Here is a 64,214-nt window from a genome sequence, read left to right as displayed (position 1 = left end):
ATGGGGCCCCAAAACAACAACAACTCTACCCAATCCAGAATGATGCCATGGTAATCATCATCATACTACACTTCTTGCCAGAATTTCAGACAATCTTGCCCATTACTCTAAGACTTGCTGCAGAACCTACAGTTAGTCCAACTGAGATTTAACTATCTGAGCTTTCTCACAGTACCCAATAGAGATAACATCACCCCCTAAACAGCAGGAATCAATTCTAAATAATGATGCCCCTTCTCCCTTAGGTTTCATATTTCTTAGGGATATGGATGATGGTTATAGGGTTGGGGATGGAAGAAAATATAAAACTCAGTATTCCCCACCTAAAAAAAGATAAAAGAAGAAGTGGAATGCATAGGTAAAAGATATTATGGTAGATCATTGTATATACTAGTAAACAAATTTAGTAAAATAGCAACCTTAGATAATTTGCACTGTTACTTGTACTGTTATGGATTCTTATATGTTGATACAAATGTAAACTATTTTTAAATTCCTGTTTAAGATAATTTGTATATTAATACAGATACGGAACTATATTTCTTGTAATGTACATATATTTCTACTCTTATTTGAAATATGTTTATATTGATACAAATGTAAATTTATATCTGTCATACTTTATGTAGGTTCTACTTCTGTTTAGGATATTCGGTATATTGATATATATTTAAGATTATTGTCATATTGCATATTGCACTATATATTCCTAACTATGTTATAAATATCTTGTGTATTTTCAAAATTTTGAAGTCATTGCTCTTCACCATACATTTGCTTATAGACTGTTTACCTTGTTTACATGAAGCCTTAGTCCTTAGGTTATTTCAGTAGATAAGACTTATGGATTTATAGTCACCTATGCCTGTCATCTCTATAGTTACATTAGTTAGGTTATCCGGATTTACAAATACATAGGTCAGATGGACAGATAATCTTCAAACACTTCATAGACCTAGAGAATATGGCATTTAAATAACTTAGAATTCTGTTGACATGAGACACAATTGCTCCTGGCTGCACCAATTTGATCCCGAGAGAATGTTCAGCTTCTAAGACATTTCCATTTGGAAGTTTGTCTTCTTGGTACAAAATGGCCTACTGGGCAAAGAACTGCCCTTGCCTTGATGGCTGACAGTACGAATGAAATGCTGTCATTCCTGGACAAGCAGGACACAAGGAAAGTGACCACTGTACTCTGCCAAGACAGGGTAAGATGGTCTTTCAGAATTCCTGCTTCTGAAAATGGTCTGTTGGATACTCTAGGCCTGTAGCCAATGTGAATGCACCAACAATGCTACCAACATTAGGTGACTGTCCAGGCTGCCAGCTGTCTCTGTCTACTCTTGCAAGACTCCTGAAAGTTGCTTGAATCCATCTTCCATTTCTCAGATACCATTATGTTCCTTCTCAGGTCTTTGATGGGATTGAAGACTAGCAGTTATAGTTACAACTTAGTATATAAAATATCTTAGATAGAACATATTAAGTATTAGATTCAGGTTCTTAAGGATAGGACACCTTTTGGAATGATCTTTATAACATGCCATTTACCTATGCTCTATACTTCTCTGGATTTATTATGTGTTTCTTGCTTGATATTGTTTGCATTGGTTGTAGTTCCATCTTATCTAGGTCATTATCCCTCATTATTCCTGGACAATATTTGATAACCATTCCTTTGTATATAGTCTTGTTCTAGTTTAGAACCTTCTTATTTAGACAAAAAGGGGGAGATGTAGTGGGTAGCCATTCCAGCTTGGATCTGGAAGTTCCAACCCCATTGAGACTCTGGCAACTGTCACGCCTATAAGGTGGGGCCAAGGGAGGCGTCTGGAGACTTGAGACCTGGATGGGTGAGCGCTCTCTGTTCCTGGACCCTAAATGGCGGAGCTTGACTGAGCAGAGCTCCAGAGAACATCGCTGGACTGCGATTCACCTTCCTCAGACCTCCACGATCTACCTATCCCTTCATGTGTAAGTCACCCATTAAATAAATCTTCCTTTTAACTACCTGGAGTGGCCTTATTAATTTCACCAATAGAAAAGGGCAGATGTCTAATTAGAACTGAAGAGGTCACATGGCAGATCATGTATCCCTAATTCATTCCTCATAGTTTAATTAGTCTGCTTTTCCAAACAAACCAAGACCAAATGCCTAGGGCAGGTACCTCCAAAACCACTAGATTGGGTCCTTCCACATGAATAATTAACCAAGAAATGGCCAAGACATAACTACATGCCAGTCAGTTGGAGGTATTTTCAAAGTTGCAATTCCTTCTTCTAGGATGAACCTGGTATATATAAAATTGCCTAAATATTAACCAGAAGACTTGCGTTTATTAATGAATATACAATGACTTATGTATAGCTACCTATCACTGGACCAAACAGCAAGTCTCTCCTATAAGCTCTATCAGGCATCATCTTTATCTTCTTTCACATCTGTGTTCCTTCTAGAAAAATATTAACTCTTTTCTATTTAAAATATATCAATTGCCTACAGCTCTTCTATGTTATGTGCAACCAACTGGTCACTTCAAAACACATAGTTATATGATCAAAATTAAATCAATACATTAGGTGCGATATATTATATATGTATACCAATATAAATGCATCCCAATTTTATATATACATACATAACATCTACATTCATCTATTATATTTGTACATATATAAGATATGTAACAATTCTTATGAATTTGGGAAATGAGAACCACAAGAGGAGGCAAGTAGCAAAACTGAGAGAAGGTACAATGTAATGATTACAATATTTGTGTAGGAGTTTCTCAACACACTAAAAGGGAACAAATTAAAAAACCTATCAAATGACATATAGCTAAAGTGTTCATATTAGACCATACAAAGGAAACAGGAATTAGGACTTAGAAATTGGTGTATGCCATTGCTCAAGGCTAACTTACTAAAGTAGAAGTAATTTATTCTTGACTTAACTCTAACCAAGCAATTGAAAGACCAGCATGTCAAAAACTTCAAGTCCTTGAAGAATGACTATCACAGAAGACTAATTGCTTTATTACAATTTAAATGAGTTGGATGAACATAATACCGTAAATAAGAGTAAAAATACATATATAGTGTAATAAAATTAACTTTAAATTTGTATCAATAAACTAAATTCCATAGCAATGTAAAACACTTTTAAAGAAGTTGTTGCTTTTTTAAAAGTAGGTTCAACAATCTAACCTTTTATCCTATATATCTATATCAAACAGCTCATGTTGGAGAGGAAGTAGAGTAAGGGGAACACTCTTCCATTGCTGGTGGGAGTGGCAAATTGTACATTCTCTTTTAAAGTCATAGTGGAGGTTACTCAGAAAACAGGAAATCAACCTACAAAAAGACCCAGCTATACCATACTTGGGCATATACCCAAAGGATGTGCAATCATACAACTATGATATTGTTCAACTATGTTCTTAGCAACTGTATTTATAATTCATGGAGAATTGCTTAGTCTTCCTGCAACTTCATAGGCCATGGTTTGTTGATTCTCATGGGAGACCTGCCCTTTCCTAAACAGAAACAGAGAAGGAATGATTTGAAAGGGAAGTTGGGGGTGTTCCTGGGAGGCAAGGAGGAATGGGAAACTATGGCTTGAATGTAAAAATATACTTGAGTAAATTTATTTTAAAATGAAAAGAAAAACAAACAAACCAAAAACCAAATCTTGTGGAACACTCTGGGCATGGATATGCTCCACTCTCAATAGCAGCCTTCTCTCATACTAGCCAATCATGTCATGCCTTCAGTTCCAACCCACTTGTTCCACTTTACTACTCCATTTTCCCCCACATCTCTATTAATTATTTGTTCATCATAATAGCATAGGGAACTGGGGAGTGTCAAGCAGTATATCATTTTGCCCAAACAGATTTACTTACTGATAATGTACATTGCAATGAGCTGTTGGTCTGGTTTAGGGTCTCCGCATTCTGTTACACCATCAATACTGGATCCTCACCTAGACACATCTTGGATATGTTACTATCACTCACAGTCATGAATATCCCGTGACTAGGTTCTGAAGAACCAGCCCTTTTCACCTTCTCCACCAACTCACACATAGGGCCAATGTTGGGGTGACCCAACTCAAAGCCCTAGATTGGGCCTCAGTGGTAGCTGAATTATTCAGTGATGGTCTTTGCTGTGCCTTTTCCCACCCCGGAGGTGACGGGCAAGGGGCAGAGCCAGTCCTGATCCTCCTCCTTCCTCCCACACCATTCTGTAAAAATATCTTATAAATTATGTCCTAGTGTGTATGTGTGCATGTGTGGCTGTGTGGTTACACAAATTTCAAAGAACATTTGAGAAAACTAGAGAACAATGTTGCAGAATTACTTTTCTACTTTTGATATATGTGGGTAACAGAGACAGTTTGATCATCAGGCTTATATGATGAACAATGTATATTTTTACCCATTGTTATCTCATAATGCCACCATTCCCTTTTGTATATTAATTACTTTATTTACAATTATTTGTTGTGTATGTCATCTGTGAAAATTTCTACACTTCCTTCTTCAATAAAGTTGTTTTTATTACTTACTCTTCAAAATTATGTCATCAGGGCTGGATAGATACTTCAGTAATCAAAAGTACTTAGAAATACTTAGAAAAAAGTACTTAGAAGAGTGGCATGTGTTTCCTAGCACTCACATTAAGTAGCTCAATTTGTTTCATGACTCCAGCTTCAGTGAACTGACACTCTGCAACCTCGGTGAGGACACACACATGCAAATTCACACATACACACACAGATTCATACTCCTCTGATTATGAACAAACATATACAAAAATAAAAATAAATCTCTTGAAAATGATTTCATTAACTACAAGTCTCTAGGGCATCACATACTATCTGAATGCCCATGTAAACCATTCTCTCTCCCCCCTCTCCATCTCTATCTTTCCCACTCCCTCTCTGCTTCCCCACCCCAGTCTCTATGAGATGATTTATTCTCCTCACTCTGTTCATTGATGTGATTATTAATAATGTCATATAACCTTTATTCATACCATCAATTCTTTTCAATCAATTCTTTTCACTCAACATGTTTTGGTATTGATGGGAATCATTCATCCCAACGTCATACAAAATATCATTCTTCCCATTTCTGTCATGTAACCCTTCTGTCCTCATAGCACACCTCACCAGGAGGCAGGTATTTACTTGTTTGCTTGTTGAACATTACTCCTTGTTAACACATAGATTTTGTGGTTGTTTTTTTTAAGATCCAGCCATTAGGTCTCATCACCTGATAAACATCAATGAAAATGTAACAAAAATAATGAATATCCCGGCTGACTATTATTGTGCAAACCTTCAATCACAACATTCATGAGACATATTCAAGTGGATCAATAATTCAAAACCATCCTCTGCTACATGCCAAGACTGAGACAGCCTTATTGGCATACCCTTTGGAATCCCTACCTCCAAATAAACACATATTTTTAATATCACTTCCAAGTCAGAATCACTGTTATCTGCTACATTTATGATATTGGTTATTTTTGTGCTTGTAGTAACAGAGTTTGGCTTTTTTTTTTTGTTTTACAGATCTGTTGTATCCTAGGATGGCCACAACTGCTATGTGAACTGGAAAATGACACTGGATCTTTGTTCTTCTCAAGTCACTTCCTCCTGAGTTTTAGTATCACAGATGGATGCCATCAAAATTGACTTGGCTTTTACCTTTTCTTTTGATGTGCATAGGTAGGTTTGTTTATGATTGTATGGATACAAATGTGTGAATATGGTTGTTCTTCTGCTAAAATTAGAGTGCAGAAGAGAAACAACCACATTAGGTCTATTACATGTTGGTCAACTACTCCTGAACATGAAGACTGCATTGGAATGATTGATATATCCAGTGTCACTGCATTGAAGAAAACTGATTTTCCCTATCCCAGCCGATATAAATGAGAGCTGAGTTGTTAACCTTTAGCTTAGTGGATAGATTTTCATTCATTCATTCACTCATTAATTTATTCACTTAAAAAAAACAGAGCAAAACAAATTACAATATGTTGAAATAGTATTATCACCTCAAAGCTGGACAAGACAAACCAACAGAAGGAAAGAGCACAAGAGAAGGCACAAGCAGAGACTGACATGTTCACACATTCAGGAAGCCCATAACATCATTAAACTGGAAGCCATAACTTATATGCAGAAAACTGGTGCAGAGTGGAGAGGCACTATGCATGCTGTTCCAGTCTGTGAGTCATATGAGCTTTTCTTGTGTTGATGTGGAAGGCCTTGTTGTTTGCTGTCCTCCCTCTTCTCTGGTTCTAACATTCTTTCTTCTTCTGAAGAGTTCTCTGAGATATAAAGTGAGAGATTTGGTAGAGACAGATGAGTTAGGGCTGATTGTCCAAGAGCATCTCAAACTCTGTGTTGTCTGTTTGTTCCCCACTGCTTTGAGAGAAAATTTATCTAAAGATGACTGAACAAGTGACTAATCTGAACATAGCAGAACATCATTAGTCATCATTTTTCACAATATTTTAGACCAGTATTATTTGGTTTTACCTCAGTCTCTTGTCACCAAAGCAGTGTCTGGAATGCATCCCATCTCATGTAGTGGGCCTTAAGCAAAATCTGTTACTGTTTTTTTATTGCCATGAGATTTGTGGTATCATTGGTCTATCTTATCTTGCACATTTGACTATGTAAATGAATGTTTCGTGTTCTAATTGCCTGGTCGCAAATAAACAACACAGAGAAGGAATGTGAATTATGAATGATTGGCTGATAGCTTAGGCATTTTACTAGCTAACTCTTACCTTTAAATTTACCCATTTCAGCCAGGCAGTGGTCACGCATGCCTTTAATCCCAGTACTTGGGATGCAGAGGCAAGCAGATCTTTGTGAGTTCGAGGTCAGCCTGGGCTACCAAGTGAGTTCCAGGAGAGGCGCAAAGCTACATAGAGAAACCCTGTCTTGAAAAACCAAAAAAAAAAAAAATTACCCATTTCTATTAATCTATATATTGCCATGTGGCTTCTGACTTTACCTGACCTCTAGTATGTCTTGCTTCCTGGGTGGGTAGCTAGGATATCTTCTAAATCCACCCTTCTTCCCATCATTCAGAGTTTGGCTTTTCTCCATTACTCCCTTCCAAGTTACTTTTCTATCAACTATTTGTTAAGTAATGAGACTAAACATATACATAGTATAAAAAAGGATTGCTGAAAAGCAGACACCATTGTAGATCAAAGATTTGTGGCTGGCTTCATGTGGTTTCTACATTTCTCTTTTGATAGTGTGGGAAGCACATTGCTGTATCAAAGATCTAGGAACTAGAGGTGAAAGCTCTAGGTAATCACCAGTCAATTATCTCCATGTTCAATGAGTTCTGAAGGTGTTGTCCTCAAGATTGTGTCTTTGCAGTCAGTTTGTAAAGAGTAACCTAGAAACTGTGTTGTTTACAGGTTTCAATAATGTCTCTTTGCCAAAAAATAAATTAGATTTAATCTAATCAAAGTAAAAGAAAATTCCTTTGTTATCTAGAGATAGACATTTAGGAAACCATCTCCACCATTATCATTTCTTAGTATTTAGATGGTATTCATATGTATGTACATTCATATTTATATTTATTATTCATTTATATATTATAAAATTTATAATATTTATAAATAATTGACCTGGGTTTTCTTCTTTTTTTTCTATTCTTAATATTAAACATTATTTTCATGGTGTCCCAGATATCCTGCATGTTTTGTGCCAGGAAAATTTTAGATTTAACATTTTCTCTGACAAATGTCTGCATTTCTTCTACATTGTCTTCAATGCTCTAGTTTTTCTCATCTATTTCTTGGACTCTACTATTGAAGTTCATCTCTGTGGTTCCTGTTTGAGTTTCTAAATTTTTCTTTTGCATTTCTTTCAATTTTTTTTGGTGACTAATAATCTTTCCATTTTCAGGTCTTGAATGTTTTTTTTTATTATTTCCTTGTGCTGCTTATGTTTTTACAGATTACTTTATGAAATTTATTATTTATTTTTTAATGATGTCTGTCATCTCCACCCAAACATTTTAGTATTGTTTTCTTTTTTTCCATTTATTTTGGAATATTCATAGCCTGTTGTAGTATATTTGGTGGGCTCTAGTAAAGGTATACTGTCCTGAATGTTATTGACTGTGTTTTTAGGCTGGTGTCTAGGCATCTGGGATTGGGGAAAGTGTAATTCTACATGCTGATATCTGATCCTGTCTTTGCTGGATTGGTATTTTCTTCCTTAACTTCTGTTGCTCTGTCTGGTACTTAGGACAGTGTGTTGCCTGGTAGAAAATTCTTCAAGAATCCTGATAAGTGTGGCCACTTGCAGTTTTAGGTAAAATGTCTCCACTTTTACAATGCTTGCATTTAGGATTGGGAATGATCTAGGAGGAAGGCATAAGAAGATCCACAGAAGGGAAGATAAGAGATTAATCCACAGGAGCTACTTAGTTAGTTACCCGGGAATGGGACCACTGAGTGAAGTCAGATCACAAGAGAAGGTTTGAAATCAAGCTGTGAATCAGACTGAAGATTGGACTTGGAAGAATGGAAGGAGAGATCAATATCTGCAGTTAGTCTACTTGTTTCCTGATTAGACTGGCCAGTAAGTGCTTAGATAGTATCTTCTGGATTTCATCATTTGCTAGGACAAAAAAATGAGTAGGTGGAAGAACTTTGTTTGTTAAGATCTGTGTTATCTACATGAGACAGGGACATATGTGGGAGGAAGGCTGCAGCAGGTGTTCCACATAGAGCTTGAAATACTACTAGGAGATTTGACGTGGAGATTCAAATGGAGAGGTGAAGATCTGCATTTAACCTGTTTCCTTGCCTAGGTTGTTTTGGATGTTTTTAGGGAATACTTGATTGAGTTGAGGTGTGGTGCAAATCCTTGCATTGTGGTAGGGATGTTAGCAGGGATCTCAGACATCCACTAGAGATGGGGGTGGCTGAGGCAAGTGCTCTCCAGCAGAGCTGGGGGTAAGGCTGGGGGATTGGACCCAAAGGAATAAGGAAAAGTGAAGATCTGTATTTAGGTTAGCTCTTCTTTGGCACAGTGGTTGGTGGGTTCCCAAGGAGTCCTCATTGGAGTTAAAAGTTGAGACAGTACTCCAAGTTTGATTATTGAGTTTAGAAATTTTGTTGGATTCAACCCAGATGAGGGCAATAACACAGATTATTCTCTGGCATAAATGAGGATGAGACAGGGGAATTGGAGCTGTAAAAGCACAGGAACAGGTAAAAATCTTCAGTCAGCCTACCTGCTTCCATAGCAGGTATTCAAATCTTAAAAGGTCTTATTAAAGCTGGATGGTTGTTTTATATGGCTTTAATCCCAGCACTTGGGAGGTAAAGGCAAGTTGATCTCTGTGAGTTTGAGGCCTGACTGGGTTACTGAGTGAATTCCAAGAAGCGTGCAAAGCTACACAGAAACCATGCCAGAAAAATTTTAAAAAATGTCTTATTAACAAAAATCCATTAGCCAGATAATGGGTAAAAGCTGAAAGATCAGAGAAGCAGAGAAAGCCACAGCCAACTTCACCTCACCAACTGCTCAGCCAGTCCTGAAAGCCTCTGAGTCATAAATGTAAAGGCATAGGCCAAAAAGAGCCTCTAGTTTCTGTTTCCTTGTAACTTGTAGAACGTTCTTCATCTTGACATAATACATCCTGGGATTAAATGCATGTGTATTTCCTCAACAAAGGCATGAGATCTTAAGTGTTAGGATTAAAGGCGTGCACCATCATTATCTGGCTCTGATTCCTCTCTGAGACTGAGTCAGTCTTCTGTAGTCCAGGGTGGCCTTGAGCTCACAGAGATGCAGATGAATCTTTTTATAGCTGGAGAGTTCTCCAGTCCTGCTTGGCCTAAGGTCAGGACAAATCTCTCTCACCTGCCAGTACTGCAGCTGCTTAGAACCAACTGAGTAAGCACACAGAGACTTATATTGTTTACAAACTGTATGGCCACAGCAGATTTTATTTATCTAATTCTTATATCTTAAATTTCTATTAGTCTATAAATTACCATGTGGCTTGTGGTTTAGAAGTACCTTACATCTCACTTGTCATGGCAGCAGCTGACAGTGTCTCTATGCCTTAGCCTTTTAATTTTTACAATTCTCCTCCCTCCTTTTCCCACCTATACTTCCTGCCTGGTTACTGGCCAATCAATCTTTTATTTATTAACCAATCAGAGCACACATTTAACATACAAAACATTTCACAGCACCTCTGCCTCCCAAGTGCTAGGGTTAAAGGTGTGTGCCACTACTGCCTGATCTAGTGGATGGCTCTGCCCTCTTATCCTCAGGCAATTTTTATTAGGGTATACAATATATCACCACATTTCCCCATTTTTGTGTAAAGTAAAAAAGAATATTATAACTAATATAATAATATTATATTCAATAAGTATAATAGTATATACAATATATCCAGTCAAGAATTACATTAACATTGTCAAGTCCATCAACATTGGACAGATTCAGAGAAAGTATTCCATTATTTATTCCATTTTGGTGAGTCCAGAATATTGTATCTAATTCACTTACTATACTAACTTTTATTACCAACTGAATATTCTATTTCAATGACTTTCAAACATATACACTTTATACCTATTTAGTGAGTTTCTTTTCTCAATTATTTAACAAGTAAAACTATAACTATCTAGTCTTGAACTCCCTCAGAGACCCAAGAAGGAAGTAATATTCACTAAGTAAGCAATAAGTGCAAGCAGGCAACTTTCAAAAAATGTGAGAAATGACAGAAACTGATGGATGCCTGGACATTCACCCAAGGTTTCTCAGTTGTGGTATCCATCTTTGGCTCACAGGCCTAGTATTTGGGACAGAGTCATCCATGAAGCAGGATTTTCAAAAGGGCCTTCTTACCTTGTCTATGAAAATTTCAGCAGTCCTGTCTTTTGTGTCCTCCTTGTCCATTCACGCAGATGTCCATAGTTGGTCATGGGATTAAAGGCATATGTCAACACACTTGACTCTGTTCCCTAGTATGTCTTTGAAAACTCAGAGACTGCCTGCTAATTGATCAGATTAAGGGCATTGTGCTGCCTGACTTTGTTTACTTAAAATGGCTGGTCTTTCACACTGATTTCCAGGAAACTTCATTTCTTAAAGCACAAATAAAATATCACCACACTTTGCCTTTTTTTGTCAAATAAAAATTTTCAAAATTAAAAATTTTTAATTAACATAAGAAAAACTATATACTATAAGTACAATAACTACGTACAATATATACAAGCAATAAATACATCAATAATGTCTAGTCCATTTACATTGGACAAATTCAGAGATAATGTTCATTTATCTATTCTATTTTGGTACATCCAAAATGTATCTAATTCACTTTTTATTCTAACGTATATTACCAACAGAAAACTATCTTATGATGTCTTTCAGACTTACACATTTAACACATCTTATTGAGTTTCTTTTCTAAATTTCTTAAGTAGGAAATTTGTAACTACACCTATTGTTTAACTCCCTCAGAGACCAAAGAAGGAAATCATATTATCTAGTAAAACAGGAAGTGTAAACAAGCAACTTCCATAAATTGAGAGTTTGCAGAAACTTTCAGCTGTGTGTACAATCATCTGAGGTTTCTCTGCATGTTAGGGAATCATCTTCAGCCTATAAGCTTAGAGTATCTGACAGACTCATTTGTGAAGTAGGATGTTTGCAAGGCCTACAGCTTAACATCATATTTGGTGCAAGTGTTCCATGTTCCATATGAACTTGAATTCCACCGGTGTCCTGTCATGATTCAGGATTTTAAATTATGGAAATTGTTGTTGGTGGAATTTGGTTGTCCATGCTTCTCAACTAGTTGGTGGCTTCATCTTAGAATCCCATCATTCTTAGCTTATGGGTGGTTTCATCTCCTTTCTTCAATGCCAGTCTATCATTGAGAGGATGGATGCCATCAGCCTAGTTATTCTTTCAGGAAAAACTGTTTCAGTTACTGTTTCACTGCCCTCAAGAAGCCCTCAGGCCACTGTTTGTTTGGTTGACTTGCAATAAAGGACACTGTCTCTTTTCTGGATTGCAAAGCCACTTTGGTAATGGTACCATATTATCCTTGTCTCAGAGGACATCTGTTGACAAAGCTGCAAGTACACTTGTCTTGGCAAGGATTGGTCATCCTATGTTTTGTGTACTATTTGTCCATTTTGGACATAACACTGTCAGCAGTCAATGTGAGGTCACTTTGTTGCCCAGTGGCTAAGTTTTGCTACAAAATAGTTAACTCTATATGCATTTCTTTCTTTGCCCATATCTTCTCTGAAGTAGAATGGTACTGCCAGGAACTGACATGTATAGGCAGCTAAATGAAGCCTTTTTCTAGAATAAGTTTGTATTTTCTGACCATTAATATCATGATATAAGTTTAATATATATATATATATACATATGAATTTATACATATATATTAATCTTATAAATTTTGACATAAAATGCATACCTAAAAAAGTTTAAAGAATCAAAATAGAACCAAATAATTGAGATCAATGGCAGTAGAAAAGTTCCTTAAATTTTTGTTTTTTTCTGTCCCATATCAGAAGATGTTTTTTTTTCTTCTGACACTATACAGAGAATTTCAAATTCCCTTTTTACAATATGCTTGGGTTTAGAGAAGGAACAAACCATTCTCCAATTCCAAAACCTGGTTTAATTTTTAATTGAACTGGGACTACTTAAGGACCATTTGTGTTAAGTGTCTGTAGAGAAGAGTAAAAACAAACATTTAAGGAAGATTTATGAAATTTTAGATGTGATATACCAATAGGCCAATTTTCTCTGTCCTATTTTTTCTGATGTCTCATTTGTCCAGTATTCTTCAGATCCCTTCACCTTCATTCTTCTGAAAGACAAAAACAAAAACTTTTCCCCTAGCCTTCTGGCTAGTTATATCTGATTAAATGAAAAGCATTTGTTACTTGACTAAGTTAGTTTCAAATTGGATGGTCATACTGGTTGATGAAGTATTCCCCCTTCTAATTAAGAGGTCTCTCCTATTCAATTCAATCCTTTATCACTTTTAATGATATCCATAGCTTTTCTTCTCCTGTAGAAACAAAGCAAAACATCATCCTCAATGTAACACATATCCTGGTTTCCATTTTGGGTCATCATATTTTTAAAGTATATAGGCTAATTTAATACTGTGGATTTTTCTATTATCCAATGTCTCTCCTGTAGATGTAACCATTGTGTTAAATAAGAAATAAAGATCCAATTGCAAAGTTAAAAAGCCCAAAAGGTCAGAGCAAATGCTAAGAGCTAAAATCCTTACCATTCTTTGTTGCTGTTGTCCTCCTCTGCAAGAGAACCCCTTCCTGTTTTTTTGTCCTTTTTATTGACTTTCTATTCTGCCTTCTCTTTTGTTGTAAACCCAACCACATGATCCCCTCGTCACTGCCCATCTATACAGACCTCCAGATCTTCTATGGTTGGTATTGAGATTAAAGGTATGTGTCTCCATGCTGGCTGTATCCTTGAATACACAGATCTCTGTCTAGCTCTGCCTCCCAAGTGCTGGGGTTAAAGGTGTACATCACCACCACCAGGCTTCTGCTATGGCTTGCTATTAGCTCTGACCCCCAGGCAACTTTATTTATTAAGACATTTCAATACAAATAAAATAACATCATCCTCTCCACAGCTGTTGCTCCTTTCTTATTAGCACTGAGAAAATTCAGTGCTAATAAAGCACTATTTAATCTACGTCTTGGGGGTTGTGTTTCTTTTTTTCCTGTTTATTTAGCATATTCTTTAGAGTTATATTTGATCTTAATGTGACTGCTTGGCTTGTAGGATTATGTGGTATACCTGTAATATGCTTTATCTTGTAATAAGCAAAACACAGTTTCATTTAAACATAGAGATATGTTGGAGCATTGTCAGGTTAATTTTGTATACGTGTACCCACAATAACCATCACTTCTAGCAAATGTGTGATTACAGAACCACTTCACTTATTTTTTTTTAATTTGTATCCTGTCTTTTCTTGTTTGTTTTCATCTGAATAAAATGCTTGGGCTTCAGTAATGGGTGTTTTCCTGAAAAATTTAAGGCAGAATCCAATGAACTCTCTTAATAAATTAAACTCTATCACTTTTGGGATATTTACTGTTAATCTCTCCCCAAAATTTACAGCAAGTTCTTTGCCAAGGTTCACTTTCTGCCCATAATTTGTCATTTTTTTCTTTAGTTAAAGGTACTACAATTTCTGCGGCATCTATTCATGCTAATTGAAAAAGTCTGAATTTTCTTTTTAAAATTAAGAGAACTTTTCAGCATAAATTTTTAATTTTTTACACATTTGCTTGGTAGAAATATTTATTCCAATATATTATCTTCCCTCTTCACTAAAATTCCTGTAGGATAATGCTTAGACTGCAAAATAACCAAATTTGATCAAGCTTTGGATCTACACGATATACATGTCCTTCCTGTACTATCTATTAAAACAAGGCTAATTCTTTCAGCTTCCCCTGAAAATTCTCTTGGAGTATATAAATTCTTAACACCTTCTAAGGTTTTGAACAAATTACTCAGTTCATCATTTTTTTTACCTCCAAAATAGTTTCTGGATGGGAAATTTTTCCAAATAAACTTTGAAATTAATTAAGAGTCTATAATAGATCTCTCCTAATTTGCACCTATTGGGGTATAATTTTTTGTAGACCTGTGTCATATTCTAAATACTTAATAGAATCTCCTCTTTGTATCTTTTCATTAACAATTTTCAATACCCAATAAGGCAAAATTTTATTTACTTCTTCAAACATTTGTTCTAAATTATCTGCATTTGAATCAGCTAGTAAAATATTGTCCATGTAATGATAACTTATAGATTTGAGAAATTATGTATGTATTACTTCCAATGGCTGTTGTACAAAATATTGGCACAAGGTTGGGCTATTATACATTCCTTGTGGGATAACCCTCCATTGATATCTCGTAACCATCTGAGAATTATTATAACTAGGCAACATGAAGACAAATTGTCTCTTTCCTTTTCTTGTAAAGGTATTGTAAAGAAACAGTCTTTTAAATCAATACCTATAATAGGCTAGGTAACAGAGTAAGCAAAAGAATACCAGCTTGTAGAGATCCCATTGGCTGAATTACTTTGTTAATTGCCCTGAGGTCTGTTATCATTCTCCATTTACCAGATTTCTTTATAATACCACATACAGGAGAATGCCAAAGGCTGTTTTATTCTTTGATATGCTGAGATTCAACTTTTCTTGTACCAGGTTTTCTAAAGCCTGCAGTTTCTCTGTTGTTAAAGGCCATTGCTAAACCCATACATCTTATCTGTTAACCATTTTAAAAGTAGACCTGTTGGGGTCTATGAAAGATCAACAGTTGTTGAGTCCTGTACTTGTACAATCTGGATGACCAGTGATCTCTCTTTGTAATAATACCTCCTAATATTTCTCTCAGAAACATGTGTTAGTTTATGGTTTGCTTCTGAGGTTGGAGGAATGTTAATCTGAGTATTCCAATGTTGTAATAGATCATGTCTCAATAAATTCATAGCTATATTAGCCACATATAGCTGTAATTTTCTTCTATGTTCTTTTGGACCTATACATTCTAGCCATCTAGAGCTCTGTTTCACTTGAGATAATGTTCCAGTCTCTAACAGGTGAACATTTACCTCCTGAAGAGGCAAATTTGGATGCCAAAATTCTGGTGCCATTATTGTAACATCTGTGCCTGTGTTTAACAAATCTTCCAAGAGAATGACATTTTTCATATTTTTTATTTGGTATTTGTTCATTTATAAAATTTTGCCGAAAAAAATGCTTTATGGTTTCTCCTGAAATTTCTGTTCTCTCTGCTACAGCTGTTCTGTTATTCTGAGCACCCTGGTTTATTCCAATATGCATTTGGTTATTTAATTGCTCTGAGAAGGGGTTTTTTCTATGTTGACAGGAAAAGTCTGAACTTAATTTGCTGTGGGTACCTTCATGAGACCCCTCTGGGAGTTTCCCAAGGGCAGACGCAAAGAATTAACTTGTCTGTTCATTGTTGATCTACATTTGTTGGTCCAATGTTTATTCTTACCACACTTTCTCCATAATCCAGAATGGAGGGCCTTCTGTTGCTACTGTTCCTTGAATTAACATTCTTTCTAGGAAAACCTTGTTTACACTCCCTTTTAAAATGACTTTCTTTCTTAAAGCCAAAACAGCCCACATTATATTTCCTCTCTTATTCACATCTCATCAAGGTCATGAGACTCAATATTAATTGTATCCCTGATCCAATACTCCAAGGGTGCTGATCTGGCTTTTTGTGGCCTGATTATTCTTTTCCACAACGCATTCACATTCTCAAAAGCCAAATATTCAATTATTTTCTGTCTGTCTTGTGGATTTTGTATCATTCTATTTACTGCTGAAGACAGCCTTTGTAACAAATCCATGAAGGTTTCTCTGCGGCCCTGTATAAATTTTGTAAATGATTCAATTTTCTTTCTTTCTTCCCAGTTCTGTCCCATGCATTCATGGCTGTCCCATAGCATAGAATTAAGGTTGGTTATCATATAAACATTCTCTTTGTATACTAGTGTATTTGCCTCCTCTACAAAGCTGATACTGAGGAATTTCCACACCTGCAGGCCTACATTGTTGCTGTATTGTTTAAGCTTCCTCTTTGAATAACATTCTCCATTGTAATTGTGCCCCATCTTCTATGACAGCTGCAACAAATTCTTTCAGGTCCAGGGGGAAAATTCTGTTACAAGTTGACCAAAAATTTAACATATGCTTTACAAATGGAGAATGCATACCATATGAGACTATGTATATCTCCTTAAATCTGATATTTCCACTGTAGTCCAATTAGCTTGTACAGGCCCTTGAACAGGTATTTCTATAAGGTTACCAGTAGATTAAGTTTGTTTGTTTGAAAACAGGCTGTATCTCTGTAACCATATAATTCAATTCTGAAATAATTTTACCTTTAAATTCTTCTGTCTGGCTCTAAATTTCTCTATAAGTCATTTAAACTGGTTTTTCTAAAGTCAATCGTAGATGAATTTCTAATCAGTCTTTTAAATAAGAAACACAGAGCCAAATACAGGAGCGAAAGCTGAAGAGATCAGAGAAATATGAATAGCCACCAGCTGACCTTAGATCACCATGCTGCTGTAGCCTCCAAAGTGAACCAGCTTTTTCCTGTCTAAAGTGCACCTTTATTATCTTGCTGTTCTTCCTTCTCATTGGCTTTTAGCACAGCCACCTCACATCCTCATCACTGCCTGTCTGTAAAGACCTCCAAGCCTCTATGTTTGGCATTGGGATTAAAGACGTGTCACCACACTTGGCTGTGTCGTTGAACACACAGAGACTCTGCCTGCCATGTGATCTGATTCGGGGCATGTGCTACCACTGCCTGACTTTTCTTTATGGCTGGCTATGTCCTCTGATCTCCAGGCAAACTTTATTTATTAACATACAAATAAAATATCACCACAGTCAATCCTTGGTTAGGTTCCCATTTAAATTCTCCTCTCTGGGTCTGAATTTATATGATTCATTTTAACAAGTTTTTCTAAAACTCTTATATTGGCACTTAAGTTGATCAAACATTTTAATACTATGATAAAGGTGATTAAACAAGTAATATTCAAAATTGATATTATGTACATCCCATGAACATTAATTATCCTCTCATTTTAATTGTTCCATGTTCAGACTGCCTAATGTATTATCAAACTGCAACCAAATTCCTTCCCTTGTAAAAATGTTTTCCATTTTTAATGTGGGAAAAATTTCTCTTTTAACTAATCCCACCCTTTAAGATATCTTTATTTACTTACCAAACCTGTCTTTTGCATAGAACAGTAGAAGTCTGAGGAAATTTCAAAGCAGTTACCAAGTGTTGTGGCAGTACAAGATGGAAATCCAGAGAGAGGCAGAGGTGTTGGGAGTCTGCTACCCTCAAATAGAGAGAACAATAAAGAGATTCTGGCCACATGCTTGGGCCTGAGTCATGCAACTGTTACTGGAGCCAGAGGCTCTGTAAGCTCAGAAGCAGTCTGGACGCTTGTAGCTCTGGCCACTTGCAGCTCCATCTGAGGGCACTGCCCAGGTCTGGTGGAGCTGGGACCATGCAAGGCCACAGGCAATTGGATTTTCTGTGAAATACTGCCCCACAGTTGTATGCCAAATGTAGATGACTGTCTAAATGGTCTTCTTAAATAAAAAACATGAAGTCAAATATAGGGGTGAGAGCCTTAGAGAGATCAGGGAAATAGAAAAGCCACTAGCCAACCTTACCTCATCAAATCTATAGCTTTCAAATGCGAGCTACTTCCTTTCTACCCACACCTTTATATGCCTTGCTTTTCTGCCCTCTCATTGCCTCATTAGCCAACCTGCTTCACTTTCTTGTCACTGTCTGTCTGTACAGAAGCCAAGGACTCTATAATCAGTACTTAGATTAAAGGCTTGTGTTACCACACTTGGCTCTGCTCTCTAGTTTGTGCTTGAAAACACAGAGATTCTGCCTGCTAAGTGATTAGATTAAGGGCATGTGCTGCCTGACTTTTTTTACTTAAAATGCTTGGCCTTTTAACCCTGATCTCCAGACAAGCTTTATCAAAGCACAAATAGCTATCACCACATTTCAGCACAAATAAAATATCACCATATTGTCTAACAAAATTAATCTCAAATTTGTATTAATATACAAAATTTGTATACAACATACAAAAATCCAATCTGGTGTAAGATATTTAAAACTGCTATATGATGTTTAAGATTAGTTTCAATAATCTGCCCATTTTTTCCTGTCATTTCTATGACATTTTTAGAGCCTCTCATTTGTATATAAAACACTCAATTTGACAATGTCCACTCTTTGCACTCTTGAACTTTTCGGCCACTCTCTCTCATCTTATTCTGTTTTAGTCTTGCTTTCTTGATCCCCACTTAGTGGCCTGACCTATTCTGATGGCCATGTTCTGTCTAGTACATTCTCTCTCTGCTCTGGACTCTTCTAGATGCCCCTAGCTATATTCTCCATCATACCTAAAATAAATAACTTCCCTGTAATCATAAAAAGGAAAGAAAATATAGCATCATTTTCTCCATTCTGAACATCCATATTTAAATATAAGTGTGTCTGTAGGACCCCCAGGCAGAGAGGTGCTGTGTGGTAGGAGAAAGTACTAACATGAGTGAATGTATGGCACTTGGCAGTAGAGGAGCAATACTGAGAAAATGAAAATGATGTGCATGTATGAACCAGTTTTATAATGAAACCCATTATTTTATACACTGTGGTGGTATTGTGTTCCCCAAAATATTGGGTACTCTAATAAATTTATCTGGGGTCAGAGAACAGACAGCCACTAGATACAAAGGCTAGAAATTGGTGGCACTCACACCTTTAATCCTAGCATTCCAGAGATAGAAATCCCTCTGGATCTCTGTGAGTTCAAGGCCACATTGGAAATAGCCAAGCATGGAGACACACGCCTTTAATCCCAGAAAGCCAGCCTTTAATCCCAGGGAGTGGTGGTAGAAAGCAGAAAGATATATAAGGCGTGAGGACCAGAAACTAGAAGCATTTGTCTGGTTAAGCATTTGGCTGGTTAAGCTTTCAGGCTTTGGAGCAACACAGTTCAGCTGAGATTCATTCTGGATGAGGACTCAGAGGCTTCCAGTCTGAGGAAACAGGACCAGCTGAGGAACTGGTGAGGTGAGATACCTATGGCTTGTTCTGTCTCTCTGACCTTCCAGTATTCACCCCAATAACCAGCCTCAGGTTTGATTTTATTAATAAGAACTTTTAAGATTCCTGCTACAATACACCCATTAAAAATGACCAAAGAGAAGGAAAAAAACTGAAATATAAATACACAATTGTTAACAGAAATGTAAGTTTTAAAGATCTTCTACCATAGAATAGTTAAATTAGTTTTGAATGTCTATAAATACAATTATTTATTTTTCACCCAAATGTCACAGACCAAAAATTTTCTACAAATTTCCGTAGAGTGTTTTACATTTCACATATTACAAAGGATGTTTTAAGCTGCAATTCTGTGAAGCACATTGGACTTATTTGGCTATGTATAGTAAACAAACATTTCATGACTCAAGACTACAATATTTACGACTGAAATTGATTCAGAGGTTAAGAGAACTGTACTACCCTTACAAAAAACCTGAATTTAGTTCCTAGGATGCAAAGAAAGGAGCTTACAGCACATATAATGTCAACTTCATGGGAACCAATGCATTCTTCTCATCCTTAAAGGTACTACGCACAGAAATGTACACACACACACACACACACACACACACACACACACACACACACACACATAAAACAACCACCACTACTATACTACTATGGCCATTAATACTACTGCTACTATTATTATTAATACATTTTAGGAAAAAACTACCCAATTCAATAAACAACAGTGTTCATGTAAGATTATGAAGTTTTAAGGATTTATTTCCATGGAAACAGCCCTGAAGGGAAACCAGCCATTTTCTCCTGGAATACTTTATCAAAGGCTTCAGCTTGGGCTACTGTAAAGTGATTCTTCCAGTCCCCAGTTGTGCCTAGAAAATGTGAAACAGACATATAGATCGGTAAATGTTGATTGTACATATGCTCTTACTCCTTTATTCACATGAGGTTACCATCTGCTTAAGTAGGACTACACAGTCAATAATGTAGAACTAACAGTTATTCTGTGGAGAACAATTCTTATGCTTTGAAAATATGCAAACAGACTTGTACCTCTAGTGAATAATGTCAACCATCTCCTATACTAATATATCCACTAAACAATCTAACAGCATAGACACTGGATCTACATTTTTTAATGTCCAGATTATTTCTCCTTCTCACTAGACATCCTTCAATCATTCTCAGCAAGATACAGCTTGCTGAGAGCAATCCAGGATGTCAGTTTTCAGTTAGTATGGAGTTTGGTGATGCATGAAGATGATTTCATCCACAGTCTTTACCACCATGTCTTGGTTCTCATAACCACATTCTAGAAAGTCTTTAGGTTTGGGCTTAGAGATCTCAGGTAGTGCATTTTTTCACATTGTATTGTGTGTTCCTTTACCATGATGTGCTGAAGTGTTCCACATAGTCCCTTCTTTTACTTTTGTATCATTACTTGTGTGACTTTAAACATCTCTTCCTATCTTCTCTCCATATAGAATTCTATAGCCCCCAACCTTTGTGTATTTTATTTCACAGCTGTGTTACTTTATGCATTTCCTTTTTGTAAACATGGTTGAAAGATGCATCTAATACATTTGAAAAGTAAAATATTTCTTAAATTTTATGTATCAAACATACAAAACATATTCATTATGAAATTATTAAAAAGATTATTGAATGAGTAAGGAAGATAGTGGCCTTGTTGCCATTTTGCTGATGAAGAAAAATTAGTCCTTGGGATCTTACCAGCATTATAGTGATGTATGCGGTTTTTAAGCCAAAAAGCCTAACAATAGTAGTCATGTGTTTTCCTGACCAAAATACAATATTTGTGTGTCACATATGTTAACTTTAAATGCCCAGTGTTATACATTATAAGAAATATAATTATTGATACACCACATTCAAATAATATATCATTACTTGTGATGACTGTAAGAGTGTCATCTATTAATAATGGAATCTATCAATGCCCATTTCTACTTTTCAGCTTCATTATTGGAACTCATTATTGCAACAAGTTGTGTTACTGTATCCAATAGCAATCTTGATTCTCTTAAGCCAGACTAGATGCTGAGCTTCTAGAATCTGAGCAAACTCAGTATTTCTGCCTACTGGAATGAATCAGGCTTAATGAGAGAATCATGTTTCTGGAGTTGAACAAATGAAGTATAACCCTAATGCATAGTGGATCGACACTTCTTGGAAAGGAACTTCCTCGTGGTTTTAGAGGCTGTAGGTCTCATAAAATGTTGTTGTCCATACCCTCTATGCTTTTTGGTCTGTAGATAACTGGCTTCTCCGTGGGTCTTCTTCTCTCTGTGTCTCAGATTAATACCTTTTTTTTGTACACCAGAGAAAATGATTACTGGCTCAAGTACACTGTCTAGTAAATATCTACTGTGAATTAATGAGGGTGAAAACCTTTGAAGTTTGTCAGAAGACATTTCCTCCAATATATCTTCATTGCGACAATGTCTTTATTTTGTCAACTAAACAGGACATCTCTCTTATGTGTATTTTCTGCAGTATCTAAATATTGAATCATAATGCCCAAAATTGTTTGTGGAAAATTTTTCATTGGAGCTTTAAACTAAATTAATTCCATCTAGCCAGATAATTGAGTCTCCCAGGTAAATAGTAGCTCTTCATATTATCTCTCTAGAGGCAAGGAAATGTATCTTTGTGGTGTCCTGAGAAAAGTAACTAAAGGACAACAAAAACAAGTTGAGAGAATTCCTGTAGTCAAAGCAAGTATAACATTGAACACAACTTTTCATGCTTTACAATTTCAGGATTAGGTATGTAAAGGTAAGTAATGAAATAAATTTTAGAATTAATCTTTGATCTACTCATACCTTCCGTATTATAAAGGGAATCAGTCTAATGTAGGAATTGAGAAGATCAAAATCTTCCTTGCTCATCTTATTCTTTCCCAAATGTTTCCTAACATATGCATCTCAGCAACTTCTATAATGAAGTTATGAATCAGGGTGAACTGTGTGATGAAGTTTGTCTCCCCTTCATTGTTCTGGTTTCCTGTGGGATTCATGGCTTATACTATGTGTTAGTACAAGGAAAAAAATTTCTCAGCATAAAAGTTATCTTCAAACACAAAAAAATGGGTGTCATGTATAATCACTATGATAATTAAATCACAGGTGACTTATAGGGCCATAGCCATTGTTCTGACATAACTGATATATTTCCTCCTAAGGAATATAATGCATGAAAATATACCATGTTTTAGAAGAGACTAAACTAAAATCCCAATGCAGATTCATTCTGGAAGAAGATAACTAGAAAACAGTTAATTATAGTTTTCCTATGAAATTATGACCCTAATTCTATTGAATCTGCTCCATTGTGTCTCAGGTAAAAATATTGTTACTTTCAATAGCTCTTCTCTAGTAAGCAATCCACTTTATTTCTTTTGGTACTTCATTGGAGCCATTTATGTACACATACTCTTTTATCTCTACCCAATTTTGATTCATTACAGGAAATCCAAGAATGGGCAATTTCTTTTCTAATTGAGTTTCTCAGTTGTAGTACAGAGAACTCTATGTCCACAGAACCTGGAGCACAGGAGTTTGAGGTTATGGGTCAATGGCAGTCGACCTCCCATAGGCCTCAGTCCTTAGTGTATAGATGACCATTTTCTTGAGTTGACATTTTTTGTGCCCAAATCTGAGTATAATTTGCTCCTGTGAGGACACCAGGAGTACTGAATTAAATGCAATCCACTAATGACTTTAACTTACTTATCTCTATGTATATTCCTGATGTCTTACAGTCTTATCACCTGATCCTCACACTGTATGTTGGAGAGGGAATGAAGTTTAAGGCTGAAGCATGTAAAAAATGGAAGAGGAAAATTAAAACCCATAACTCTCCACTTCTGCATTTATACCCAGGTTTTTTAGTCATCCCCAAATACCTCACATCTAACTCATTCCTTCATCAACCTTGAGTCTCACCTCACCAATTATTCACTAATTCGGTGTGGTGTAGTCTGGCAGTTACTTCTCAACTGCACAGATATGAAACCACACTCACAATTTGCTCCTAGTGTAAAGTGGTGGCACAGACATAGAGAAGATGGATATTCCTATTCCAAGAGAGACAATTCAGAACAAAGCCAGTAACTACAATTGTGAAGCAATCAGAATTTTGCTTGGCAAATGCCATCATATGTTAACACTAGAGGACAATTTTCTTAATCCTTGTAAGGTCTGCCCTTTGCCTGTGTGGATCAGCAGTTTTGAGCAGTTGGACATCTTTTCCAGCAGTGAAGGGAAGTGTGTTTTGTGCTTATCATGCAATATATATGTATATATGTGTGTGTGTGTGTGTGTGTGTGTGCGTGTGTGTGTGTGTGTGTACCTTTAGTTCTTTACATTAAATATTTTCTTTTAAGTTTATTGCTATGCTACTTGGAGCCTAACCAAGCATCACAAAAACATGTCTACTTTCTCATTTACCATTGGGGATATTGGACATAATACTCTAAAATCCCAAGCTCATCTCCCCCCGCAAAAAAAATAAATAAATATTTTCAGTTTCTGAAGTCCATGCCATTACCATGGAGAGATGCCCCTGGAAGGTCTGTGAAAAACTATGAGTAATGAGCAGTGACTGCTGGCATATTCCCATTTTTTTAGAGTCTCATATGAACAACAAGCCCACCACAGATTCTAACATATTTTGGAACTAAAGAGTTTATTCACCTTTTCTCAGGAGGACCAAACCATTAGTAACCACATGTTCTGGGACAAAACTAAAATTAGACATTTTGTTTTCTTTCATGGCTTGGAAAGAGCTGTACTTGAGGACCAGATCTAGTTCATCTGGCTCCAATTTCTTTCCTAGGAAGTCACAGATCTTCTCAATGGTTCCCCTTGTATTCTTAAAGAAGAAACAAAACAAAAATGAGGTTAATAATTAGAGAGATTAAAAAGAACAGATGCAGAGAAGGTAACTACAGATGGAAGATGGAAAAAATGTACCACAATATGAGAAAGTATTCAATGGGGTTTAGCAAACAATCACACCTTGTATGGAGGGCAATAGTCACACACAACATTTGTATATTTAGTGGGTTGGAATGTGACTGATCTCTGGCCCCTAAAATACAGAGGCTGGGATTTCTTTTATGGGGGAGTTTATATTGGATGGGTCTCATATAACTTAGACTGTCCTCAAATTTATATTGTACTGAATGAGGACCTTAAACTTCTGTTCATTTTGTCTTCATCTGTGTATTGCTATATTCACAGGTGTATGCCTAACGACCTACTAATTGCAATGGGATATTTTGTCTGGAGACAGAGTGTGCTATGTCCTATAGAGGGGGGAGTCCTATGTGGTGTGATGTAAAGTGCTCTGGAGACCAGATGACCTCACACAGAAATAGGCATTTCCTCTTAAGAGCTAGCATTAAAGGTGTGCACCACCATACCCAACCTGCCCTGTGATGTTTAAAGATACTTATAGAAATACTTCTAGAAGGCAGTCAAGGTGAATGAAGGCCATATGCACAAATAATTGAATGGAGGTTCATGTTTATGCCAAAGGATACCTTTTCCTATGGGTAAATGAGAATAAGACAGTTTTAAAATACTTTCATAAAAATGTTCTCAAAAATTTTTAGTAAGAGTTACAGCCAAACTTTAATTTTGTTTTTAATTATGCTTTCATGCTGTTATTTAGATGGGCATCCAATCCACAATCTGTTTACCTCAGACCCACATAGACTGGGATTATAACTATGCACTGCCACAGCTGGCTTACTTCTAGGGTTGGTCATAAGAATGCAAAATTTTGGAATAAGGAAGACTTTGCTTAGAATTCAAGCCCTACATATGGGCTCATGACGGTTCTTTTAGCTCTAAACTTGTATTACATATTTTATCACAGATTCAGTTAACTTTTAATTGAAAGTAAACAACCATGCCAATAACTGAAAAGAATGTGTTGAATGGTTGGAAGGGAGAATTATGGGAAACTGAATACGCATACGGCAGAGGTGAGTAATGAAGCTACCTGGGGAAAATTGAATTTATAATGAAAATTAAAATATTTTTCAAAAGGCAAGGAATCTGATGGATGTCTTTGCTTCTTACATGGAACTTTTCTATCCCTGGAAAATAAAATTAAGAGAGCAAATTATTTTTGGAATGATTCAATTTTTCTGTTTTAGGTTATCCTTAATATATTTCATTAAAAAGTATTTTTCTGACTCCTGCCAGGGAAGTAGGTAGGCTGACCAAATATTTTCACCTTTTCTACTCTTCTTCCAGATCCAATCCCCAAGTCTGATCCAAACTTCTGCAGCAAAATATCCGTGTCATCCCCCACCCCCATCTAGAGTGGATCCCAAAGAGCTTCTCCTCCTTTCCTGCTCTTCCAACTCATAGCATTATCCCCACACACTACTTCAACTGGCCCTCCATGGGAACTCACAGATTGTTCTGGCCAGGGAAAAATAAATTAACTATATATTTTTGGCTTAATCTCCATTCCTTTGAGTCCCATCCACAAGTATTATCCACAGCTCTGCATCAAAACACCTACATCAGCTACCTTCATCTCTAGTGAATCTCAGAGACACCCTTAAACACCTATACCATACATCATTGCTTTGTCCAACACCTCAACTCCATCAAGCATTTCCCATAAACCCTCATGCAAAGGTGGGCTTGAAAGCAGTAGGCTCAATGCAGAGCTTTACCTCTCCATTTTTTCTTTGAAGTCTAGTCTCGTAGTTTCATCCTTATCTCTGTGCAGAACACCTGCTATAGTCTCTCCCCAAAATTTCCCAATATAATGTGTATAACATAGGTCTTATACTCCAAAGTTACCTCCACCTACTCATTGCTTTTCCCTCACCCCCAAATCAAGAAAACACTCCATAAGTACCCACAGGTCACTCTCACCAGGAAAGCAAGTAGGCCATCTATAGATCCTTACCTCTACCTCTGTTATCCCAAGTCCAATTAATCAGTTTTATTCACAGCTTTATATGAAAATTTTTCTGGGGCCTGTCCTTGCTCAGTGCCCCCATTTCCAGGTGATTGTCAATGCAGTTCCTGTGGAAAACTCTGCTTTCTTACATCCTGGTGTCCTTCCTATTACAACTCATAGGCCACCCCCTTTTCTAAGTGCCATGTAATGTTCCTGTACACTATAAATTATGCCTAGATTGGTTTAATAAAAAAGTTGACTGACCAATAAACAAACAAGATATGGTTAGGCAGTAAAACCAAACTTTGGAGGAGGAAATGAAGGGCAGAGTGAGAGTGAGCCACTGAAGAAGCAAGATGTTATAGGCTGGTGAAGCCACAAGACATGCAGCACAACATAGATTAATAGATATGGGTTATTCAAATGTAATATCTAGTTAGTATCAAGCTTGACTTTTTTTCGCTGAGCATTTGGTAATTAATAGACGTCTCTGTGCAGTAATTTGAGAACTGGTACATGGGAGAGAAATGTCCAGTTACATATGGCACACACTGTGAGTCCCACAGTGTGAGAGGTCTTAAAAAGGCTTCTAGACACACAAAAACAGAGCCAAGACCAGCATTATCATCCATGCTTCTCATGTGGGCCACTATATAGAGACACAATTCTTGGCTGTGACATGTGGGCTTGAGCTGCAGCATGGCTAGTTATCACAATCTCACACAGGATGAGGTACAGAGAGGCAACTCCCAGCCACATGGTAGGTGGCAAATTAAGATTTTTTGCTCATAAAGACAGAAAGGCTTAGAGATACACAGTAAGGACAAATTTAGACATAAAGGCCTCTAAGTGGATCCCAGTATGTTTGAAAAATGTGTGTAGGCTTGTGAGAAGAAGAGAAAGACTAGAAATAGTCATAGATTTAAAATTAATAAAGTAAAATCCCTAAAAATGTATAGGAATAATAAAAATTATGCTAAGCCATATACAGATCAAAATATACAGAGAGTCTAGATTCTATATTATGTTGTGTGCTGTGTTTAGGTTTTTGACTGTTAATGAGTGGATGATAACATCTGAGAGACACTTGATTATGAAAGCTATTAAATTAAACCAATCTGTACATCGTACAGTTTATATTTTTAATAAAGGTATGTGTGATCCAACATCCAAAACAGATTTAAGATTGCTAGTTGTGATGATCCAGAGTCACAACATATTCAAGCCAAACCTTAACAATGATCCTGATTTTCTCAGAATTCCTGAAAGTTTACCAGCACCCACCAAATAGCAGGAAGTAGTCTAGAAATCTAGACCTACAGTCCCAAACTATTGGTTATAAATGTTTGTTTTCATTTAAGAAGGGTTGGTTACAAATTGAAATTGGTCATAATCTTTTTCTAAAAGAAGAAAAGAGATATGATATAGAAATGTTAGAAAAAAATGTTACATTATTATGATGGGAAAAAAGTAAATTATGGAATATTTAATCCTCGCAAACAATTGTTAAGCTCTAAATATTTTATACTGGAATGAATTTTACTTTATTTACACAAATTTAAAGTTATTTTTGTTGTATGTATACTACCACTACTGCTTAAGGCAACTTTTATGCAATTCAATAATAAATGTAGTGTATAATTAAGCAACACAGATCAGTAGTCATCTATAATAGTCAAATTTATTGTCTTGTTAGTTAGATGTTCTAGGTACACAAACATGTATTTTAAGTAGATAGGGAATCTTCAAAACATTCAAAGAACTACAAAATATGACATTTAAAATATTTTAATAATTAAAGCTTTTCATGAAAGTGAGATATGTCTGTCCTGGCAGCACCAATCAACTTCAGAATAGATGATGAACATCAAAGAAACTGTATGGAGTTTTTTTTCTGAATAAACGTAGCAATCTGGGCAATGAAATGACCTTTGCTTCAATTGCTGACAGCCACTGTAAAAACTAGATCAGGAGAATGCAACAAGTGGTGAGTGTCAAACTTTGCAAGACAAGGTAGGAAGTCTTTTAGTATTCTCTGTTCACAGTAAATTCTGTAGGCTATTCCAGACCTGTATGGGAAAGATGGATGCCCTATCATTGCAGAGGATCTTTGGGTGACTGTTGATATAGCCTGATGTCCCTGTCATTGAGTAATATTTCATCCTTCTGGGATTTGATGGAGTTGAAGAATAAATAGTTATAATTAAATATTCCTTAGTTATAATGAAAAGTAAATTAGATACAAAACTTTGGACTTAGATGTGACATAATTATTTTATCTACTTTTGCCAAATGCAAATGGATTGCGTATAAGAACTGCAATTCTTAATAACTTTTATATATAGCTTTACTATGTTAATGATAAAACCTTCCTATTAATGTAGACAAAAAAAGGAAATTGTTTTGGAATATTTCTATACCATGTGTAAATTATGTTCTGATTGGTTTAATAAAGAAGCATTTTGACCAATACCATAACTGGATGAGGTTAGGTAGAAAAACTAAACTACAGAGGGGAAGAAGAAGGGCACGGTGGAGAGACACATCTGAGATGCGCAAGGAGCAAGGTACTTGAGGACAGGTAAAGCCACAGGACCTGTGACAATACAAAGATGAATAATTACAAATTATTAACTTCAATACAAAAATTAATAATGATGGGTTGATTTAAATATAATTGTAAGAAATCAAATCAAAATTATTCAAAAAAGAATTTGGAGGATATTGTGTACTTATTAAGGTAAATATCCACCACAATGCCATTTCAATTCTTAACATTTATTCTCCAAATGCAACAGCACCCATATTTGTTTTTTTTTTTTTTCCATCACAGGCAATTTATTTTGTTCTATTCATTCACAGTTAATACAGAAAGTACTTGGAAACATTTCCATATAATGTTTGACACAGAAATCATCAAATAGAAGTATACAATGTTGACAGGAGGCAGTACATTTATAATTTATAACCCCAAATGTATTTATATACTAGAAATGGAAAGATCTACAAATGAAATTATGAAGGTTCACCAAAGTCATTTAATCTGTCAGTTTCTCATTCATTTTGATGTCTTAGTAATATTCTATTGTATGAATAAGCCACATTTTATTTCTCTCCAGTATTTGATAGCTATTTGAGTTGTTTAAACTTTTTTACTATTAGCAACACACTGCTGTAAACCTTCATGTACATGTTTCATAGGTGCACATTTTCAGTAGTTTGAGGATATATTCCTAAGGGTAGAATTGTTGAGTAACAGAGTAACAATGTTTTGCATTTTGACCAACCACAAAACTGTTTTGCCAAAGTGGCACACCATTTTACAATCTCACCAAATCCTTGTTTTTAAGGCTCTGATTTTTGTACAAAAGCATTCAATCATTCTGTCAGACCAAACCAGGAAAAGTAAGCTATAGTTCAGAGCTGTTCTATTCCATTTACTATGCAAAGCCATTCTTGGTGTTTGAAACTCTCAGCCCTTTTGAGTATTCTTGCAGTGTTCACCTTTTCCTCCACCACTTTTTTTTTCTTCTTTCTTTCTGGTTTATTTCTATCTATTACAAATGTTTAAAAAATCCTCCATCAACGCTGCTGTTAGCAGCAGAACCTTGAGAAATATACCTTTGGTTTGCCTCAGAAAAGGAACACATATTGCACTGTAAAGTTTATAAAATTGGCGCAAAACATTGTGATAATGTTACAATACCAGTTTTAAGAGTTCAGTGAGCCGGGCGGTGGTGGCGCACGCCTTTAATCCCAGCACTCGGGAGGCAGAGCCAGGTGGATCTCTGTGAGTTCGAGGCCAGCCTGGGCTACCAAGTGAGCTCCAGGAAAGGCGCAAAGCTACACAGAGAAACCCTGTCTCGAAAAAACAAAAAAACAAAAAAAACAAAAAAACAAAAACAAACAAACAAAAAAAAAAGAGTTCAGTGACTAATGGGGAGCCGATGGGATACATGCAGAACTGTGAAAGCGATCTCACTTAGCCAGCTGTACAAGTAGACTGTAAATCTACATTCAGATCATTTCTGAACTAAAACTATCAGCTCAGTTTATCTTTTGAGGTCAACCAGGAAACCCAAGAATATACCTTGATTTTTGCAAAAAACAAAATAGGGGGAGGGGTTTCTTCAGCATTTCAGTCCACGAGTAACAGTATCCTAACAGGCAAAGTGTTCTCTCGCTGTCAACATAGAATGAACTGCTGCTGGAGGTCAACTTGGGCTTTAATTTGCATTAGCACTTACATGCATAGTAGTCCAAGTTGTTGACCTCATGACTTTTAAAAGTAACTCTAAAAAAGTAAAATGGCCCTTCTTGGAAGACTAAAGAAAGACATCCAGCCACAGTTGTAACAAGTCTCATCAAAACAATATACCCTTTTATGAATTACGCCTCAATTAAAAAAAAAAAAGTAGCCCCAAATAAGAAGCAGCTCTGAAAAAGAAAATATAACTTAAGATATTTGAAAAAAACAAGGTGAATACAGGTTCAAAAATAATTAAGATACATTTTCTTAAGGCTACCTAGAATTAGGCTTTAAAGAATTCTACCATTTCAAGTTTACCACTAGTTACTAGATACCTATTTACAAACAAGATGTTCACTTTTATTGTTCCTTTATCAAGAGAAAAATCTACCTTCAGACTATGAGGGTGGTGATGGGTAGGGACTAGAAAACAAGATTCAAAAAATCCCATGCAAATATCACATTTTTCAAATGGAAGAACTCCAAACTGCACTAGAAGTTCCAATCACTAAGACACTTTCCATTGAAATGATTTAAGTACAACTACATGGCACCAAGGTTTAGGCCTAATATAGGCCTGACAACCAAGTCCTTGTTTTCTGTAAAAAAGGCCTCAAAAGTCCCACTCAATTCCACATAACAATACTTCAAAGATCAATTAGGTTTTCCTTTCCTTAATATTTTTGTTTTTGACTTCTAATCTTAAAGACTAGATTCAAACTTAGCTCATTTCCCAGAAGGCATTGCTTCCCTTTGATCTATGAAAGAGTCCACCAAGACCTCTTCCTCAAAACCATCTAGCCCCCAGCCTCCAGTCTGTGCTTGTGATGCATCTTTCTCAACATCTGGAAGAAAGATGCAGCTGTTCAGCACCCATATTTGTAAGAGAAACAGGACTAATACTTAAATCAAAAGCAAAATCCCAAACATTTATACTGGGACACTTCAGCAGCTCATTCCTATAAATGGACATGCCATCCAGAAGGAAATTAAACGGATAAATAATGAATTATCAAACATTATGGTGCAAATGACCAGGACATAAATCTATAGTACATTACACCCAAACACAAAAGGTTATATTTGTTTCTCATTCGCTCATGGAACCTTCTCCAAAATTGATCATATACTCAGTAATAAATCAAGTATCCAAAGATTAAAAAAATGAAATAACCAAGTATATACTATGAGACCACTCTGAGTAAAATTTGAATTTAAAAATACCAAAAACTATAAAAAGCCTATAAAATCATGAAAACTGAAAAACCCCAAACTGAATTAACAATGGGTCAAGAAAGAAAGAAAGTTATTGAACACTTCTTAGAATTCAATTAAAATAATTCCATGACCTACTGAAATTAATGGGACACAATTAAAGCTGTGTTAAGAGAAGGCTCATAGCACTAAGAACCTGAAAGCAGAATTTAGAGAATTCTCATACCAGAGAATTAACAGCACAATTAAAAGCTCTAGAACAATAAGAAGCACACACAAATACTACAAAAGAATTCAGGAAATAATCAAAGAGAGGACAAAAAACAATATAATAGAAACAAAGAGAACAATGCAAACAATCAATGAAACTTCAAGTTGGTTCTTTGAGGAAAAACAACAAGGTAGACAAACATTTATCCAAACTTACTAAAAGGCAGAGAGAAAATATCCAAATTAACAACATCAGAAATGGAAAGAGAGACATAACAAGTGACACCTAGGATATTAAGAAAATCGTTGGGTCATACTTCTCAAATGTTTACACTGCAAACTTGGAAAATCTAAAAGAAGTGAACAACATTTGTGTTAGATATTACTTACTGAAGTTATATGAAGTTCAAAACAATTTATATAAATGCATTATCTCCAAGGAAATAGAAGCAGTCATTAAAAGTCTCCCAAATCATAGTAGCCATGAATAGATTGTTTTAGTACATACTTGTAACAGACATTCAAAGAAGAGCTAATACATACATTCCTCAAATTATTCCACAAGATAGAAATAGATGGAATATTGCCAAATTATTTTATGAGGCTACAGTTACGCTGCTATCTGAACCACACAAAGAAAAAACAAAAATAGAATTACAGACCAATTTCCCTCATGAACATAGGTGTAAAATACTCAATAAAGGACTCACAAACTCAATCCAAGAAAACAAAAAGATGATCCAAATTGGTTAGGTAGGCTTCATCCCAGAGATGCAAGGATGACTCAACATATGAAAATCTGTTAATTAAATCCATCATATAGACAAACTGAAAGCACCACAGGATCATCCTATTAGATGCAAATAAATCCTTTGACAACCAGGAGCACCCCTTCATGATAAATATCTTGGAGAGATCAGGGATAAGGACATACCTATACATTCCAAAGGCAATATATTGCAACCAATAGCCATTATCAAATTAAATGGGGAGAAATTCAAAACAATTACACAATAAGAGGAATGTGACAAGGCCTTCCACTCTTTCTACATCTTTTTAACACAGTACTTGAAATGTTGTCTAGCAGAATAGGACAACTTAAGGAGAATAATGAGAAACAAATTGTAAAGGAATTCAAAAATTACTATTTGCAGGTGGTACAACAGTAAACATAATCTATACCAAAAATTCTACCAAGGAGATTGAAAACTGATAAACATCTTGAGTGAAGTAGCTGGGTTCATAATTAACTAAAAAAAACCAGTGGTTCTGCTATATACAAAAGATAAATGGGGTGAGAAAGAAATCAGGAAGACAACATGCTTCACAATAGCCACAAGTAAGTTAAAATATCTAGGTGTAACTGTAAATAAGCAAGTGAATAACCAGTATGACAGGAACCTAAAGACTCTGATGGAAGAAATTGGAGAAGATTTCAAAGCATGGAAATGTCTCCCATATTCATTGATCATCAGGTTTAACATAGTAAAACTGGTCAGCTTATCAACAGCAATCTACAGATTCAATACAATACCCATCAAAATTCTAACACAATTCTTTACAGATCAGAAAATAACAATACTCAACTTTGTATGAAAAAAATCAGGATAGCTAAAGCAATCTTGGACAAGAAAATAACAACACTATCCCTGATTTAAAGCTATACCACAAAGTACTAGTAATAAAACTCATATGCTTTTGTTATTAAAAACAGAGAGATTGTACTTTTGATAAGATCAAGGACCCAGAAGTAAATACACACACCTATGGACATTTGATTTTTGACAGGGAAGCCAAAATTATACAATAGAAAAAACAACATTTTCAACAAATGGCACTGGTAAAACTGGATGTTTGCATGTATAAGAATGCAAATAAGTGCATATCTATCATTGTACAAAAATCAATTCCAAGAAGATCAAAGCCATCAACACAAATCCAGATACACTTAACCTTGAACACAAGACCTACGATGGGGAGTCAGCAGAGCCTAATACACTCAGTTGAGCCAGGTCCAAGCCCCTACTCTGCTGGGGATATCACTCTGTATAAATAAACACTGATTATCCAGTGGTCAGGCAGGAAGGATAGGTGGGACTAACAGAGAAAAGAAAAGAGAAAACAGGAAGGCAGAGGAGAGACTGTCTGGACACATGGCCAGGACAAGGAAGATGTAAAGTACCAGTAAGCCATGAGCCAAGTGGCAAAATAAAGATTAATAGAAATGGGTTAAATATAAGTGTAAGAGCTAGACAATGATAGGCCTGAGCTAATGGCCAAGCAGTTTAAATAATGTAAGAGTCTGTGTGTTTATTTTATAAGTGGGTTCTGGGATTGGCAGGACTTGGCGGCAGGAGCTGGAGAGATATTCTCCAACAACACTACTCCTGCATGAGGGTTGTGTAAGTTGTCCCATGCTAGGATGTGTGGACTCTCAAAAGCCTGCTATACACCAAGGATGGTTCATGATCCCACTGTCAGGGGGCCCATTAAGCAGAGCAAACAAATCGACTATCTTGCCAATGCAGAGGCCCTAGTCCAGTCGCATGGTGTTTTTCTCTTTTGCTATTGTTTTCATTTGGGGATTTTATTTTTAACAAGGAATTTGAAGTTGGGTGTGTAAGGATGGGGATATGATTTGTAAAGAAATGTGTGAGGGAAGAATCTGAATAAAATATATTTAAATTGCCATGTGTGGTGGTGCTTGCCTTTTATCCCAGCACTCAAGAGGCAGAGACAGGCAGATTTCTGTGTTCAAGGCAAGGCTGGGCTACAAACTGAGTTCCAGGACAGGCTCCAAAATAATATATAATTAATAATTGTTTTAAAAAATAAAAAAATATAATAAGAGAACATAAAAGCAAAAAAAAAGTTACAACAATCAGCAGCCTTTGTCATCACCAGAGTCTACTTCTATAAGGTTAGCATTGGCTGTAAGATTGCTTCTCCTTAACTAAATTTTTGAAGAATTCTAATGGTGGACACGTATTTTTTTCTGACAGACTGTTTGCTCAGGACAATTTCATTTTGCTCAGTAAAAATTACAATTGATATCTTTATCATTGATTATAAATGTGTAAATGATGGTTGCATTTCACATGTAACTTTCAAACTACTTAAATTTTTGAGTTGCTGGTCAAATGATAATACTTTTTTGCTTATATGCTTGGTTTCATTATTATGTGCCCATCATTAGAGGGAAGATTTTTTTTTACATACATGAAAATAAATTAGACAAATGAACTTCAAAATTATTTTCCTTAGTAGTCTTTTGAAACAAGGTCTCTTATGCCCAAGGTTGGCCTCAAACACACCAGACAACCAAGGATGGCCTGTGGTTCTGAGTCAGTCTATAATTCTCAGTGCAAGGTTGACAATCATGTGACACCCTGCCAAGATTTTTTTTTTAATTTTTAAAGTAAGAGATATTTGTGACACGCACATATTCCTTAAACTTATTTATGACTTTCAGTGGGACATTTAAATGAAATGAAACCTGCAAAATAACATAAGGGTATGGCCTATCAGAGTGTTTAGATAAATTTCATTACTTAGTGTTGAAACATTTTATAAATTCTCTTCTAAGAGTACTGAAATTTCCAGTGTCTTCTAGCTCACCATGCAGAAACCCTCAGTACTTCAGAGCACAGGACACCCTCCTCCTGAAAGATTACATGCCTTTGTCCCTCTTCTTTTCATCAAAGGGAGATGGCATACATTTCGGCATACCAGTGGTATGACACTGTTTACCCCTTCCCCACTACCACTGGGTTATCAGCTGTATCAAAATTGTTGCATAGACAGAATTGAAACACCACTAGAACAAGTTTGAGCTGCCCCAACCTACTTCAGGGTCAAGTAGGGTGACTAGGAGGCTGGAGAGTAAATAACAGACCACCTTAATAAAGGAAATAGGGTATAATCTCACATTTAGTGACTCTTCATGATCCTAACAGTGATAGTATAGTTGGAATAGAGATACTGGTATAATGTGGGGTACTGCATGAGGTGAATTGCTAAAGGATTTTGTGATTGCTGTAAGAATGACAGTTACCTTTTTCATGTCTTCATAGCTCAGTAACAGGAAGTTGTCATTGTCTCTCATAGACAGCCAGTTACGGGTGTGCTCAAACCATGATCCATATGACACTGTATGAAAGGGTAAGAAATTATTGATTACAAAGAATAAAATTGAGGTCTGCCTATTATTATTCACTTTCTGCAAATGGCAGACAACTTTACTAAGAAAAACAAAACCAGTATTTACAGCATTTAATGTGATATTTTATGTAGCCATATCAGAGGAACAATACATGGCAACTGAAGATCAGTAGGTTAGTTCACCATGGAGGAAAGATCTAATGGGTTAATCTTAGATAGGTAATGCCCCAAGGCTTTGGCCCTAAAATGTCTTTTGCTAATGTTTCACTTTTAAATTTTTGCCCCTGGTATTTTCCTATGTTATCTAGCATGGCTTGAATGCATGGGGGAAGATCCCCACTTTCATTAATTTATTATGACTATCTCTGGGAAATATCCCATTCTACTGGGCATTTTTATTTGTGGATTATTATAAAAATGATTTCCTCCTAAGCTACTCTGTTTAAAGCAATGATTTTATCCAAAATAATTGTGTTGGTTTAAATGGGATTTTTATGATTTGGGTTCTCTAATAAATGTAGTAATTGATTATGATAGAGTTTAGTTTAGTGGGGAAACTAATAAAGTCAAAAACAAGATATGGTGTTTCCCCTGCCCATGATAAAGCATGGGATACAGAGGATAGAAACCCAGAACAAGGATATTTCACATCCTAGTTTTATTGAGGATCCACATGGATTGTGGTTTAGATTAATGATTAAGGAAAACAATTGTGTTGTAGATATTTTTAAAGTATGTTACTTTTTTACATTGCATTTGTTTAACTTTGGGAAGTTATGTTATGGTACCTGTCTAAACATCTTATGGTCTAATAAATATCTGAAGCCAATAGGGAGGCATGAAAAAGGACAGAAGGGGCTGGCAGGCAGAGGACATATAGAAGAATTCTGGGAGTAAAAAGGATCAATGAATGAGAGAGAAGTAGGAAGACATCAGAGTCAGCCAACCAATACACAGCCAGTGCCAGAAGAAGTAAGAGTATGACTAAGATTTACAGATGTAAGAGAATGGGAAAATCACAGAGGCAAAAGGTAGATGAGTTAATTTAAGTTAAGGAAAGCTGGAAAGAAACAAGTCAAACTAAGTCCAGGTATTTACAAGTAAGAATAAGCCTCCTTGTGTGATACATTTAGGAGCTGGGTGGTAGACTACCCAAAAGAGGAAAAATGAACAACAAAATGTTGTCCCAGAAGTTAAGCTAGCTCAAGTTATTTTAATCTTAATGTTGAGTTATGTGACATGGGCCTCAGTGTGCTTCATAGCTAAAAGAAAGCTTTCAATGTGATTTACAGATAGGATAAGATATTTTTGTTAAAAATTTTTGAGAGAAAAAAACCTGGGGAAACCATCTAAAGTTTGGAAAGGCACATAGTTGAGTGAGGGACTCATTGAGGTCAAGAAACAAGAAAAAAGCAGCCTAGTTATTATTTGTGGATGGATTTTTCTTGTTAGGATGGTTTGGCAATCCAAGATGATGATTGATGCATTAATCCTTAAATCCTGATAATTAATTTAAAAACAGTGGTTAATTAATGCCCATTTATGCCCTCTGCTTACTGATATAAAAAGCTACTGGTGAGTGAATACACAATCTTAGTATTTAAAAGACAGAAGACTGATTGTTTTTCATATATAATAATTTGGGTTTGTGATTCTTTTAAGATTGTTTATAAGATTATCATTTGAGATAAGTAATAAAATCATTGATCCTTCTTTTGTAATCACAAAAATCAGCCTGGCAGTAAATGAATGGCTGAGAAATATATCTTACTTGCTTATATTCTGTTAATCTATACCAAGTTGCTTGTATATGCATGTATGTGAGTTCTTCCAATAATTTGTTTTACATCCATGATATGTAGGATGTTTAATCATTTGAGGGAAATTGGAAATCATGTTTTCTAACTATTTTCATTTTAATCATGCACTTGAAAAATAGTATGTAACCACATTGTAAGCTTTATAATGCCTGAGAGATTTTGTTCAGATATATAAACCTTAAGAGAAACACAGAGAAAATGATGGAAAAATATAAATTTTTGTGCATGTTTCCTCCTTTTTTGTTGGCCCCAGAGAGTTAAACTTTGTCCTCTCTCTGACCCCAGTGAATTAACTTTATACTCTCAGATAGAAAAGTCAAGTTAATTGATTAGTTTGCTGACTCCATGCCTTCCCCTTCAATCCTTGAGCTCCTGAAGGCTGGTCATCATTTCAATGATATCATTTGCCACACACACACAGTTAGTAAGCAGATAAAATCCAGTTCATTAGTGAACTCATCACCTTACAGATATACTACTGATGCCATGAGGAGACATCCTATTGGCACGTAGCAGTGGCAAAGGCATGAGTTGGTAAAATGTGATCACAACAGTACAGGAAGCCAGAGGATTCTGAGCATTTCCAGTTTGGGACTTTTTATTACCATCATGTCTGCTGAACTCTATTAACCCCTTATCAGGGAGATCTCTTCCCAGTAACATTCACCCTTCAGGTCCACAACTTGTGGATGGTGACTCCTTAAGACCAAAGCACCAAAACATAGACAGCTAGAGATGCTCAAGGCATAGCCTTCCATATTCAGTCAAATGCTTCATTTACATTTCTATTACTACTTTGATGTGTTTTCAATAGTCAGAGTGTCCTAAATATTCCTGGTCTAGTTGTGCTGTCTCTTCCTGCCTCACCCTCCATTGCAGGCTTGTATCATTATCTCAAGAACCAACTGAATCAATTCAGGAGAGTATGTAAGACTTAAGCCAGTGCCAGAGAAGTAGGATACATGAATTCAATGAATCTAAGATTTGATTGAAACCTGGTAGTGATAAATGATCTACAGAGAATGTGTAGCAATATAGTAAATTATATAATATATGAGAAAATTAAGTCACTTAAGAAGATTGAAAGTTTGGCTCATATGATAGCTCAATGGAAATCGGTTGCCCTGTATGTCACAAGACCTGAGTTTGGATCCTCAAAAAACCTTCAAACATAGTGATGCAGCCTGCTTTTTTATGCCTAGTATTCCTTCTAATGACATGAGAGGTGGTGACAGGAGATTGCCTACAAGCTTAGGACCTGCCAATTTGCCACACACAGGGACATACAAGAAGAAGGAGATTGTCTCAAACAAGTTAAAAATCAAGGTTCAATACCTGATATTATCATCTATCTCTAGCATAAGAACACATACATTCTCACATTTGCATGGACTTAATCATAAACACAAATACATACATGCATAAAAGGAAAAGCTAGAAGCCAAGTGAAATGTTTTGTCACACATATGTAATGCCAAAATTAAGAAGGGAGAGCCAAAAGACCAGGGATTCAATGTAATTTTCAATTACATGATAAATTTCCTGTCAAATTGGGATACAACAGATCCTGTCTCAAAGCCAACAAAACCAAAAGCATGTTAGTGAGTGCCCCAAAAATAAGCCAGTGAGAAATACTGATAATAATTAATATCAGTTCTACTTTGGGAGTTGTTTTAAAGGGTATTTGTTTGGGGACATGAATTACAAAGTGTATGTCAACAAGACTGTAGTTGGAAGATTTCCTGTATTGACCTGCTGGCAGTAGGGACACATCTCTCCCACTCACATCACCCAAGTAAACACACAGAAGCTTATATTATTTATAACTGCATGGTCATGGCTCAAACTTTTTGCTAGCTATTTTTTATATCTTAAATTATCCCATGACTATTAATTTGTGTATCTCCACTGGTTCTGTGTCTTTAACGGCATCCCATTACATGTTGCTCCTTGGGTGGCTCACTGGCATCTCTTCTCTCCTTCTCCCTGTCTCTCTCTTTTAATTTCCAGCCTGCCTCTAAGCTGCTTTGTTATAGGGCAAATGGCTTTATTTATCAAACATTCAAAGCAACACATATTCTCAGCATACAGAATGACAGTTCTTCACTATTTCCCCTCTTCTGTCTCAACAAAAGGAATGTTTTAACTTTAACCTATTAAATTTACGAATAACAAATGAGTTATCAAGCAATAATTACATTTAAGATATCTAGTCTATTTGTATTTTTGTAAAATTAAGGAAAATATTCTATCTGTCCTATAGTTGTGATTCTATGGTTTCATATGTAATGTGTCTTTTATCATAAAAAAAGAAAATTATAATTAGAACTATCTAGTCTTCAACTACATCAAAGACCACAGAAGGATATATTACTTAAGTAAACAAGAAATACATTGTATGCAACTTCCAAAAATCTAGAATGACAGAGAGAGCTGGCTACCTGGACAGTTACCATTAGGGCATCCTTATTTAGTCTAAGGGCCTCGTGTCTCTCAGTTGCTTCTCTCTTTGTCCTGTCGAAGGCCTGACTGTCTCATCTGTTAAGTAGAAATATGAGGAACCATCTTATCTTGCAAAGTTCAGTGGTCACCTTTTATGGGTCCTGATGTCCACTTTATACAACATATTTTCAAGCAGTCCAGGCAAGGGCATTTTTTTTTTGTACAGTGGCTAACTTTTGCAGTAAAGAAAGCAAATTTCATAACGAGTTTCTTCAATGACTATTATCTTCTCTGAAGTAGATTTGTGCTGCCAGGAGCAGACATGTCTCAATGTACAGAAAGTCTAATAGCTTAAAGGATTTTAAATGCCATATTCTGTAGTTTTATGAACTGTTTGAGGATTACATACATAATTGAAATATATCTATGTATATCTAGACAACTTAACTAAAATGACTACAAGTTTGATATCATAGATGATTAACTATGAATATGCATTTCTTAATGATACATTACAACATTAAATGAGTTCCACAAACAAAATACTTCCAAAAATTGTATAAATATACATACAGCATAACAAAATTAACTTTAAATTTATATCAATAAACTAAAATCCACAGCAATGTAAAACATTTTTTAAATAATAATATACCCTTTCATCCTATCATAACTATAACATTCCCTTTTCCTGTTTAGAAAGAAATTGCATTTATAATCAATGTGCTTTAAACAAAAATAAACATTTATAAACAAAATTTTGGGAATTTGGGAGTAGCTTCTTATACTACCCATGCTAGTTGAGGGTGCTGGTAATCTTAGGGGAATCCTTAGAAATTTTGAGAAAATGTTCAAGTCCTGGGAAGCCTAGTTATAACCTTTCTTGATAGGTACCATCTGTTAAAATTCAGGATATCTGGCTTGATCAAATCTGAACCATCTTAACATGGAACAAATCCATAGCCTCTTGCTTTCTGTGGAAACAAAAGCAGAGCCTCATTTTCAAAACAATATATCCTTAGATCCAAATTTTGAAGTCAAAATAACTTTAAAACACATATATTGTTTTAATGTAGCTGCCCATATAATCAAATGTCTTTCTGCAGTTAAAAATCCCAATAACAATATAATCCAGATTCTGTGTATGATTTCCATCTTTATGTGGCTTACTTTTTATATTACTTTTACTGTCTCTTTAAAGACTTTACTCTTTAAAACTTTTTATTTTATATAACTCTCTATATTCCTTTCCTCTCTCTTCCAAGCCTATGTTTATTTTTACACACACTGTCAACTCTTTAGTGTTTATCCCATTTGAATTTGTCTCATTGTGAATTTATTGCTTTAAACTGCAGTGGTTAGTATTGAAGTGAGACTCTTGAGTGCTGACTCTGCCCACCTCAGCCTTTCAACATGGTGGAGATAATTCACCACTGTCTCTGGGAGCCATGCTGTCCACTGACTCCAGGAGGCAGTGGGTCTGTGCTTCCATTCAGAAGTGTGTAACCCAAAGCATCTTCCTTTTTCTCCTTGTGTCTACTAGCAAAAGCTAAATCCACCATGCAGCATGGAGATGCCTCTGTATATCTGAAGGGAATCTGCCATGCTACTGGTCAAGCCCACATGCCACAAACCTGCCATACTCAAGCTCCTAGCCTGTTGTTGGCCTGACAGACACACTAGGAAGCTGTTGTTAGCCCCTTTTTGGTATCTTTTTTTAAAGCTCTTTCAAGTTTTGGGTGGAAACTCTTGCTACATGTTGGGAACCAAATGTAGGTTGAAGCTTTCCTGTGTCCTGTCTAGCCCACAGCTGCTCAGACCAAATTTAAACACACAGAAGATTATATTAATTATAACTACAAGGTCATGGCTCAAGCTTTTTTCTAGGTAGATAATCTTAAATTATCCCATAAATATTAATTTATGTATCTTTACATGTTCTGTGGATTTACCTGCATCCCAATACATGTTGGTCCTTGGATGGATGGATGGCATCTCTTCCTGTCTCTCTCTTTGAACTTCCCGCCTGCATCTAAACTGCCTTGCCATAGGCCATATAGCTTTTTCATCAACCAATCAGAGCAATACATATTCACAGCATACAGAAAGACATTTCTCCATCACAAGGCTGTCCTTAATCTTGGTATGTAAACAAAGATGGCCTTGAATTTTTTATCTATTCATATCCCCCCAATTAATACCTTCATCATCCCACTCAGTCTGTAAATTTATTATTTGTTACATTTGAATAGATAGGTATCAATTTTGAGACCTAGTGGCTGTATCCACAACAAACAACCACAAAATTTTAGTGTCAGTGGTGAGTAATATTCAATAACCTGTCAAGTATGTACTTGCCACGTGGAAAACTTCTGGAGGAAGCCTGAAAGCTCCAGTTAGAAATATGTAAAGCATGGCATAATATGAAGATTCCCATCAATAAAGAAACCTGTTGAGTGAAATCAAATGAAGTTATGTATCAAGGTTTTATGACCACATTAATAAGTATATTAATGACCAGAGTAAGTTATGTAAGTCAACTGGTAGAGAGAGAAGGGTGTGGGGGAGGAAGAAGAGAAAGAGCAGTAAAAGGAGAGACAGACTGGGGATTGTAAACATGTATTTTTGGAGAATATACAAATCTCTAGAAACTTGTAGTTAAAGACATAAATTGTAAATGGTTTATTGTAATTTTATTTTTGTATGTTTATGCGTTCTTATGTGAGTACAAGTCTGTGTGTGTGTCTACAGAGGTGAGACTGTTGGTTTCCCCTGAAGCTAGAGTTACAGGAAGTAGAGAGCCACTCTGTGAGGGTGCTTGGAAACAAAGCACCTTCTTCTAAAAAGCATTAAGTTCTTTTGGCCAGAGCCATTTGTCAAACTCTGATGATAATGTAATTTTAAAGAATAATTTATACTGTACAATGAAACATATAAAGTATCACGAAATGATCTCCACAACAAATACATTGTAAATAAATTAAATAGTGATACAAAAAGGAATGGTGGGATAATGATATGACAATGGGTAAAATGCTTATTAGATAAACCTGATGACCAAACCTCAGTCTCTTGTAAACCATATAAATTAGAAATGGACAACTGACTCCACGAGGTTTTTCTTAGGTTCTTCCAAATGTTCTGTGAGAGGTGTGTACTCACACAGACCCTTATGCACACATGTACACTACATCAAAAAAATAAAAAAAAATTAAAAGAAAAACATATCACGGTGTGAAGGCAAGGTGAAAGATGTGGGACAATTCAATAAGAACAAAGATAATATAAGAAGAAGATATGAGTGGGAATTCCATGATATTTGTCACTCTATGGGAAAAAAAATCTAAGAGGTATTATATTAAAATTACCTACTGTTAACTTGTCAAAACCTATAACTGCTTTGGAACAGATTTTTAATGAGGAATTATATAGATCACATAAGCCTGTGGGTATATCAATGAAAGATTGTCCTGATTGTTAACTGATGACGTAAAAGGTGAAGAATTATTGTGGCAGCCCTATTCTCTACTCAGCTGTGTTCAGGAAAGCATAAGGTAAGAGAATATTAACTGAGGGCAAGAAAGCAAGAGCAAACATATTTATTGTCTCTCTACTCCTGTCTGTGAACTCACTGTCTTAATTACTTGCCTAGGCTTCTCATCAAAAATAAACTGTAACTTGGAGTTGTAAAAAATATTAACCTTTTTTTCCCCCTCTAGGTTGCTTTTTGTTAGAACAGATGTCAGTTAAGATAAAGGAGGAATTTAGAATAACATATATACAAGACCACAAAATATATTTACCTCATAAAATTATAATTTAAAAAAGTACATTGAAACTGGCAAAAGAGAAATACCAAGTCGAATGTAAAGGAAGGTCTGTCAGAATAACAGATTTTTCTTCCTTTTTTTTTTTTTTTTGTTTTTACAAGACAGGGTTTCTCTCTGTAGCTTTGTGCCTTTCCTGGAACTCACTTGGTAGCCCAGGCTGGCCTCGAACTCACGGAGATCCACCTGCCTCTGCCTCCCAAGTGCTGGGATTAAAGGCGTGCGCCACCACCGCCCGGCTTGAATAACAGATTTTTCAACTGAAATTTTACAATGCAGGAGGACCTGGAAAGCTGTATTTCAAGTTCTAAAGACAACCAATGACAACTCTCTGTTTTAATTACTTGCCTAGGCTTCTCATCAAAAATAAACTGTAACTTGGAGTTGTAAAAAAATATTAACCTTTTTTCCCCTCTAGGTTGCTTTTTGTTAGAACAGATGTCAGTTAAGGTAAAGGAGGAATTTAGAACACCATATATACAAGACCACAAAATATATGTACCTCGTAAAATTATAATTTTAAAAAGTACATTGAAACTAGCAAAAGAGAAATACCAAGTCAAATGTAAATGAAGGTCCTTCAGAATAACAGATTTTTCAACTGAAATTTTAAAATGCAGGAGGACCTGGAAAGCTGTATTTCAAGTTCTAAAGACAACCAATGACAACTCAGTATACTGTACCCATCAAAACTGCTTCTCATAAATGAAGGAGAAAAAAATTATGCTAAAATATGCAAAATGAATTTATGACCATCAAAACAGCTCTACAAAATATACTTACAGGAATTTTTTCCAGTAAAGAGAAAAAATGAATCCATAAGGCTGCAACAAAGCAAACGTTAACTTCCATGTTGAAGTTGATTCAGCCTAGAATTATCTCAGAGAGTCTCATTTAAGAGTTTGAACAGATCAGATTGGCTGGTGACAAAGTATTTGAGTTGTTGTCCTGATTGGTGATTGGTGTGTTAGGTCCTACAGCATAGGTAGCTGTGATTGGATTTTATGAGAAAGACAACTCAGCATAAGACTGTAGATGTAACCAACTATCTTATTAAATAAGAAACACAGAACCAATGCAAAGATGAAATCCAAGAGGTCAGAGCTAAGAGCTAAAACTGTACCCTTCCTTCTGTGGTGGTCCTACCTCTACAACCCAGAGCTACTTCCTATGTGTCAGTCTTTTTATAGTGTTTCTGTTCTGCCTTCTCATTGGTTGTAAACCCAAACATATGACCGCCACATCATGGCCTGACTTTATAAACCTCCAGATTTTCTATGATTGGTATTGAGATTAAAGGCATGCGAATCTAATATTGGCTGTATCCCTGAATACACAGGGACTTACCTAGCTCTGCCTACCAAGTGCTGGGATTACAAGCGTACACCACCACTGCCCTGCTTTCCTATGGCTTGCTAATAGCTCTGACCCCCAGGGAAATTTATTTATTAACATACAAATAACATTTTAATATAAATAAAATATCACCATATAAGACACTGAAACAAGTTCACATGCAGATTAGTAAAATGGTTTCTGCTTCAGTTCCTTCTGGAAATACTGCTCTAACTTCTCCCATAGATAATTGCAATCTCAAAGTTTAAGCCAGATAAATAATTTCTTCCCATACATTGCTTCTGGCAAGTGTGTTTTTTATCACAGAGACAATAAAGCAAACTAGACCAATAGTTAAATAAGAAAACTACTCAATCACCTTAGTAAAATCATCAAAATGAGAGGAATCAACAAACATTGTTCACTAGTGTAGCTGAAGTGCTGTGGGATGTCCTGCATGCTGTGAAAATATGTTGCTAGGGTTGATTGATAAATAAAACACTGATTGACCAGTAGCCAGGCAGGAAGGATAATGTAGGTGGGACAAGTAGAGAGGAGAATCCTGGGTGGAAGTAGGCTGACTCAGAGAGATGCTGCCAGCCTGTCATGGGGAGCAGGATGTAAAGTACTGGTAAGCCACAAGCCACATGGCAAGGTATAGATTTATATAAATGGGTTAATTTAACATATAAGAACAGGTAGCAAAAAGCCTTAACCACTAAGCCATAGAGTTTGTAAATAATATAAGTCTCTGTGTTTTAACTTGGGGGACCCTTGTGGGAGAGATTTGTCCTGACTCCTGGCAGGACAGGGCACAAGAAAACACCAGGTACACACTAGTAACTGAATATTAATAGTACCAATTCCTTAATCCAAAGACACAGTGTAGGACATTGGATTAAAGTACTAGGATGTTTATATTTGTTGTAGTCCATCATATAAGACAGCTATAACCTTACAATGAAATAATGGAAAAAAGAGATTCTGGGAAATTCTGGGAGCTAGAAAACACGGTTATGTTGCTTATCTAATCTGACATAATAGACTTGAAATCTATTGAGCAACGATATACATTATTTCCTACCATGTAAGGGAACAATTCATGGGGAGCACTGTATAATTACAAAGACAGGTTCATCCAGTTATGCACAGAAAATACTACTAGATGTAAAGACATAGGCAAGCATCACAGTACTTTCATTTCCAATAGTTAACACTTCATTCCAATAGAAAATAAATAGAATTAACTGACATCACAGGTATAGATGTCTTAAAGGACATCTATAGAATATTGTATCCAAACACTGAAGAATACACTATGTTCTCAGAAGTCTATGGAACTTCTGTAAAATAGACATATCCAAGGTCAGAAAGAACATCTTAAAAGCATAAGGGGAAATGAAATAATTCCTTATGTTCCACACAGAACTATAAAATGACTATAAATAAATAAAAAAAACTCCAGAATATAAACAAACTCATGGAGAGTAAACAATTCACAACTTGATGAATGAGTCCTTGATGAAATCAAGAATGGAAAGATTATCACAATGAAATGAAACAAAAATACCACAATATTCTTTAACCTATGGGATGCGAAGAAAAATGCCCCAAGAGGGATGTTTAAAGTTCAAATTAACTACATTATAATATTAAAGAGATTTCTAATAAATTCACTAATAAATCACCTTAGGGCTTTGAAAAAGAAATATATCAAACATCAATATTAGTAGCTGGAAAGAAAACACTGGCGTTAACAAAAGTTAGTGAAATGAAAAGAGCAACAATACCAAACAAAACCAGAGAGTCAATGAAATAGTTTGCTCCTTCAACATATAAATAATATTGACAAAACTTTAGATAATTGTAGATGAATTTCTAAATGGTCTTATGAAAGAAAGCAAACGCGAAGCCAAATATAGGGGTGAAAGCCTTAGAGAGGTCAGGCAACTAGGGAAAGCTACCAGCCAACCTTAACTCACCAAATCTGCAGCTTCCATAGAGAGTGACTTCCTATGTACCCAGTCTTATATGACTTGCTGTTTGCCCTCTGATTGGTCTCTTAGCCTACACAGCTCAGTCATTTTCTGTCTCTCTGTACAGACCTCCAGGCCTCTATGGTTGGTAATGGGATTAAAGGCATGTGTTACCATTCTTGTTTTATCTGAATCTGTCTTATTGTGTAACTATTGCTTTAAACTGCAGTGGTTGTAAGACTGAAAGGGCTGCTGTGGCTTCTGGCTCTGCCCACCTCAGCTTTCCAACATGGCAGTGGTAGGTTTTCCACCAGCTCAGGGAGACATCAACTCTCAGAAACAGTGGATCTCTGTTTTTATCATAGCAGCATGTAGCCCAGGAACATTTTTTTTTAGCAAAGGCTAAATCCAACATGCAGCATAATGTGTCGCTTGAAGATGCCTCATTTCCGCCATACTGCTGGTGAAATGTGCATGCCAGGAACCCACAAACTTGAGAGAGACAACTAGGAAGTTGTTTTTAGCTCCGTTTTGAATTGGTTATTAAATATTCTCAGGTTTAAGGTGGAAACTCCAGCCGTTTGGTGCCATTTGTAGTTGGAGTTTCTCTCAGGGTCCTGCCAATCCCCAGCAGTCCAACAGCCTACTTACATCTCCCTTGTCATGGAGGCAGCTGGCAGTGTCTCTCAGCATCAGCCTTCCACTTCCCAGAATTCTCTTCTCTACTTGTCCCGCCTATAATTCCTGCCTGGCTACTGGCCAATCAGTGTTCTATTAATAAGCAACCACAGCAAAACATTTGACATACAGAACATCCCACAACAGAGAAGGGATGTAAAATGCTGACATATGGGCATTACATAATAAGTGTACTCATGATCTTAAAGCAACTGAACCAGCTATAAAGATCCTGCATAAGACTAGCCCAAAAATGAGGTATCATTGACTGAAGTGGATACTCATTGGACACTACAACTCCATAATGAAATTATTAATACTGAATGATTCTGGGTGGTAGGAAGTCACTATCCTCGGTTGTGTCCCCAGTGAGGTGCCAACGAGGTTTCCATTGGTAGTTCAAACCCCACATTCCCACAGAAGATAAAAATCATGGTTAAATTGAATGGGTCACCAATAAAAAGATGTGAAAGTTATAAAAGAGAACTGTAGGGAATGGGGGTTACTAAATGTGAGAGGGAGATTAGAGAGGGAAAATAATTCAATAAGCAGAATATAATGTATACATCTTGGTAATTTCTTTTTTTTTGTTTTTTTATTTTTATTTTTTTTTGGAGACAGGGTTTCTCTGCGTAGCTATACGCCTTTCCTGGAGCTCACTTGGTAGCCCAGGCTGGCCTCGAACTCACAGAGATCCGCCTGGCTCTGCCTCCCCAGTGCTGGGATTAAAGGCATGCGCCACCACTGCCCGGCCATCTTTGTAATTTCTAAAGAACAAGTTCAATAATAAATTCATACAAAAGCACAAACAATTGCAGATAATCAAAGCAACCTTGGAATAAGAGAGTACCTTATTTCAAGTTATACTAGAGAGATAGAGTAATGAATACAGCAAAGCACTGACACAAAACAAACATATGGAATAGAAAGCCAAGACATAAACAACTGCAGGCACAGTATTTTTGACAAAATATCAAGAACATGCATTGGAAGAAAGATGGTATCTTCGGTACATGATATTTGGGGAACTAGATCGATATGTGTAGAAGAATGAATTTCGATCTTTTTTTTTTGTTGTTTTTTTGAGACAGGGTTTCTCTGTGTAGCTTTGCACCTTTCCTGGAACTCACTTGGTAGTCCAGGCTGGCCTCGAACTCACAGAGATCTGCCTGGCTCTGCCTCCAAGTGCTGGGATTAAAGGCATACGCCACCACTGCCCGGCTTTGAATTTTGATCTTAATCCTTCATCACACACATACACACACACACATACACACACACACACACACACACACGCACACACACACACACGCACACACACACACATACACACACATTCACACCAATTGTAAATGTATCAAGACCCTCAACAGAAGACACAAAACTCTGACACAGTTGAGGAAAATACAGGAAGTACACTTTGAGAGGTAATCACAGGTAAGGACTTTCTAAATGCTACTCATCTCACTCAGAAAATAAGGCAAATACTCAACAAGTGGGACCTCTTGAAATTAAAGGATTTATATCCACCAAAGAAAATCATTAATCATGTGAAGCTTCAGACAATAAAATGGAAGAAAGCTTGGCCAGTTATACACTTCCAAGTATATGAGTATCTAGTATCTAAAAAGAATTAAAGATAATAAAACATTCAAAATAAAGAAAGAAATGGATCAAAATCTGTACTATGGAACTCAATTGTATACCGTAAAAGAAAGAAAATGCCTCATATGAATTTTGTAAGTGTTCATCAACATTAGCTATCAAGGAAATATAAATAAAAATTAAAACTACTTAGGAGTCCATCTTATCTATGTCAGAATGGCCACCGTTATTACTATATAAATATATATATATATATGCCAGAGCTATAACATAGAGAAAATGCGTCTCAGAAACAAAACAAAAAAGACAAAAAAAAACAAGTAAATGTTTGAAATGTATGTTGAAAATGTTTGAAAAGAGAAAATAATTTAAATATGCAGGGATGAGAAGGGAATAGATGTAAGTAATGGACAAGACTGTTGAATGAGAACAAAGGTAATGTTTTTCTTGTTCTAAATTTTTCATGGATTTGGGAGTTTTATGGTCCAAAATTGGGTGAAATATAACCAGTATTGAAAGTATAACATTTAATATGAAGTTTCCCAGCTTCTCTTTTGGATACCAATTCTAAGTGTATTCTTTACATTGTATAGATTTGAGTCTCAATAAATTTGGTGAATCTGGTTTTTATTTATGTGAAAATTGCTTTATAATAAAATTTAGTTTTCATTATTTTTAATTTTCAAAAAAATTGTGGGGAAAGAAAAACATCCTTGGGACTGAAAACTGCACAGCCATTATTTAAATCACTCTGAGAAGTATTAACAAAGCAAAAAACAGAAATTCCATATGACTCAGCTATCAAATCTTAGGTATATACTTAAACTAGGTAGGTATATAGAACTATAGACTTATATATACACAACTACATAAGTACTTGACATTTGTGCTAATTGCAGCTCTATTCACAATAGCTACAGAACAGTTCTAGCCTAGATTCCCATCAACTGAAAATAGATGAGATTGTGATATGTACACACAATGCAATTTCACTCAGCTTTAAAGATGAAATTACAAAATTCACAGTAAAATATTTGGAACTGGAAAATATACTTAATGAGTTAACACAAGTACAGATAGACAAACACTGTAACTTTTTCTCATATTTGGAACCTAGACTAGTTCTTAGCATGTTTACCTTGATCTATATAATGGAGAGGAAGGCAGAAAGAAGCCATTAGAAGAGTAACAAGAAAAAAGAGACCTTAAGGAGAGAGAAGCATCAGGACACATGTGGTATCAATATGAAGGAAGGGAATATGAGACTGATTGTGTGGATGTAAAAATGGGGTGTGTAAATTAGGAATAGAATTAACCAAAACCTAGAATATATAAAAATGCCATTAGTTTGTAAGCTCATTTAAAAATTTATTAAAGAGTTTAAATCAAGGCAGCATTTATGAGCAGATACTAATGCTCCCAGAAGTTACTGGTTGTAAAATAAAAGCTGTAATGCTATTATTGGGATACCACCCTAGGAGTTGTTGCCTTAAATGGGCCTGAGGATCCAAATAATGTAGGCAATTGTCACTATTGTCAGTTGCCCACAAAAACTGGTTGGTAAGACCCTATTTCTTCCTTCCTTCCTTCTTTCCTTCCCTCCTTCCTTTCTTTCTTCCTTCCTTTCCTTGTTTGTTTGTCTCTTTCTTTCTTTCTTTCTTTCTTTCTTTCTTTCTTTCTTTCTTTCTATCTTTTTATTTTAATCTTTCAAGACAGGGTTTCTCTGTGTAATTTTGGTGCCTGTCCTGGATCTTGCTCTGTAGACCAGGGTGACCTTGAACTCACAGAGATCCACCTGGTTCTGCCTCCTGAGTGCTGGGATTAAAGATATGCAACACCACTGTCTGGCTAAGACCCTATTCCTAAAGCGAATCTCATAGTCTTGTCACACAACATAAGGAAAGAAAACTGGGAATGAGCTGAAATGTGCTTTTCTGCTGAATTGCCTTCATTGTAGCAGAAGGTTTTATATAGGATTCTTATGGGAGATTCTTGTCAATAATATTACTCAGCTATGGAAACTGATATCTATACTTCAACCATCCATACAACATACACCCACTGGTGCAATAACTGCAATTGTGTCATCACAGTAATCAATCATTTTCTGATTGAGAAGACATCACATTTCATACAGTTACCATGGCCAAGTATCCATGATGGGGAGGGAATAGGTCCTAGTGTTGTTGCAATCACTGTTGTTTTGTTAACCACAAGGTATAACATCTTCATTAGTACTAGAAAGCCTAGATACTCCAAATATTGCCAGGACAGTTAGTCATAGGTCAAGCTATAGCTGTGCCATTAGGCAGTGGCTTGTGGGAACAGGTAGACTTCACAATTAGGTTTGTAATGGTAATGAACCTTGGATCAACAGGTTGGTAGAGTGTAGAGGAATAAGATGGAGCCAAGAGAAAATTATAGAACATACTAAAGGCTAGAGTTGTAACTAAGTTAGATAACATAAATGACTTGGAGGTTGAGCCCCAGTATTAAATAAACAGAATATAGAACTGACTGCTTATAGTCTTAGAACTCAGGAAGTACAGGGAGGAGGGACAGAACTTCAAAGTAACCCCTATCTGCATAGAGAATTCAAGGCAGCCTAAGCTATATCACACCTTGTCTTCATAAATGTAACTGAGCCTCCCTCAATCCCTATATTTAACAGGACACTCACCATTTCCTTTGAGGAACCATTCAAAGTAAGTTGCTAGTGACTCAGGATTATCAATAAGGTTTATTTTATGACGGAAAAAATAAGCAGACACAAGAACATCTCTGGGATTTCTGATGATATAGATCACCTTAAATGGAAAAACATGTAAGTGTAGGTCAATATAGTCATAAAACAATTTGATCTCGCATAGTTATTTGAAAAGTCAATTAAATATCAGTGAGGTTTCTAAAAAATTAATATTTTTATTTGAACAAAATATGAACAGACATGCAAAATATCTATATTTTCAGAATCTTCTTTTATAATTTTATTTGATTTACAAAAATGTAACAGCAAAATGACTGAGGTCACTAACACTGTAAAAAAAAACAGCAACAAGAAAAAGACAAGATTGATTCAATACTTGTGAAGATCAATATCTTAAAGGGTGAAAGACTATCCATCCACTGTTAAAGAATGATTTTTATACACAGAATAATACATACAATCTAAATATATCTGAAAAAATGACAAACTAATTGGTTTCTGTAACTGTAACTATAAAAGAAACCTCTCAAAAGAATCATGATGCAGAGTTTTATGCCAATGTTTCATTGCAAAATGGTGAACACAAAGACCAATGAGCACCTAAAAAATGCTGAGATGGAAAGAAATAGACTTCCCAGGGAAAAGCATAGCAATTGGTTATGCCATACCAGTTTTTTAGCCTTGAAAATATACATACACTAACATTGTACATACTGAGCAGATTTTACCAAGGTACTTAGGAACACATAGATACAAATACAGATGTAACAAAAATGATGGAAAAACCCACAAATTTGAAAGAGAGAAAAGGCTGAAGGTAGTGGCACATGCCTTGAATCCCAGCACTTGGGAGACAGAGGAAGGTGGATCTTTGTGAGTTCGAGGCTGACCTGGTCTACAGAGCGAGATCCAGGAAAGGCACAAAGCTACATAGAGAAAACCTATCTTGAAACCCCCCACCAAAAAAAAGAAAGAGAGAAAAGAGGGTTATAATGGTAAGCCTGGAGAGAAGAAGAGAGAATAATGAATGTAATTATAGTGCAATTGCAAAAATAGAAGAAATAATTTCAAAAAAATTAATATTAAATAATTAATGAGATTAATATTTTGTCCCAATGCTCATTGTGACATTATTATATAATTCATCTTTTAGGCCTTAATTTCTCCAGACACATGTTTTCCAAATCTTGTTGGAAAGACACACATATATAGGTGTATGATCACAACTTCATTGTGATAGTTTCAAGAGAGAGAGATTATTTTCTATATTTGTCTTTGTGTTTAAGCATAAATACTTATAGGTTCTAAGGTATGGGGACTTCCACAAAACTTTCTTACTAACAATGAGCAATGATATGTCAGAACCTGTATATTCCTGAATCCTTTTGGGGATCCCCAATAAGTGATGTTGGTGATTTTTGTGGGTACTGAGCTCAGTGCACAGCTGGACACAGCAAGACATATTGGATACAGATAAGTCATGATTGTTGAACAATCTCCCAGATTACAGCATTCGTGCCTGTTCAGGCTACATCCCCTATGAGCAACTCTGCTTGGGTGATTCATCAATTATGTATGGGCTATATGTAGAATCAATTTTAGCTAAATGACTTTGATGACATAAAAAAATTACATCCACTGGATGCTAGAGTTTGAGCTCTACTTGACATGTATGTGTAGTCCCTGAATGCCCCACTGAGATAACACAGTTTTTTGCATTATATCTGCCCAGGATCACTGAGAGGTGGTTGATATTCTGCTATTCTGATATAGTCTGAGGAGGAGACAGATTAGAATCACCTAGTGAATGAGAATCCCATCTTCCCTCTCCAAATCTACAAAGAATGCATTTCAGGCAGTGGTCCAGGGCCCAACACAGTAGAATAAGTTCAATGAGCATTTGGCCAAAGATTTCTCAACCACTGGACACTGACCTTGGCCTTGGATCTGAAGAAAGACTTGGGGAAAAGATGGAAAGGCAGGTGGGAGGACATGAGGCGTGGTCCTTCCTTATTGATTAATATTGGAAGGCCCTTTTGAGTCTCTATCCAGGGTGAGCGTTTCCAGACGGGCACAGATTGGATCCATTTGGGATTTCCCTTGGTCTGAATCAAGCAGACAGTCTCAATCAGCCAGTTAGTTCCTGAACAAGAAGAAAAAGGTATTGTCACTCATTTCAAGAGCACCTCTGAAAAGCCTTAAATAGAATATACAACCATAAAATTTATAATTTAGCTGTTTCCAATCACAAAAGCATGTGGTATTTGCAATATCCACATTGTGTAAGTGGATATATTCTTTCAGAAGATTCAAAATGCTTCACCTAACAAAACTGAGAATCTTCATTCAGTAAACCCCACCTGCCTATTGAACATTCCCTTCAGTCAAGAACGATTCTGTTTCGGTAAATTCAACTGTTCCACATATTTGTCAGGGATGCAGTCATGGAATCTGTCCTTGAGAATGGAGCCTTTTATTTAGTACAATGTCATTAAGATGCATCCATCCTGCACTGTATGTATTGGTACTGCTTCTCTTTAGCTTAAATAAAATCCCTGTGTCTATTTACCATACACACGTGTATTTCTGATTATATGCTCATTTGTCAATGAGTGTTTCTCTAGCATTATTCTCTGAGCTATTATCTGAATTCTTTTCCTGCATTCCACTGTCCTTAGATTTTCCATTTTATTGTCCTTTGATGTTAGCAACCTAATACTTAACCAAAGTTTACTGCTTCTGCCAGCCACCACACTAATCCCCCAAATGACCATGATGCCTTTCTTGGTTCCTTGAGTTTTGAGACTCTTTATTCTACATAAAGAAGGTCCATGGTAATTCTTTTACCGGACCTTGTTCTCTCCTCCACATATTCTTACATTCATGCCTTTTTTCTTGATGCTATTTTATCTGTTTATTCTCATCCTTATCTCTCTTCCAGACAGACAAACGAATGCCACAATCTGCTTTAGGAGACACTGCTATTGCTCCAAGGATCAGCTCAGGCAAGTGCCTTAGCTACTCCTCTGACTAAATTGCTTAGGATAGAGTTTTTCCTTTGAATGATAATGTTCTCAGATAAAGCTCTCCAAGACCACAAACAACCATTTGAACACATGAGATATATAAAGCATTCCATTCACCACCTAAATGAAAGATGATTAAAGCCCAAAAGTTCCACAGACAGTTCAGGATCATTCTCATTGATGTTCCTTACCTGATTTAGGATAACTCAGTATGACTGTGTCTTCATCTCTGATCACAAATTTATCACGGCTTTCTTCAATAATTTCTCTTTTATGCAGTATAGCATGGAAAGGTATTCCCTCAAACCAAAAGTAGGCTGACATCCCAAAAAAACTCTTTCTTGGTGTTGTGAAAATTCCAGCATTGACCACCTGTTCAGCTTAAAGCAAATGCTGAGAGGTAAAATTTATAGTGCAGTCAAAAAATCATTAACATCCCAAAGTTTGTACAAAATGAGCTGCTGATAGGAAGAAATACAGATTGCTGAAACCAGTCAAAGGTTGCTGTATTAAGCCACTGTGAACTTGATCAGAGATTGTTCTAGAAAATTGTGAGCCTGAGGTCATGGCCCCAAACATGAAACTCAATAACAAGTACTTAGACATTGAAATGAGGCTTAGCTAAAATATTTTCTAGTACAATTAAGCATTCCCAATGGTTTCACATGTGAAAAAAAATTTACAGAGACTGTAAAAAATGTTGCCCTGAAAAACAGTTGTCATGTACAATCATCTTTTTAAAAGTAGGGATTGTTTTGGTTAAATATAGTGCCTTCGCTAGACCTCAGCCTTGTTTTCGCCCTCCATTGCCTTTCTTCCTTTCCCATATTCATGATCCCTTCTTTAATATTCACTGCTAAGTTGATATGATCACACATTTATAAAATATACAGAGTCCATTTAATTCTGTTTGTATGTGAATGTATCCTTAGATGAGCACTAGGACCTGAACAACCAATATGGGATTTCCCCTCCTTAGGCAGTTGATTCTAACTTCATTGACCTGTTTTTGTGTTTTTTCCTCTATGGATAAGACAATTTAAAATTTCCCCTATCATTATTTGGGTAAAAACTGTGCCATTATGGTGGTTCATTTGTATAAATATACTGGTAAGTGTACAAAGGTGTATTGCACTGTCATGTCTGTAGGATATATCCTATCAACAGATATCCTCAGGCTCTCTGTTTTTCACAAGCCTTAGGTAGAACGGATTCATTGTAAAAAAGGTTTGAAACTCTGTGGGTTTGCTCCAGGTTTTGGGCACCAAAATGTAAGTAAGTTTTGCAACTCTGTGGTTTTCGTCCCAGATTTTGGCACCAAATTATAAATTTTTCAACTCTGGGTGAAAGGTATCTTAACTATTTGGAGAGTCAGATGACAACTAGGACAGCCCTGACAGCAGGAGCAGCAATGAGAAAGCTCAGCCCTAGAGGGTGAGGTATCTGGGACACCTCAAGCTGACAGGATAGGTCAGCCCTGGATGTATCCCAAATACCTTGACTTGCTTAGGACAGATCATCCCTGGATGGGAAGGTCTCCCAGATATCTTGAGCTGCTAGGACAGCTCTGATGGCTGGATCTGCAATGAGACAGCTCAGCCCTGGAAGGGAAGGTATTCTGACTGCTCAGGAGAGTCAGGCCTGGAGCTTCTAGGACAGCTCAGCATGAAAGGGTGACTTATGATCTTCATACCTAAAACTCTTTTGAGAAAGAAATTTATATGGGAAGGAGGAGTCCAGGAGAGTGGCTGCCTCTACCAGGCTTAGAGAATAGCCCCCAATTGAACATGCAGGGTACATTATATAGAATATCTTGGGCATGGAGTCAACCAAATATTGGTTAGTTTTTTTCTGCTCAGGGATTGGTTATTTCTGTGGGTTAGGGGCAGATTTGGCCTTGATCTCAGAGCCAAACTGTATTTCTTTTACTGGCCTTTCTTGGCTTTTTGACACTAATTCTAAGGCTAGGGCATATTTCTTTGACTGACTCTGATTCTAGGGACCAAGAGTGTTTCTTTGGTACTGGTTTCAGAGTCAGGGATTGTTTCTTAGGTTCTGGGTCTGGGGATAATTTTCCTTTCTCTGGCTCAGTTCCCAGACTCAGACTGTGTTTCTTTCCCTGGTTCTCGGCTCCAGGGTCAGGTTGGGTTAGTTTGACCAGCCCCTTTTCCCTATATTCATTGCAGATGTGTTGGGTACTTTACAGTGAATTATTTGTGGAACTTTGTGAAAGTCTCCATATATTGCAAAAAGGAGCATCTTTGATGAGGGGTGAGAACTATATTTGCCTGTGTGTATAAACATAGGTATTAAGAAAACAGCTAGAAAGTATGCTGGATAGTTACACTGGCAGTGGCAGGTTCACCTCTTGGATCTATGCCCTCTCCATGCCTAACTGGTTGTCTATGTTTACAGTACCAAACATGGCTTACCTCTTCTGAGTGTGCTTTAAGTCCAATTAGAAATCCCTTGAAACCTCTAAAATGAAAGTTCCACCATTTCACCATTGTGAATGTCTTGCTAGTCCAGTTATTGTTGTGGCTCCCAGATATCACATCTGGATAGGTCTAGTGATTGATCTTTCCCTTTGAAGCTTTTCACTTTTGAAACCAATTTTTAGGAAAGAGGTTCCAGGTGAAGTTCAGTTCAATTCCCCAGTTTCTGTGTCTGAAGTGCATTAAGGCTTTAACAAAAGAGTTGAATTTTCAAATTCTGAGACAATCAGGGCAACATTAGCTGATACTGTTTTAGAAGTCTCATGGATTACCCTGAACAATAACTTGAAAGGAGGTTTCTCATAACGAGTACTTTAGTAATTGGCATATATATATATATATATATATATATATATATATATATATATATACAGCCTTTGGGGGAATATAATCACTATTAATGGCATAATTATTTTAAAATACATGGTAATACATGCATATTATATGTGATTTTAGAGAAATTTGGAAAATTAAGATTATCTCTGTCTTTTTAAAAATGCCTAGCAGTATGTAACCCTCCTTTCACTCTGTCAATCTGTATTGTACTCTGTGACTCTTTATCAGTTAAAGCCCCCATCCATTTATTCCATTTCTCCCTTTGAAGTACCTGCACGCTATTCTAGTATTGAGAGATGCTTTAACAATTGATCTCATTTTGCTTTCTTGGTTCTGAAGTTGCTTGAGGTTATAAACTTGCATCTACAGGTTCCAAGCCAGAAAACACAAATAAGAGAGAACACTTAATATTTGTGTTTCTGTGTCTGTGTTACCACATTCAGTATAATACTTTCTAGTTAAACACATTTACATGAAAATTTCATTAATTCATTTTTCTACATATTTGAATAGATATCCATTGTATGCATGTATCATGTTTTCATTAGCAGTTCATTGGTTGAAGGAATTTTAGGTTCTTTTTCTTTCTTTTCTATTATGAACAGAGAGTAGTGAACATGGCCAAGAAATTATTTGTGAAAAATGATATCAAGTTCTTTAAAAGATTCCAAGGAATAGTTGGTTGGGGCCTTGTGATAAATTTTCCACACTGATTTCCAGAGTGGTTCAACTGATCTCTAGAGTTTCCTATCACACTAAAAGTACATGAGTGTTCCCCATTCCCCACACCTTCTGCAGCACTTATTCTCACATGCATTTGTTGTTTATGCTTTTTGGAATGATGACCATTCTTGCTGAGTAAGATGAAATCTCAAAGTAGTTTCAATTATCATTTTCTAAAGTTTAAATATTGACCAATTTAAAAGATATTTCTTAGCCATAGACATTTTACTTTCTTTTCTTGAGAACTTTCTGGCCAGAGATTTCTCCCAGTTATTAATATAGCCAAGATTTTAAATAGATCATCTCTTTCCTGGGACAGTTCTGTATTCCTTAAATTTTTTCTTATATTTTTTATTTAAAATATTTGCATGTAATATATTTTGATCATAATTACACCATGCTGCAAAGCCTTTCAGATTATACACAGTTGACTTTATTCCTCTCTCAGTAAAAAAAAATAAAAGTACAAACAAAAAATGAAACAAAACAAGAATAAAATGATATACGCTCCTAGACACACCAGATGGATCTGTTTTGTGTTGGCAATATACACCTGAGTATGAGGGCTGACATGGAATATGACTGATACACCAATGACACTCCATTGGAGATAACTTAATTTCATTTCCTAGAAGGTATCAATTGCATATTGGTGTAGATGTAACCAACCTTGGTTCTTTTTTAGGAGCGAGGATTTGTGTCCAAATGTCTTTTTCTGTGCTGAAATTTTGCCTCATATAAGATATGTAACTTGTGCATGCTATTAGTCTGCATGGAAAGTTCTGTAAACTTGAATTTATTAAACAATTCTGGCTCTTACAATCTATCCATCTCCTGTTCTTCATGGATCCCAGCACAATGAGTAGTTGAGTTTTATGAAGATATCTGATTTTGGAATGATTGATCCAAGTTTCTTACTTTCTGCACTTTATCCAGTTGTGATCTCTGTGTTAATTAAAATCTACTGCAGCCGGGCGTTGGTGGCGCACGCCTTTAATCCCAGCACTCGGGAGGCAGAGCCAGGCGGATCTCTGTGAGTTCGAGGCCAGCCTGAGCTACCAAGTGAGCTCCAGGAAAGGCGCAAAGCTACACAGAGAAACCCTGTCTCGTAAAACCAAAAAAAAAAATAAAAATAAAATAAAATAAAATAAAATAAAATAAAATAAAATAAAATCTACTGCAAAAAATTAGCTTCTCTGATGACAGTGGTGTGATGCCCTGATCTATGGGTATAGCAATATATCATCAGGACTTATTTTATTGCTGTTTTATTTAGCACAATAATATTTATAGATTTTCCTGTAAATCCATGACCAATCTAGGATAAAGTTTTGGCCTCATTGTCAGTGTCAGATGTGGGTTCCATCTGATAGAATTGGTTTTAAAGCCAATAATAATGGTGTTGACTAGGCCCATAATAATTTTTCCATTAAAATACCAATAAATCTGGAAGGTAGGTCACTTGTATAATCACAGGATAGGTAGACATATGATATTTATGATTGCTTTTCTCCTCCTGTAGTGTGCAGAGTACCTTCCAGTACTGTTAATGATAATTATTAGAGATGAAGCTTCTTGTTAGACAATAACTCAGTTTCTCCATGGTGAATAATACAAGTTAAGTTCTGTCTTCAGTAATAGGGACTTATCATCAGGTTGTAGAAGGTAACCAATAACATTGACAACAGCCTATAACATTGGGGGGTGTCTATGGGACCCTTCTTGCCAACTATTCAAAAGATGAAAACCAATTCCTAATACTATAGATTTTACTTGACAGCATATAAATTCTAGTTGGAACATGATCACCCCTATATGTCATAATACAATTTGAATTATTTTATTTACTTTAGAAAGCATCTAAATTAGTGGGTTTCCATATGGCTTTTCAAAATATATTCAGTATCAATTTTACAAAACATTACCCCCTCAAGTTGATTAAAATTTGACCATGCCTATAATTTTGATATTGCACAGGATTTCAGTTTGGAGAAATATTGAAACTAACATTATAGAATATATGCCATGGCAAAAGAGTATCATTTTGAATTGCTTTCTAACTAATAATTATTATCTGATACCAAATTGTGGTGGTTTAAAACAAAATGCCCAACAAATGGAGTGGTAATATTAAGAAGTATGACTTTGTTGGAGTAGGATTGGCTTTGTTGGAGAAAGTATGACATTGTTGGGGTGGGCTTTGTGATTTGACAAATGCTCAAGCTACTCCCAGTGATTCAGACCACATTCTGTTGCTATTGTATAAAGATGTGAGAATTCAGATTCAGTATTTTATCTGTCTGCTTGCTACCATTCATGCCACCATAGGGATAATGGGATTACCCTCTGAAGCGTAAACTAACCACCAATTAAATGTATTCCTTTATAGGAGTTGCTGAAATCATTTTGTATCTTCATAACAATAGAAACCCTATCTAAGAAACAAATCTTAATTGTGATGGGTGAAGAAACAAGATATTAGACCTGTGAAAAGTAAATATTCCATTGATTTTGTGGAAAATCTTCTCACTTATAAGAAGACCATAAAATGAGAGAGACACAATGTAGATCAGTTGTACTGATTGTTCCTCCAAAGAACACAGATTCTACCTTGTCACCCATATGTCATTCTCAAACATCTGTAACTGCAGTTACAGGGAATCCAATAATCTCTCCTGGCTTCAACAGGCACCAAAATGCATGAGGTACACAGATTATCATGGAAGTAAAACACTCAAAAATAAAAGTAAAATAAATTTGAAACAACTTTTTAAAATAAGAAATGAAATTAGAATTTTGACAAAATTTTACTATGGATTTTCTGTGCTAATTTAATCATATTCATAATATTAAATTTGTCAATCATTGAAGAGTGTATTGCTGGGCAGTATCATTCCAGTTCATGTTGTTCTTTTTAGGTACTTCCTTTAATTCTTAAATATTTACTGTAATTAATTCACTTCCTTTTTCAGGACTGGTCCCAGTATAGTTTAATCTATTGTTAAGAATATTATTTTCTTATTTTTTCAAAATTTTCACTGTTATTTTAAAAGGTCATGGATCTTGTGCCATGCTTTGTTGTGGAAAGTAGTAATATGGTCTGAGTGTTTTATGGAGGAGTCCTTAGAATCTGTGATATGTGGGACCATTTTCTTTCAAACCACCACAACTTGGTGTCAGATGATAACAATTTGTTAGAAAGGAATTCAAAATGATACTCTTTTGTTATGAGATTGGTGATGCTAACTAGCTCATTTCCATGACATTGTTCAACCTGATTTCTTATGGAACCCACTAACAACAACCAAGGGAGAGCACCACCCACTATGGGTTTGATGTTCCAAGAACTAACTAGAAAAAATACATTGCAGCTGAATCTTATGGAGGTATTTCTCAGTTGAATTTCCCTCCATTCAGATGACTTGATGCTGTGTAAAGTGGACATAAAACTAGCCAGGACACAAAAACTCTAGCTTCAGCTCAAGGATGTCTATTCCTGATCATGAACATTCTATAGCTTATATAGAACAGGAAGCATCACAAAAATTTTGCCTATGCAATCATCCCAGGGTGCCTTTTTCATGCATGTTCCATAAAAGATTTTTTTCTGGAACTGACCAAATTTTACAGAAGCTGAAATTACAGGTTTCTAGTGAGAATTTTTTAAACTATAGCAAACAGAAGTGTCTGTAGAAGCTAAAATGAAGTGATGGTCACTTCAAAAAGGAAAAGGGCAGATGTCTACTTAGAACTGAAAAGGTCACATGGAAGTTCACTCCTCCCTAACTCATTCCTCACAGTTTCCTTAGTCTGCTTTTCCAAACAAACCAAGACCAACTGCCTAGGGCAGGTGCATCCAACACCACTGGATTGGGTCCTTCTACATGAATAATTAACCAAGAAATGGCCAAGACATAACTACATGCCATTCAGTTGGAGACATTCTCAAAATTGCAATTCCTTCTTCCAGACAGAAACTGGTATATATAAAATTGCCTAAATATGACTTATGTATACCTACCTATCACTGGACCAAACAGCAAGTCTCTCCTATAACCTCTATCAGGCATCCTCTTTATCTTCTTTCACATCTGTGTTCCTTCTAGAAAAATATTAACTGTTTTCTATTTAAAATATATCAATTGCCTACAGCTCTTCTATGTTATGTACAACCAACTGGTCACTTCAAAACACATAGGTATATGATCAAAATTAAATCAGCATATTAAGTGTAATATATTATATATGCATACCAATATAAATGCATCACATGTTCATATATACATACATAACATATAAATGTATCTATTATATTTGTACATATATAAGATATGTAAAAATCTTTAAGAACTTGGGAAATGAGGACCACAAGAGAAGGGAAGTAGAAAAACAGAGATAAGGTAAAATGTAATAATTACAATATTTCTGTAGGAGTTTCTCAACAGACTAAAAGAGAAAAATTAAAAAACCTATCAAACAACATATAGCTAGAGAATTCATATTAGACCATACAAAGGAAAAAGGAATTTGGACTTGGAAAATGGTGTATGCCATTTCTCAAGGCTAACTTACTAAAGTAGAAGTAATTTATTCTTGACTTAATTCTAACCAAGCAATTGAAAAACCTGCATGACAAAAACTTCAAGTCCTTGAAGAATGACTA

At 35.9% G+C, this 64,214-nt stretch overlaps 1 protein-coding gene across 2 annotated transcripts; it reads right to left on the bottom strand.

Moving 5' to 3' along the window:
- Window positions 1-20,528: 20,528 nt before the first annotated feature.
- LOC102912113 (sulfotransferase 2A1-like) lies at window positions 20,529-56,513 on the bottom strand. Of its 2 annotated transcripts, XM_006996931.4 has the most exons (6): window positions 56,189-56,513; window positions 54,906-55,114; window positions 52,945-53,071; window positions 36,475-36,569; window positions 24,511-24,688; window positions 20,529-20,664 (listed from the first exon to the last, which is right to left on the bottom strand). In XM_006996931.4, the coding sequence occupies exons 1-6, from the start codon at window positions 56,319-56,321 to the stop codon at window positions 20,552-20,554; spliced, it is 855 nt and encodes a 284-aa protein (XP_006996993.1). In that variant the 5' UTR covers window positions 56,322-56,513; the 3' UTR covers window positions 20,529-20,551. The 2 variants fall into 2 exon arrangements, with proteins under 2 accessions (XP_006996993.1, XP_076427826.1); XM_076571711.1 differs by lacking the exon at window positions 24,511-24,688.
- Between the last annotated feature and the right edge of the window lie 7,701 nt (window positions 56,514-64,214).

The sequence above is a fragment of the Peromyscus maniculatus genome, chromosome 1 (assembly GCF_049852395.1).
Source record: "Peromyscus maniculatus bairdii isolate BWxNUB_F1_BW_parent chromosome 1, HU_Pman_BW_mat_3.1, whole genome shotgun sequence".
Taxonomy (NCBI): Eukaryota; Metazoa; Chordata; class Mammalia; order Rodentia; family Cricetidae; genus Peromyscus; species Peromyscus maniculatus.
This window is presented reverse-complemented; position numbering and strand designations above follow the sequence as displayed.

Coding starts and splice junctions, on each gene's coding strand:
- LOC102912113 (XM_006996931.4), bottom strand. CDS start 56,321: ATGTCAGCCTACTTTTGGTTTGAGGGAATACCTTTCCATGCTATACTG. Junction 55,115..56,188: donor ACTGAGTTATCCTAAATCAG/GTAAGGAACATC, acceptor CTTCTTGTTCAG/GAACTAACTGGCTGATTGAG. Junction 24,689..36,474: donor GCTATGAAGACATGAAAAAG/GTAACTGTCATT, acceptor TTCTTCTTTAAG/AATACAAGGGGAACCATTGA.